The sequence below is a fragment of the Scyliorhinus torazame genome, chromosome 1 (genome assembly GCF_047496885.1).
Source record: "Scyliorhinus torazame isolate Kashiwa2021f chromosome 1, sScyTor2.1, whole genome shotgun sequence".
Classification (NCBI taxonomy): domain Eukaryota; kingdom Metazoa; phylum Chordata; class Chondrichthyes; order Carcharhiniformes; family Scyliorhinidae; genus Scyliorhinus; species Scyliorhinus torazame.
The window spans coordinates 145,376,922-145,448,797 of record NC_092707.1 but is presented as its reverse complement, the minus strand read 5'-3'; the positions used below and the strand labels follow the sequence as shown (position 1 = coordinate 145,448,797).

Genomic DNA, 71,876 nt, shown 5'->3' with positions numbered 1-71,876 from the left:
CTTCTCCACACTAACCCCCAGTACGCCTGGGGCATACCCCGATGGCCAACAAGATACGGTCTCCCTACGAGACCTAGCGCCCGCCGGATCCCCACGCACACCCCAGCCACCAGTCCCACCCTCCCTCCCACCGGTGCACCTTACAGCCGCCCCCTTCCCAGGAGGATCGGTTCTTCCGCCGACCCCGTCTAGGCTCCCCGCCCACCGACGCACCCCATTGACGCTCCCTTCCCAGGTCTATCAGTTTCCCCACCAGCGCCGTCTAGGGGTGTTGAAGCTGCCACAGAGATCGAGACCACGCTCCCGGAGTCACAGACGCCCGAACCTCCACCGGCGTCACCACCAAAGCTTTGACGATCACAAAGGACGACCAGGGCCCCCGAGTGACTGATTACTTCATTTTAAAGTGTATATAGTTAATTGTGAAATTGTAAATAGTTACGACAATAAGACAAAACGTTGTACGAAGGTATTACGGTACCTCCATAACTATAACTTCTACCACATTACCATGTTGTAATACCAAGCCACCACCCCCGCCGGACTCTTTTTTAACAGGGGGTGAATGTGGTAGTCTGTGTGGAGGTATTACGGTACCTAGTAATGCTGGAACACCATTGGTAGATAATGTATGTTTCCCATTGGTCAAGCTGTATGGTAGCTCCGCCCTGCAAGGTGGGGTATAAGAGCCCGTGCGCCCCAGCAGCTTTCTTTCTGTACCTGAGCTGCTGGGGGAAACATCTAGCTTATTAAAGCCTTCAGTTGGACTACAACCTCGCTTTAGTTGTCATTGATCGTGCATCACACCCATGCCACAAATCTCGGCCCAAACCCAAACTTTCCCAAAACTTTGAACAAGTACCGCCACTCTGCCCAATCAAATGCCTTCTCCGCGTCCATGGACACCACCAACTCTGGTACCAGAGTCCCCGACGGATTCATCACCACATTCAACAGCCGTCTTATATTACTCATGAGCTGCCTGCCCTTCACGAAGCCTGTCTGATCGTCTGCAACCACCCCTGGGACACAGTCCTCCATTCTCCCCACCAACAACTTAGCCAATACTTTCATATCCGTGTTCAATAGTGATATGGGGCGAGATTCAGCAACCCCCCGCCGGGTCGGAGAATCGCCGGGGGCTGGCGTGAATCCCGCCCCCGCCGGTTGCCGAATTCTCCGGCACCGGATATTCGGCAGGGGTGGGACTCGCACCACGCCGGTTGGCGGGCACCCCTCCCGCGATTCTCTGGCCCGGATGGGCCGAAGTCCCGCTGCTAGAATGCCTGTCCCGCCGGCGTAGATTAAACCACCTACCTTACCGGCGGGACAAGGCGGCGCGAGCGGGCTCCGGGGTCCTGGGGGGGGGCGCGGGGCGGTCTGGCCCCGGGGGGTGCCCCCACAGTGGCCTGGCCTGCGATCGGGGCCCACTGATCCGCAGGCGGGCCTGTGCCATGGGGGCACTCTTTTCCTTCCGCCTTCGCCACGGTCTCCACCATGGCGGAGGCGGAAGAGACTCCCTCCACTGCGCATGCGCGGGAATGCCGTGAGCGGCCGCTAACGCCCCCGCGCATGCGCCGCCCAAAGATGTCATTTCCGCGCCAGCTGGCGGGGCACCAAATGCCTTTTCCGCCAGCTGGCGGGGAGGAAATTAGTCCGGCGCGGGCCTAGCCCCTTAAGGTTGGGGCTCGGCCCCCCAAGATGCGGAGGACTCCGCACCTTTGGGGCGGCGCGATGCCCGACTGATTTGCGCCATTTTGGGCGCCGGTCGGCGGACATCGCGCCGATACCGGAGAATTTCCCCAATGGTCTATACGACCCACATTCCACCAGCTCCTTCCCTTTTGGGGGGATTAGTGTGATTACTGCCTGCGTCATCATCTCTGGCAACTCCCCCTTCTCCAGTGCTTCATTAAACGCCCCCAACAGATGTGGTGCCAGGTCCATCACAAATTCCTTATAAAACTCCGCCGGGTACCCATCCGGCCCAGGGGCCTTCCCCGACTTCATACCCCTGATACTATCCAGCACCTCCCTCAGCCCCAGGGACTCCTCCAACACCTGCCTCTTTGCTTCCTCCACCTGGGGAAATTCCAGCTCATCCAGAAACCGCCGCATGTTCCCCTCCTCTCCCCCCGAATCCGCCTTGTATAGTTCCTGGTAGTACTCCCTAAATGCCACATTTATTTTTCCCGGCTCCGACACCACATCCCCAGCCCCAGTCCGCATCTTCAATATTTCCCTGGACACTACCTGCTTCTGCAGCTGGTGCGCCAGCATGCGGCATGCCTTCTCCCCATACTCATGTTGCACTCCTCTTGCCCTATGCAGTTGCCCTACCACCCTCCCCATTGTCAGCCTGTCAAACTGCCCCTGCAACCTTTTCCTCCTCGCCAATCCCTCGAATATTCCCTGTCCACCTCCACTATCTCGCTCACTAGACGATCATGTTCCTCCCTCCTTTCCTTATCCGCACGAGCCATAAACAAAATAATTTCCCCCCGGACCACTGCCTTCAGTGCTTCCCAACAAATGTTCACCAACATCTCCCCATTCTGATTCAACTCCACATACTCCATAATCGTCGCCCGCACCTTATCACAAAAACCTCCATCCGCCAACAACCCCGAGTCAAACCTCCACACCGGCTTCTGCTCTCGTCCCGTTCTAAACCAAATCTCCAGTCAGTGGGGCGCATGGTCCGAGATAACTATCCATGCATACTCTGCCCCCTCCACCCCAACCAAAATCTCCCGACTCACTACAAAGTAGTCAATCCTCGAATACACCTAATGGACGTGTGAAAAGAAGGAATACTCCCTTCTCCCGGGTTCTGAAAGCACCATGAATCCACCATACCCATCCTCTCCATAACCCCCCCCAGCTCTCTTGCCATTCATACCCTACTCATCGACCTGGGGCTCGACCTATCCACCCTCAGCTCCAGGACACAGTTAGAATCTCCTCCCATGATCAACTGGTGCGTGGCCAAATCGGGGATTGCTGCCAGCAACCCCCTCATAAAACCCACATCATCACAATTTGGGGCATGCACATTTTCCAACACTACCGGTGCCCCTTCCAATATCCCACTCACAGTCACATATCTCCCACCCGGATCCCTCACCTCCTTCGCACTCACAAATCCCATTTGTTTGCTCATTAAAATCGCCACTCCCCTCGATTTCAAATCAAACCCCGAGTGAAAAACCTGCCAGACCCACCCCTTCCTTAACCTAACCTGGTCCTTCACACGGAGGTGCGTCTCCTGCAGAAAGACCACCCCCGCTTTCAGGCTCCTGAGGTGCACGAACACACGTGACCTTTTAACCGGCACATTCAGTCCCCGGATGTTCCATGTTACCAGCCTTACCGAAGGCTTACGCCTCCAATCCCCTCTACTGTCCGTCATCTTCCCTACTTAACTCCCGCCCCCTTAATTCCACCCTATACCTAGCCCATCCCAGATGGCCCCTTTCTTCGCCCCTGACCATGTCATCTCTCACCCCCTGCCACGTCGCAGCAACCTCCCCGACTTTCCCCTTTCCCCAACCCCCACTCCCTCCTCCCCCCGGCCACCCTTTCGGCCTTCTCCCCCACCACCTCACTTCCGTTCACCAGCATAACCTGCTAGCGCGGCCGCTCCTGCCCAAAGGCACCTCCCACTGATCTCCCCCTCCCTCTCTCTCTCTCCCCCCCCCCCCCCACCCCACTCCTCAGCTCAAGGAAAAAGGCTCCCTGCTGACCTTACCCTCCCCCGCCCAAACAAGGACTTCTCCTGAACTCCAGGCAGCCTTCTCCAAAAGCAAACAAACAAATGTTGAACACAAACAGTCCCACAAAACAGAGGGGGGATTGGAACATCCATCCCCACATGAAGTTTTCACCCCTACAATTCCTTAAAATCTCAACATTAAACTGCAACCCACCCCCCCCCAAAAAAACACAAAAATCCCCCTATCCCTACATCCACTTCAAACATACTCCCTACCATTATAAAGTGGCAGTACACCGGTTCCCCAGCATTGTCCACTCAGTTCTCTCCCAGTTTATGCTCCTTAATGAAGTCTTCAGCCGTTTCTGGGGTCTCAAAATAATATTCCCGGCCTCCAAACGTTCCATAATTTCACTGGGTAAAGCACCCCAAACCTGATCTGCCGCCGGTACAGCACCGCCTTGGCCTTGTTGAAACCTGCCTGCATCTTTGCCAACTCTGCTCCGACGTCCTGATAAATTCGGACGTTATTCCCCTCCCAGTCGCAGGTACGCTTCTCCCTGGACCATCGCAGAATCTTCTCTTTCTCCACAAATTTGTGGAGTCTCAGGATCACCGCCCGCGGTGGCTCCCCAGCTCTAGGCTTCTGCCTCAGGGGGCTATGCGCTTGGTCCACTTCAGGGGCCTTATCTAGCACCTCTTCCACCACCAGCCCACCAGCATCTTTGAGACATACCTCATGGCCCTCACACCTTCCACTCCTTCAGGCAGGCCCACTATTCACAGGTTCTGCCTTCTCGAGGTATTCTCCTGTTCCTCCACCTTTTCCCTCAACGTTTTACACAGGTCCCCCAAGGGCCCCACCTCCGCCTCCAGAGCCACCACACGATCGCTGTGGTCTGAGATCACTCTCTCCCGAATCTGTGACACCTGCACCTCCAAACACCTCGCCACCCATTTCAGAGAACTCTTCAGGGCTGTCACAGTTTCTTCGATGGCCTTTGTGCAATCCTCACGTATTTCTTTCTGCTATTGATGGAATTCCACCTTGATAAAAGCTATCATCCATCGTCCATCTGGGGCCTTCCCCCGCTTGCATGTTTACCGTGGCTGCTGCAGTACAAACTTGTTCCAACTTTTCAGCAAATCTCGCACTGTTTTCTGCTGAGTCTGGTAACCAGCAGACATACCACTCCCTGGTGAAATTACTCCTCCGACATTCACCGACGCCTTTTCATCAAGATTCCACCCAGTATTGGGTAAAAAGAATTATTTTCTGTGACTTTAAGCAGGAGCTGCCCTGTATGTGACCACTCACTCCATGGTCACACCCGGAAGTCCTTCTTATTTTTATTTCAATGCTGACCCCTCTTTTTGCCAAAATCATTTTTATGGGGATGGATAGGTTGGTTTCGCCTTTTGTGTGGGCAGGTACGGTGGCAAGGATTAGGGGGACGTTCAGGGGGCTTGGTCCTTCTGAACCTGTTACACTATTATTGGGTGACGAACATGGAGAAGGTGTGGGTTGGAGCAGGGAGATGGAGGCTTTGTGGTTGAGGATGGAGGCAGGTTCTTGTAAGGGGTCGAGGTTCCGGGCGCTGGCAACAGCGCCGCTCCCGTTTGCCCCAGCGAAGTCATCAGGAATCCTGTGGTGGTGGCCTCGCTGAAAATATGGGAGGCAATTTCAGCGGCACTTTAGGTTGGGCGCGGAGTCGAAGTTGATGCCAATCCGAGGGAGCCATGGGCTTGAGCCAGGGAAGATGGATGCCAGATTTCGGTTTCGGAGTCTTGAGGGGTAATGGAGTTTTTGCAAGTTTGGAGAAATTGGGAAGAAGTTTGGGGTCACGCAGTGGGAGAGTTCAGGTACATGCAGGTGTGAGATTTTGCAAAAAAGGTTTTCCCAGCGGTGGCACGGTGGTTAGCACTGCAGTCTCACGTCGCCGAGGACCCGGGTTTGAACCTGGTCCCGGTCACTATCTGTGTGGCACTGGCACATTCACCATGTCGCGTGGATCTCACCCCCACAACCCAAAGATGTAGTGTAGGTGGATTGGCCATGCTAAACTGCCCCTTAATAAGAAAAAGGTTTTCCAACCTTTCCAATGGCACCACCCTCCCCGTTGCTGGAGGGGGTGTTGTCGGTGATGGGGTGGGGGGAGGGGGGGGGTCATCTCAGCGATCTATGGGAGGATTATGGAGAAGGATGAGGCGTCTCTGGAAGGGGTGAGGGCTAAGTGGGAGGAGGAGCTGCGGATGGGGCTGGTGGAGGTGTTGTGGTGTGAGTTGCTGCAGAGAATGAATGCCTTAACCTCGTGTGAGAGGCTGAGGTTGATACAGCTAAAGGTCGTGCACAGAGCGTACTTGACGAATCTGAGGATGAGCCAGCCGTTTGAGGGGGTGGAGGATATTTGTGAATGGTGTGGGAGGGGACCAGCCAATCATGTACACATGTTTTGCTCCTGCCCAAAGTTGGAGATATTTTGGAGGTCGTTCTTCAGCACCATTCTACGTGTGGACTAAGAGCCCAGTTCCCTCGGGCCATATTCGGGATGTCAGACTGTCCGGAGCTGCAGACAGGAGCGGGGTCAAATGTTTTAGCCTTCACCTCATTGATCACCCGTAGGCGAGTTCTGTTGGGACGGAGGTCAGCTTCCTCACCCAGCGCCTCAGCGTGGCTGTGGGGTTTAATAGAGTTCTTGCACTTAGAAAAGGTGAAATTCACTTTAAGAGGGATGAGTGAGGGGTTCCATAAAAGATGGGGTTTGTTTACGCTACATTTCAGGGAGCTGGTTACCGTCAACTGCTAAGGGTGTAAGGGTGCGGGGAGGGTTGGTTCGGGTGTTGACGGGGGGTGGGTTCACGGGTTGGTGTAGGGTTTATTTTGTTTTGTAATGTCAGTGTTAAATGTGAAAATGTTAAAATTTGAATAAAATTACTTAAAAAAAATAACCTATCTAGCCCTGCCGTACAAATATTCAAAGATTTTGCTTTTGCTGCCTTTTGAGGAAAAGAGTTCCAGAGACCTTCTGAGAGAAACAATTTTTCCTACTTTCTGTCTTAAATTGGCGAGCCCTTATTTTTAAACAGTGATCCCTAATTCTAGATTCTCCGACAAGAGGAAACATCCTCTCCACATCCACCCTGTCAATACCCTTAAGGATTTTAAAAGGTTTTGATCAAGCTGCCTCTGACTCTTCCAAACTCACGGCGCCGAGGGCCAGGTTCGATCCGTGCGGAGCGTGGTGAATGTATTCATCATAATGCATGACACTGTAACCATTGTATCCACCTAATGTAACCTTTGACCTGGAAATGGTGATACGAGCTGCTTCCAGGTACTGTACTGTAACCCTGGTGGGCTCTGCCTCTGGCTCCGCCCTCACCGGGACCATATATAACCTGGCCACCTGCGGGTGGCACTCATCTGCACAACCGACTCTGGTTAGGCAAGTTCACGACTAATAAAGCCTTATGTTCACTCGCTCTCGGCCTCTTGGTGAATTGAAGGTATATCATAGAGTTTGTACATTCTCCCTGTGTCTGCATGGGGCTTTTCACAGTAACTTCATTGCAGTGTTACTGTATGCCTACTCATGACAATAAAGATTATTATTATAATGTAAGCCTACTTCTGACAATAATAAAGATTATTATCCACAGCCCATGTGACTCCTTCAAAGAACACCAATAAATTGGTTAAACATGATTTCCCTTTCACAAACCATGTTGATTCTGCCTGATTGTCTTGAATTTTTCCAAGTACCTGCTATAACATCTTTTTTATTACATGTATTAAGATTTTACATTTTAACAGACACTACAAAATCACAAGAATGATGTCGCAAGCAAGCAAAAAAAAAGGCTCAGCATGCATGGCCACAGAGGTGACATTGAACAGCAGTAGAACGAGCACGGTACAATCATTAGACTTGGCTTGATGCCTCTAAAGGCCCAACCAGAGAACAAAGGAGAAACAGGATAAGGCCATGAACACATGGTAAAATGGTGCACACCTTCCCACGCAGCAATTGCATGCATTGTTACGAGAGTTACGCATAATTTTTGTACCATGTTCGGATGCGTACCAACAGTCTTCTCTGCTCAAATACCAGACACTTTTCAAAAATAATAATCTTTATTAGTGTCACAAGTAGGCTTACATTAACACTGCAATGAAGTTACTGTGAAAAGCCTAATTTTCACCCATGCAGGATCCAAACCATGGATTATTTATACCCATCCTTAAAAAATAGGGAACATACAACAAAAAGGGCAGCACGGTAGCACAATGGTTAGCATAGTTGCTTCACAGCTCCAGGGTCCCAGGTTCGATTCCCGGCTTGGGTCACTGTCTGTGCGGAGTCTGCATGTTCTCCCCGTGTGTGCGTGGGTTTCCTCCGGGTGCTCCGGTTTCCTCCCACAGTCCAAAGATGTGCGGGTTAGGCGAATTGAACATTCTAAATTGCCCTTAGTGTCCAAAACGGTTCGGAGGGGTTACTGGGTTATGGGGATAAAGGGGATAGGGTGGAGGTGTGAGGCTTAAGTGGGGTGCTTTTTCCAAGGGCCGGTGCAGACTCGATGGGCCGAATGGCCTCCTTCTGCACTGTAAATTCTATGATTCTATGAAAAACACACAAGAGCCTCAGATCTAAAACACATATATCACACAACGCAACATAACCTCAGTCTCAGGCCCAGTACAGAACCAATATCATTCCGTACATTTATACAGAGAGTTCTCGCAGTTATATGTACGAATTATGATCAATGCCGTGGGAAAGCAAAAAAGGAGAACTGGATACCAGGGGTGGATCACAGGATAACAATGGATCAGGGCCTCACCACGTGCCCGTAATCTCCTGCACATGCCATTTACCCATTCATTTAGAAGAGAACAAGCTGCCCATTCAAACAAGAAAGTGTCCCGACCATTTGGGGGGGAGGGGGGGTTGCAGGGGACAGGATATCAACCAAAGTACAGGAGTTGGCTCAATCCCAGGCCCCAGAGCACAGAAAAGGCAAAGCTCAGCCTCTCAAGTAAGTGCCTTCAAGAAGGGACATCCCAAGCTCTGGGGGCAACAGGACGATAGCACCGGATTTGGCCTAGCCAAGCACATTCTAACACACAGGAATCAGTACCACCAGTACAATCCAAAACCTGCATCCGATCCTGCACCCCACCAACCACACCCAGGGCAGTGCACATCTCCCATTTGCTCGAAAGAAAATATTATACCAGCCAGGGAGACCCCATCATCAAAGAGAAGAGGAATCGTCGACATCTAACAATTGGGCACTCTGGGAGAGAGTGGGTGGCCAAATCCACCCCCTGTACAATGAGAGGAACTTCCTGTAGACCACTGGAGCAGACCAGGGTTTAAGACAGTACACTGCTCACCCAGGTGAAGAGAAAAAGAAAAAAAAAAACAAAGGGAAGAACGCCAAGCTGACCCAGCAATATTAGCCACTGCCCAGCATTGCATGCCACCACAAGAGGATAGGGAAATGAAAAATGAAATGCAATGAAAATCGCTTATTGTCACAAGTAGGCTTCAAATGAAGTTACTGTGAAAAGCCCCTTGTCGCCACATTCCGGCGTCTTTTCAGGGAGGCTGGAACGGGAATTGAACCGTGCTGCTGGCCTGCCTTCAAAAGCCAGCTATTTAGCCCTGTGCTAAACCACCAGGAAATGCCTCAAAAGAGACACAAAGACAGCCTCCATATGGCAAACCCAACTACAACAAGGAGGACACTCAGGAAACCACCATATAAGACTACTTGAGGGAGGATACCTAACTCCCCCGTCAAACCTACCCACTCACGAGGAAATGGCTCCAACAACATAGAGGCATGGCAAACAGTCTCTCTTCAACAAATCAATTAAGGATTGACCAAATCCACCTCAACCGCCATTCAATTCCTCATATTTCAGTAGCTCTAAAGAAAAAACCCACTCCAACTTTAAGGAAAAGTCAAAAGGAACCCAGTCCTCCCCAAGGTACATAATCTGCCTGGGCATCAAATGAGACAAGCACATATTCTTAAATTCAAAGTAACAAAAAACAAAAATAAAGACTCGGTATCTTTAGTCCTAACTGGGGGGCTATCCTCAATCTCAGTGAGGACTTGACTAACCCTACCACAGAACTCCGCACCAACCATCCATCACCCTGCCATGGCTTCACTCATCTTCGTTGTAAACGAGATAAGATGCCTCCAAAAAGCACTCCCTTCCCATAACCACAAGGATTATAGCACATAATAAAAGAAAGGAATGAAACTGTGCACAGACCACATTTCACACAATTGACTCAATAAGGCTTTTGCTAGAACAGGATAAAAGGTAACTCTCTCGTGCTCACACCTCGCAATCATATCATAGAATTTACAGTGCGGAAGGAGGCCATTTGGCCCATCAAGTCTGCACCAGCTCTTGGAAAAAGCACCCTACCCAAGGTCAACACCTCCACCCTATCCCCATAACCCAGTAACCCCACCCAACACTGAGGGCAATTTTGGACACTAAGGGCAATTTATCATGGCCAATCCACCTAACATGCACATCTTTGGACTGTGGGAGGAAACCGGAGCACCCAGAGGAAACCCACGCACACACGGGGAGGATGTGCAGACTCCGCACAGACAGTGACCCAAGCCGGAATTGAACCTGGGACCCTGGAGCTGTGAAGCAATTGTGCTATCCACAATGCTACCGTGCTGCCCCGTGCTGCTCGCATGCCTTTGCAGGTGAAAAGATGACAACAAATAATCGATATCTTGATTACAAGGGAATGAAGGTCCATGATTATTGAAGAATTGCAGGATAATAACACCATCTATGTTGCTTGAAAAGGTCAAAGCGAGGGAGCAGCACGGTGGCGCAGTGGGTTAGCACTGCTGTCTCACGGCGCCGAGGTCCCAGGTTCGATCCCGGCTCTGGGTCACTGTCCGTGTGGAGTTTGCACATTCTCCCCGTGTTTGCGTGGGTTTCGACCCCACAACCCAAAGATGTGCAGGTTAGGTGGATTGGCCACGCTAAATTGCCCCTTAATTGGAAAAAATTAATTGGGTACTCTAAATTTATTTAAAAAAAATAAAAGGTCAAACTGTGACAGGATCATCGAACACTCTTCAGAATCTCACGAGGATATCAACGAATGAAGCTTCACTTCCACCATGCCGCGACCACGGGTCCAAGTGATCCACAGCCTAGGCCTGGCTGAGGGGGGAAACGACTCAATCAGCGACCTCCAACCCCTCACAACGAGCACCGAGAACCGCATAATATAGGGCCAGTGGTCGGGGACCCAATCCGCCGCAGACCTTGAAGACCGGATACACTGTGCTCTGTCGAATCTGATACGTCCAACCTCCAGATCAAGATTATTAAAGCATGGGAAACAATTTTTAAACTCAATTGGGAACTCGCCTCCCACTTCTCGCCAGGGACCGGGCTCACGGACACTCCATGTCAAGTACCTACCTCCTGAACCGCTGAGGATAAAAGACACACCACGCAGCAGCTTCTCAACAAATCAAAGGTTGGCATTTACTAGTGAAAGTGCTCTATTGAATACAAGGATTCTCTCCTGTGCCTCCACCATTTTTCCAAGAATACTTCGCAATTCCTCAAAGTGAGCTCCAAAGACCAGCATCAGGGAGCCGAGATCCTCATCGAGGACTACATTCTCAATGGTGGCCATCATCCCGATGCACACTGCACCGCCACGGCAAAGGCCGGCACACCAGCAACAACGCCACTGCAAACTGGGCCCCACCCCAGTCCACTCTGACCGCCACGGTCAAACAAGAATTCTCTATGATCTAACTCATCTCCTTGTCAGGATCAACCAGGGACATAGTGCAAGACATATATCCCCCCAAAAAAGTGTGCACTAGGATAAAATAAAGGATTAAAAAACGAGGAGAGCCAGAGCTCAAGAAAACGCAGCCGCTCCCGCACTCAGATCACATGACCCCCGCTATAAAATCTCTAATAATGGCTCCAAACATTTTCTCTATGACAGATGTTAGGCTAATTGACCTGTATTCTCTGCTTTGTTTCCCTACCCTTTTTGAACAAAGGAGTTACATTTGCCATCTTCCAATGTAATGCAACCTTCCTTGATTCTAGGGAATTTTGGAAAATTAAAACCAATGCTTCAACTATTACATTCGACACTTTTTCAAGACCTTAGCATGAAATCCATCAGACAAGGGAATTTATCAGTCTGTCGACCCAACAATTTGCTCAATATCACTTCCCTGATGATAGTAATTTTCCTGAATTTCTCCCTCCCTTCCACTTCCAGATATGTAGCAATTTCTGGGATGTTACTGTTTTGTTGTGCTCTTGTCGTGGCATAAGCTGCTTCCTTGATGTGCTCTCTGACAAAGGAAGGTTCAGACTTGGAGATAGCTTTAACATGTTTATTGAACTATTAACAATTCTCCTACTTGGATTCGACGCTACTGTTTTTAAAAAAAAAAATTTTTATTAAGGTTTTCATAAAATATCAATAACAAAATTAAAAAGGAACCCAACAGGGTTAAATACAAAACACAGTCCAGAAAAGCAACCCTCTATACCCCCCTCCCCCTGTACTTAAATAATAAATTAACATTAACACCCCGACTTAACACAACAGGTGTATACACCCCCTCAGACCCTCCAGTGTAAATAACAAAAACAAAAAGTGAAGTAAGCCCCCCCCCCCGAGCTGCTGCTGCCATTGACCAATGTCTACCGTTCTGCCAGGAAGTCTAAGAACGGTTGCCACCGCCTAAAGAATCCATGTACTGACCCTCTCAAGGCGAATTTCACCCTCTCCAACTTAATAAACCCTGCCATATCGTTGATCCAGGATTCCACGCTTGGGGGCCTCGCATCCTTCCACTGAAGAAGAATCTTTCGCCAGGCTACCAGGGACGCAAAGGCCAGAATTCCGGCCTCTTTCGCCTCCTGCACTCCTGGCTCCTCTGCGACCCCAAATATTGCGAGCCCCCAGCCCGTTTGACCCTGGATCCTACCACCCTCGACATCGTCCTCGCTACACCCTTCCAAAATTCCTCCAGCACTGGGCACGCCCAGAACATATGGGTGTGATTTTCTGGGCTCCCTGAGCACCTAACACACCTGTCCTCACCCCCAAAAAACCAGCTCATCCTTGTCCCGGTCATGTGTGCCCTGTGCAGCACCTTAAACTGTATGAGGCTGAGCCTCGCGCATGATGAGGAAGAGTTCACCCTCCCTAGGGCATCTGCCCACGTCCCTTCCTCAATCTCCTCTCCCAACTCCTCCTCCCACTTACCTTTCATCTCCACCACCGAGGCCTCCTCCTCCTCCTGCATCACCTGGTAAGTTTCCGAGATCTTCCCCACTCCCACCCACCTCCCGGAGAGCACCCTGTCCTGTACTGTGTGTGGTAGCAGCCGCGGGAATTCCACCACCTGCCGTCTGGCAAACGCCCTTACCTGTAAGTACCTGAAGGTGTTGCCCGGGGGGGAGCCCGTACTTCTCCTCCAGCTCACCCAAGCTCGTGAACTTCCTGTCCACAAACAGGTTCCCCAACCTACGTATCCCTGCCCTGTGCCACCCCGAAAACCCTCCATCTGTTCTCCCTGGGACGAACCGGTGGTTCCCCGGTATTGGGGTCCACACCGAGGCCCCAACTTCCCCCCTGTGCCGCCTCCACTGCCCCCAGATTTTGAGGGCAGCAACAACACTGGTACCCACACAAGACGCCGTCTCCAGCCTCTTCCATGCAGCCCCCTCCCCCTCCATCGCCCACTTGCGCACCATCGTCGCATTGGCGGCCCAGTAGGACCCACAGAGGTTGGGCAGCGCCAGCCCCCCCCCCCCCCCCCCCTATCTCTACTCCGCTCCAGGAACACCTTTCTCACCCTCGGAGTCCCTCGCGCCCACACAAACCCCATTATACTCCTGTTGACCCGCCTAAAAAAGGCCTTCGGGATAAACACGGGGAGGCACTGGAACAGGAACAAAAACCTTGGGAGCACCGTCATTTTGACTGACTGCACCCTACCCACCAAGGACAGCGGCAATGCGTTCCACCTCTTAAACTCCTCCTCCATTTGCTCCACCAGCCTTGTGAAATTAAGCCTATGCAGGGCCCCCCAGCTCCTGTCCACCTGGGCCCCAAATACCTGAAGCTCCTCCCCACCCTTTTTAGTGGGAGCTCACCAATCCCCCTCTCCTGGTCCCCTGGGTGAACCACGAACAGCTCGCTCTTCCCCATGTTGAGCTTGTACCCCGAGAAATCGCCAAACTCCCTAATGATCCTGATTACCTCCGGCATTCCCCCCACCGGGTCCGCCACATATAGCAGCAAATCGTCCGCATAGAGCAACACCCTATGCTCCTCCCCACTCCGCACCAACCCTCTCCAGTTCCTCGACTCTCTCAGTGCCATAGCCAGGGGTTCAATCGCCAGTGCGAAGAGCGGGGGGACAGGGGACACCCCTGCCTCGTCCCTCGGTGCAGCCGAAAGTACTCTGACCTCCTCCTGTTTGTGGCCACACTTGCCATCGGGACCTCATACACCAGCCTAACCCACCTGACAAACCACTCCCCAAACCCGAACCTCTACAGCACCTCCCACAGGTACCCCACTCTACCCTATCGAAGGCTTTCTCAGCGTCCATCGCCACCACTATCTCCGCCTCCCCCTCCCTCGCCGGCATCATGATAACATTCAAAAGCCTCCGCACATTCGTGTTCAACTGCCTCCCCTTCACAAACCCCGTCTGGTCTTCATGGATGATCTGCGACACACAATCCTCAAACCTCGTGACTAAGACCTTCGCCAGCACCTTGGCATCTACATTTAGCAACAAAATCGGCCTGTAAGACCCACATTGCAGGAGATCCTTGTCCCGCTTCAGGATCAAGGATCAGTGCCTGGGACATCGTCGGGGGCAAAGCCCCCCCCTCCCTTGCCTCATTAAAGGTCCTAACTAGCAACCGGCCCAGCAGGTCCATATATTTTTTATAGAATTCGACCAGGAAACCATCCGGCCCCGGTGCCTTCCCCGTCTGCATGCTCCCTATCCCTTTGGTCAGCTCCTCCAGCCCAATCGGGGTCCCCAATCCCGCCACCAGTCCCTCCTCCACCTTCGGAAACCTCAATTGGTCCAGAAAGCGGCCCATCCCTCCCTCCTCCAGTGGAGGCTCGGACCGGTACAATTCCTCATAAAAGTCCCTGAAGACCCCATTGATGCCAACCCCACTCTGCACCACGCACCCTCCCCTGTCCTTAACTCCCCCAATCTCCCGAGCTGCGTCCCGCTTCCAAAGCTGATGCGCTAGCATCCGGCTTGCCTTTTCCCCATACTCGTAAATCGCCCCCTGGGCCTTCCTCCACTGCACCTCCAGCTTCCTGGTGGTCACCAGGTCGAACTCGGCCTGGAGGCTGCGCCTCTTCCTCAACAATCCTTCCTCGGGCACTTCCGCATACCTCCTGTCTACCCTCACCATCTCCCCCACCAGCCTCTCCCTCTCCCCCCGCTCCCTCCTCTCCTTGTGGGCCCTAATGGAAATCAGCTCTCCCCTAACCACCACCTTCAGTGCCTCCCATACCATCCCCACTCGGCCCTCCCCGTTATCGTTGGCCTCCAGGTACCTCTCTATACTTCCTCATCCCAATTCGGGGCATACATATTGACCAGTAGCCCCCTCTCTCCCTGCAACTTACCACTTACCATTACGTACCTACCGCCATTGTCTGCCACAATGCTCGATGCCTCGAATGACACCTTCTTTCCCACCAAGATCGCCACCCCTCGATTTTTGGCATCCAGCCCCGAGTGAAACACCTGACCTACCCACCCTTTCCTCAATCTTACCTGGTCTGCCACCTTCAGGTGTGTCTCCTGGAACATAACCACATCCGCCTTCAGCCCCTTCAGGTGCACGAACACGCGGGCCCGCTTGACCGGCCCGTTCAGTCCCCTTACATTCCAGGTTATCAGCCGGATCAGGGGGCTACCCGCCCCCCTCCCCCGCCGACTAGCCATAACCCCTCCTCGGCCAGCCACGCGCCCGCACCCCACACCCGGCCCGTTCCCCACAGCGGCATACCCCTGTCTCGACACCCCCCCCCCACTCGCTCCAGCTCCCCCTTGACCATAGCAGCAGCAACTCGATTCCCCCCCCCCCCCCCCCCCCCGGGGCTAGGGCCCATTCTAGCTGTTTTACTCCCCCCATTGCACTTCCGCAAGTCAGCTGACTCCTGCTGACCCCGGCCACTCCCACCTCTCCTTCGACTCCTCCCATTGTGTGACACACCCTCCTCTTCCGTTCCCCATTCGCAGGCTCTCCCCCTCCCCCTTCCATCCTAAGCGCGGGAAACAACCCTCGCTTCCCCGCCCCGACCGTCCCCTCCAGTCTTCAGCGCAGGAAAAAGCCTGCGCTTTCCACCTACCCGGCCCCGCCACCTCTGACGCAGCTCCTTTTACAGGCCCAGTCCCCTCACCCCCGACTCGGCCTCCCCCTCCCCCACGGGGCCCCATCTCACCGCCGGCCATCCACCCCTGTTCCATTTGCTTACCCCCCTCCAAGACCCCCCCCCCGACCAACCAAACCAAAACAGTGCCCAACCCGCCCTAACCACCCTCACCGGGCCAGAGAGAGAAAAGAAAAAAAAAAACAAGAGCAAAGGATCCCCCCCCCCCCCAAAAAGCAACATATCAACCGCAATCCCCAAACGCCCATCCCGACCCTCAATCTGTGTCCAACCTCTCGGCCTGAACAAAGGTCCACGCCTCCTCCGGAGACTCAAAATAATGGTGCTGGTCTTTGTAGGTGACCCACAGTCGCGCCGGCTGCAACATGCCAAATTTCACCCCCTTCCTGTGCAGCACCACCTTCGCTCGGTTGTACCCGGCCCTCCTCTTCGCCACCTCCGCACTCCAGTCCTGGTATATTTGAACCTCCGCGTTCTCCCACCTGCTGCTCCTCTCCTTCTTGGCCCACCTGAGCACACACTCCCGATCGACGAACCGATGAAACCACACCGCCCGTGGAGGCTCGTTACCCTTGGGCCTCCTCGCCAACACTCTATGGGCCCCTTCCAGCTCCAGGGGCCCCTGGAAGGATCCCGTTCCCATCAGCGAGTTCAACATGGTGATCACATAGGCCCCCACGTCCGGCCCCTCCAGCCCCTCCGGGAGGCCCAAAATCCATAGATTCTTCCGCCTCGACCGATTCTCCATCTCCTCGAACCGCTCCTGCCATTTCTTGTGGAGCGCCTTTACCGCCAGGCCTAGGATCTTGTCCTCGTTGTCGGACATCTTTTGTCGGGCCTCGCGGATCACCACCCTCTGGGCCGTCTGTGTCTCCAGCAGCTTATCAATAAAAGCCTTCATGTGCTCTAGCAGGTCCACTTTAATCTCTCTGAAGCAGCGCTGGATACCGTCCTGTTGCTCCTGCACCCACTACATCCACGCTGCCTGGTCTCCGCCCGCCACCATTTTGTTCTTCTTCCCTCGCACCTTCTTCGGGTCCACCGCCACCTTTTTAGTCGCCTTGCTCCTGGTAAAAGCCATATACTGTCGGGGAACTATTGTACTCTCCTTCCAACACCGGGAAACGTCGCAAAAGTGCCATTGGGGGCCCTGAAAAGAGCCCAAAAGTCAGTTTTTTGCGGGAGCTGCCGAATGTGCGACTTAGCTCCGCATAGCCGCAACCGGAAGTGGATTCGACGCCACTGTTAATCTTGCTATAGCTACTCAGACTGACTAACCAGTCTGCTACAATCCACGTGGTGGGTGTGATGTGTTTCAAATCAACCCTGTGTACACACTGAGTGTCTCCACTGGAAAGAGGAAGATCATGTGTGCAGTGTCCTTATATATGGGTTGGTGTAATGCTCCCCTGTGGTAGTGTCACCTCTGTGTGTATCGTGACTGCCCATTGGTCGTGTCTTATCTTACTGACCTATTGGTTGACTGTCTGTGTGTCATGTCTCTAGTGCTCCCTCTAGTGTCTAGCTAGTTGTAGTGTATGTACATTAACCCTTTGTGTACTTACAGTAATGTACATCACCACATCCCTCCTTTTCTCGTGTTACATATTTTCTGTACAGTGTTAAAGAAAATTGAACAAACTAGGTAGACGAGAGATACTCTGTACAAGTTATGATAACAGTGATCATTAAACAATAAGTCCAAATCAGATGCATGAGTCCAAAGTTCATTAATTATTATGGTCGAGTGGCTTTCTTGTTTGGTTGGTGAGTTGGCGATGGTGGCATTGCATTGTAAACACCATCAGTGTCCCTGTGCTGAAGGAACTAAGAAGTGGTCAAATCACTTTGTTGTCTGATGTGGACTCTTTTTTTCTTTCAATGCTTGTGGTGGTAATTCTTGATGGCATCTGTCCTGAAAGCCAGGTTGCCTGTTGGTAGTGTAGCAAACGTGAATTGGTAAGATGCATCATCCTGCCATGGCATGTCATTGTACTGAGCTGAGCAGTAACAGTGCCCCTCATTTGCAGAGTTGTACCATGTCGTAGTTCCAGTGGCGTTGTGTTTGTCGTGCTTGTTGTCGACGTTGTTGCCTTTGGTCGCTTCTTGTTATTGTCTTTGATGTTGTTGTTGTGGTGGTTGGTTTTGTTGTCGTGTTTGCTGCGTGCAAGGACCACACTCTGTGGATAACACGAGTCCTTCACACAGTTACTCGTGTTAGTGTGCTTTGTGGCATCTGCTGTCTCCTTGAGCGTGCCGTCACTGAGTTCGCGGCGCTCCCCGTCTGGAGTCATGTCCGGCTTACTTGAATCAGTTTTGGCTTGTGGATGCTCCCCGTCTGGAGTCTGGACTGTTTCACCTGAGTCAGTTTTGGTTTGTCGATGCTCCCCGTCTGGAGTGATTTCAGGTTCACTTGCATCTTCTGAGGTCTCTTGATGCTCCACGTCTGGAGTCATTTTAGGTTCATTTGAATCTTCTGAAGTTTCATGATGCTCCCCGTCTGGAGTCAAAACTGTCAGGAATGCATTTGCTTGTGGAGAGGCTCGAGCGAATGAGGTTTGAAGTAACGTGGTGTCACCGGAGTCACTAGTAGTCTCACTGTGATCGTCGAGTGCCTCTGTACATTCTAGCTGAGGTCTGTCACGTTGCACATCTGGTATGGGAAGTGGGATGCAGTCGTCACTTGCCGCACATACAGTGGGTAGAACCTCAGTGTCTTCTTATAGTTCACTTGAACTGGGTAGACCGTCAGAGTCTTCTTCTGGTGGCTCAAATAATCTGGGTGGACTGTCATAGTCTGTTTGCTGTACACTTGAGCGTGGCAGACTGTCATAGTCTTTCTGTTGTTCACTTGAGCGTGGCAGACTTGCATCGTCTGCCGCTGGTTGCTCAGAGGAGGTTGCTAGACCCTCATGGTCTTGTTCATGCAAGGACTGCGCTTTGGAGTCTTGCGTTCCTTCCATCGTGGAGTCCGTCCACGAGATTGCTGTGGAGGCTTGTGTCACTCCCTCTGTGGAGTCTTCCAGCGTTCCTTGTGTGGAATCGTGCATTGGTCTCTCTGTGGAAACTGTCATCACTTCTTGTTCATGTAAGGACTGTGCTCTGGAGTCTTGCATTGCTTCTATCATGGAGACTGTCCACGAGCTCGCTGTGGAGGCTTGTGTCACTGGAGTCACTTCTTGTGTGGAGACGTGCAGTTGCCTCGCTATGGAGTCTTTCATCGCTTTCTGTGTAGAGGCTGGGACCCTTTGTGGTGCGTTGACCACGCTCTGTTTGGAGTCGGGGACCCTTTGCGGTATGTGGACCACTCTGTGTGGCAGCAGGCCGCTCTCTGTGGGCTTGTACCGCTCTCTGTCTCTTGGTGTCAGGCCGCAGCATAATCCTGCACTCACGAGTTGGTATGTCATATCTGCTGGGCTGAAGATCCTCAAATCCGAAGAACTCGTCGTCGGGGTCATCAATGTGCAATACGTCTAGTTGCGGTTCGGATTTGGTACTGGGGTAGCCTCACAAGGTGAAAGCTTTGTCTGAGTCATCACGTTTTGTGTCGGAGCTGGCATTGGGCTCGCGATGTCCAAAGAAGAATTCAAGGTCTGAGGTATAGTCTTCAAGGACTGTATCATCTCTTTGGGCGGTGCTAACTGCTTGTTGCAGGGTTCTGCGGAGGTTACTTTCAGCTACTGGTCGAATTTCAGGCATTGTGCTGTCATTCCAGGTGAAAGAATCTGGTTTTGAAGCTTTAAATTTTTTCCCCGTGTTTTAGGACATTTCCCCTTTAAGTGGGCATGGCCCGGAGCCTCTGGCCTCATGAAGCGTGTGACGTAGTGCGTAGGAAGTGATTGCACATGCGCAAATGGACCTTCCTGTTCTGTGCGTTCTTCGCGGCAACTGCGCATGTGCACCACCTTTTCCAAGATGGCTGCAATTCAAAACTGCCGTTCGTTGCTGCAAGCCTACCTCGCGGTGAGTTTTGGCACCTCTTTTACCTTTTCTTCTTGTATGTTCCTCGCAGAATTCTTGGAATTTATCCAGGACTGCCTGGAAATCGCTCTTGTTTTGCCCCTTTGAATATTTGAAGGTCTGGAAGATTTCAGCTGCTTCTGGACCCGCAAAAATAAGTAGCTTTATTTTCTCTGCATCCGCCACGCCATCTAGGTCGCACGTTACCAGGTAGATCTCGAATCGCTGCCGGAACCAACGCCAGTTTTCATTGAGATTGCCTTGGTACTAGAGCTGCTGTGGAATCGGAATCCCGAACATCATCTTGCCTGGCTTTTGTTGCTGGTTGTCACTGTTCGCTGAGTTGAAACTATATGGATTTAACAGTCCACTCCCGGAATCATGTTTTGTTATGCTCTTGTCGTAGCATAAGCTGCTTCCTTGATGTGCTCTCTGACAAAGGAAGGTTCAGACTTGGAGATAGCTTCAACACATTTATTGAACTATTAACAGTTACTTTTCTATAGGATCAATGCTCTTTAACTCTTTTATTATTTAAATATCTATAGAAACTCTGACTGTCATCTTTATATTACTGGCTACTTTTCTCTCATACTCTAGTTTTATCCTCATTAATCTTTTTGTCATTCTTTGATGTTCTTTATATTGTTTTCAACCTTTTGTCCTGCCACTCATCTTTGCACAATAAATGCTTTTCTTTCAGTTTAATACTGTCTAACCAAAGATGATGGGCCCTCTACTTTGATTTTTTTCTTTCTCATTGGAATGTGTCTATTCTGTATATTTTGAAATATCTTGTTCTTATCTCGATTTCCTTATCTCTATTTGTCGCAAACTCTCTTTCTGTATCTCCGTCTATCTGTATTGTGTGTGTCTCTCTCTCCCTATCTGCTTCTATCTCCTTATCTCTATCTCTATGTCTATCTCTCTCCATTCTGTCTCTATCCCACTCTATCCATATCTGTCATTCCCACTCTGTGTATCATTCTCTCTTCCTCTATATATCTGTCTCAATCTCTCCATTCTGTCAGCCTCTTCCTCTATCTATATCTGTCTCTCCCACTCTGTTCATCTCTCTCCTATCTGTCTCTTATCTCTCCACTCTGCCTCTCCATCCATTTCTCTCCTATCTGCTTCTATTTCTCCATTCTGCCTCTCTATATCTGTCCCTCCCACTCTGTCCATCCCTCTCCTATCTGTCTCTTTTCTCTCCACTGCCTCTCCATCCATTCCTCTATCTGTTTCTATTTCTCCATTCTGCCTCTCTCTCCCACTCTGTTCATCCCTCTCCTATCTGTCTCTTATCTCTCCACTCTGCCTCTCCATCCATCTCTCTCCCATCTGTTTCTGCCTCTCTCCATATCTGTCTCTTTCTCTCTCTCTCTCCTGCACTGCTTCGCTCTGCAAACGGTGGTGCTGCTGCTGACACGTGTCCGTCTCCGGATTGGTCAGATCTGTAGACGCCGAATTGAGGTCATAATGGGGCAACAGCCAATGAGCGGTGGCCACGGCAGGAGCGAGACGGAGAGCGCCAGACCCCAGCCTGCCCGCTCGCCCGAGCTCCGGACCCGAGCCTGACTGACCGTCAGCGAGTGAGTGACCAGTGGACTGACCGTCAGCGCTTGGCTATTAAACCGGAACCCGAGCGCCTGAGCGGTTAGTATGAAGCCCAGGAGCGGGGAGATGGAGCTGCTTCGTCTGCTCGGTGAGTGTCTCCCACTCTCTGCCGCCTGAACCGCCACAGACAGCGGCCCTTTACACTCAAGCATCACATTTTATATATCAGGAAGGGCCACACTGATTCCTCTCTGCCCTACGAGTTTGGATCCACATTGCTTCTCCATCAATATTTAATCATGGGGAGGCAGCCTTGCCTGATTCTGCTGCTCTGAGTTACCCACTAAAGTCTGATCTTTGACAAGTCATCACAATATGTCTCGTGAGATCGTTTACCAAGCTGAATACAGCATATGTTAAATGTTGATGTATGAAGGATATATACTGCATTAAAACTTCCCTGAAATGTTACTGTGGTTACTCTTCCAGCACTAGTGTCTCTGCTTCCATATTGGCGCGGTTTATAAAATATGGGTACTTGAACGAGATGAAAATCTGCAACAAACTGCTCAGTGGGCACTCTTTGTGTTCTTTGCTTGTGATTTATTGTCGCTTCCAACTTGGGGTTAGTCGGCACAATGTGACTGGGAATACAAATTGCACTGAAGAGAGTGCTCTGAGGTAAGTCATCAACACGTACAGCGATCTGCCCCAGAATGGTAGTTTAAAATATATTCCGATACACCCACCCGGCAGGGGAGAAACAATGGTCAGGAAGTAAGATCAAGCCCGAGATCCGATGTAATGCCTGTTCTTGTCAGCTTGGATCTTGTAAGTCTCTTGTGGGGACCGTGAATTGGATTCAATTTGAAATTGAATTGTTTTTGGAGCAAGCAAGGAGATGGATTAAGGGATTTGTAACTAAGAAAGAAATACAATTTTTTAAATCAGATTGCGGCTTCTGCAACCATTTAAATAAATTGCCTTTAAATAAAATACTTTGCATTCAAGGAGAACAGTCTTGGGATGTTCTCTATGATATGAAACCCAAATGGTGTAAGATGGCCTTTCTTGAATTCATCCCTCTTGTACTCTGATCTTATCAGCATAAAGTCATGGTTTTGTTACTGCAAATTGATATCACTACAAAGCAGTTTCTTAACATTAGGAAGACTACATTTTGTGAATCTTTCAAAACAAATTGAAAATGTTACAGGCATATGGGTACCTCTAAAAGAAAGCAGAGATTGTGCTAACTTTTTATGTGACGCAGTCACACTTTTGGGGATGTTTGCAAGATTTTGATATTGTTCGCTAATATCACCAGCAATACTTTAACGTCCTGATAAAACAAGTAATCAAAATATATTTATGGCATGTTGCTTATTTAATCTGGGTTACCTTCCATGGGGAAATCATTCTTTAATCACAATTGTGATCAAAGTTTTGCGGTTTGCTCAGAATGGGTCCAGCATTCTAAAAATAGTCGCTTTTGCATATCCCCTTATGAATTGAGGCCTAACTGAACTGACAATGTTATTGAAATGGGGATGTTTTGCTGTTCTGGAAGGCAAAATGGTCACTGCAGACTGATGGCATATGGGGTTAGTTAAACTATTTGTATGATATTGTCATGCGCTTATAATGCCCAATCAATTTAAGTGTTAAATAATTGTGTATCAGTTTATGCTGTAACAGCAACATCCTCACTGAAACAACTTGATTGCAGAGTTTTGTTTAAGATATGTATGTTTCATGGGAATTAGTTGAACTGAATTATGCAAGGATGAGCCTTTGTACATAAATTGTTTTAGAAGAGCTCGGTGTACCTATTCTTTTAAAGTTTTGTATGTGTGATTTTGGTCCACTTATATTTGCAGTATCGCCGTTCAGAATCTAATACTGAAGCCTTGTTATCCTTTGCAGGTATATTTGGGTCTTTGCTGGTCACTGTCAATGCTTTCTATTCAGCAAGTGATGTTGTGGAACTGACCCAAAATAACTTCAACACAGAAGTTATTCAAAGTGATGAACTGTGGTTGGTGGAGTTCTATGCACCATGGTAAGTCAGGAGTACATTAGTGTAACAATTGGAGTATGCTGCAGATTGTTTATTATAGACATGACATGAAAATTAATGTGCTAGGTCATGGTGAGGTGTACATAATACGACCGAGGCCTATCACTTTACAGTTAGACAATATTCCACCTGCATGTTTAGATTTTAATTTGATCTATAATCTATTCAACATTGTCAAACGTTTGTGAAAAACATGTATATAAGTGCATCTTGGCTTCAGTGCAGTTTTCATCATAGATTATCATAGAATTTACAGTGCAGAAGGAGGCCATTCGGCCCATCGAGTCTGCACCGGCTCTTGGAAAGAGCACCCTACCCAAGGTCAACACCTCCACCCTATCCCCATAACCCAGTAACCCCACCCAACACTAAGGGCAATTTGGACACTATGGGCAATTTAGAATGGCCAATCCACCTAACCTGCACATCTTTGGACTGTGGGAGGAAACCGGAGCACCCGGAGGAAACCCACGCACACACGGGGAGGACGTGCAGACTCCGCACAGACAGTGACCCAAGCCAGAATCGAACCTGGGACCCTGGAGCTGTGAAGCAATTGTGCTATCCACAATACTACCGTGCTGCCCTACAATACTACCGTGCTGCCCTGTAGTGTACAGCATTTTCTGTTTCACTAAACATGGAAGTGACCCAAAGCAACCAGCACAGAATCCACAATATACATGTTGGCTTTAAAAATGGTCGCAAGTTTTCAGCAGGAATTTTATGAATGCATCATGGCCAAGAGTTCAAAACTACTGATGGTCATGGTAGATTAGCCCGTATGTAAAGCTATAATCATAAGTTATGTTTAGCTGTGCATTAAAATATGGGCAGGTCTTGGATTCAGCAGTGTTTTTTTAAGCCTGTAATTGAATTAAACTTGTTACATGCTGGGTATATCACACCCAAAAAATTATTTTGGTGTTTCACGTGTGGGCTTTGTCAGATTGGCCCCTGAATGAAAGAAAATTGCTTTTATTAAAATATGACTATTGCCAACCATTTTAAGTGAGCCATTCAAATGGCACTCTAAATGTTTTTTAAATGATTATACACGTGGGGTGCTGCAAATTGTTTTATACAGACGAAAGCAGGAAGCTTTTAATTATCGGGTCCAATGTAATCCCCAAAATAATTTGCATCAAATGCTAAACAGCCATTATATTTAAATTTTTGATTAAGAAATATATATAAGAATGTGGAGGAAACCCACGTCATGTAAAAGCTGTTTCTGAAGGTTTCAGTAAGTGCGATCTAGAAGTCAATTTCTCTGGAACCCAACCAAGTGTGTCAACCAGTTCAGTTTTTTAAAATTTAGTTCTTCTCAACAAGGTACAGATTTCTTTATTTCTTCTCTCCCATCTTGCAGTCAGTAGCTCACTGGTTAAATGCAAGAATGAGTCTTGCAGGACAAGAAAGGAGCTGTGGTGGATTCAAGATTGAGTCTGCAGGCCTTGCAGGTTCAACCAAAGCATAGAACTTTATTTAGATGTTACCATACAAAATAGGAGTAGGTCAATTGGCCCTTCAAGCCTACTCCACCATTCATTATGATCATGGCTGATCACCAAACTCAATGGTCTGTTGTCGTCGTCCCCACCCCATATCCTTTGATCCCTTCCGCCCCAAGAGCTATATCTAACTCCTTTAACACATATATAATATTTTGTGGTAGCAAATTCCACAGGCTCACCACTCTATGGTGAAGAAATTCTCTTCATGGCTTCCGGTTGCGGCGATGCGGAGCTAAGCCGCACATTTCGGCAGCTCCCGATAGAACGGACTTTTGGGATCTCCAGAGGAGCCCCAACGGAAATTTTTTGACCGATTCACATGTGGGAAGGTGAGTGCAAGGTCCCCCTTCCGTCGTGTATGGAGGGGACTAGAAGTGGAGCGGTGGAAAAGAGGCTTTGGAGCAGCGGCAGAAAGGAGGGGGAAAAAACAGGAGGGCGGAGATCGAGCAGCATGGGGGCCGGACCAGCAGGAGTTTCTCAGGTGCTGCGTGGAGGAGCTTAAGAAGGGGGTGCTGGCGCCAATGCTGATGGCGATCGAGGGGCTGAAGGAAACCCAGAAGGCCCAGGAGGTAGAGCTCCGAGAGGTGAGGGACAAAACTAACGAGGACGAGATCTTGGGCCTGGCGGTGAAGATGGAGGCGCACGAGGCGCTGCACAAGAGGTGGGCCGAGAGATTCGAGGTCCTGGAGAACAGGTCCTGGAGAACAGGTCGAGGAGGAAGAATCTCCGGATTCTGGGTCTCCCTGAAGGAGTGGAGGGGGACGATGCCGGGGCGTATGTGAGCACGATGCTCCATTCGCTGATGGGTGCGGAGGCCTCTCCGAGCCCCCTGGAGCTAGAAGGGGCTCACCGGGTCCTGGCGAGGCGACCCAAGGCTGGCGAGCCGCCAAGGGCGATAGTGGCGAGGTTCCATCGTTTCGCGGACAGAGAGAGTGTCCTGAGATGGGCTAAGAAGGAGCGGAGCAGTAGATGGGAGAATGCGGTGATCCGAGTCTACGAGGATTGGAGCGCGGAGGTGGCAAAGAGGAGAGCTGGCTTCACCCGGGCCATGGCGGTGCTGCATAAAAAAAGGGTGAGATTCGTAATGCTGCAGCCAGCGCGATTGTGGGTCACGTATCAGGATCGACACCACTATTTTGAAACGCCAGAAGAGGCTTGGACCTTTATCCAAATGGAAAAATTGGACTCAAACTGGGGGTCTGTGGTTGTGGGGGAGATGTTGACTGCATACAGGGTTGTAAATATGGGTAAAGAATGTTTCACGGGTGGGACGATGGATGGGGATGGGGGAAGAGTTTTGATGGGGAGACCGTGAGGAATGTGGGCGTCGGTGCTGGAGGGAGGTGAGACCCGGGGATGGGGGAATTGGTTTAAGGCCGCAACAGGAGCTGCGCCACGGGGCGGGGTTGGCTCAGGAAAGCGCGGGCTTTTTCCCGCGTGAGGTAGGTAGGTAGCCCCCCAATCCGGCTGATCACGTGGAATGTGAGAGGCCTAAATAGGCCGGTTAAGAGGGCCCGAGTGTTTGCGCACTTAAAGGGACTGAAGGCAGACGTGGTCATGCTTCAGGAGACACATCTGAAGGTGGCAGATCAGGTCAGGTTACGGAAGGGATGGGTAGGACAGGTATTCCATTCGGGGCTGGATGCGAAGAATAGAGGGGTGGCAATACTGGTGGGGAAGCGGGTGTCGTTTGAGGCCAAGAACATAGTAGCAGACAATGGAGGTCGGTACGTGATGGTGAGCGGTAGGTTGCAGGGGATGTGGGTGGTATTGGTAAATGTATACGCCCCGAATTGGGACGATGCTGGATTCATGAAATGTATGTTGGGGCGTATTCCGGACATGGAGGTAGGAAGCTTGAGAATGGGTGGGGATTTCAACACTGTGTTGGACCCAGCACTGGATCGCTCCAGATCTAGGACCGGAAAGAGGCCGGCTGTGGCCAAGGTGCTTAGGGGGTTTATGGACCAGATGGGGGGAATTGATCCGTGGAGATTTGCCAGGCTTTTGGCCAGAGAATTTTCTTTTTTCTCCCATGTACACAAGGCTTACTCCCGGATAGATTTTTTTGTTCTGGGCAGGGCATTGATCTCGAAAGTGGAGGGAACGGAGTATTCGGCCATAGCCATTTCAGACCACGCCCCGCACTGGGTGGAACTAGAGCTGGGGGAGGAGAGGGACCAATGCCCGCTGTGGCGGTTGGATGTGGGACTGCTGGCAGACGAGGAAGTGTGCGGGAGGGTGTGGGGGTGCATTGATAGGTATCTGGAGGCCAACGACAACGGGGAGGTGCAGGTGGGAGTAGTATGGGAGGCGCTGAAGGCGGTGGTCAGGGGAAAGTTAATCTCCATCAGGGCTCCGGGAGAAGAGAGAGGGCAGGGAGAGGTTAGTGGGGGAGATTTTAAGAGTGGACAGGAGATATGCAGAGGTCCCTGATGAGGGACTACTCAGGGAGAGGCGAAGTCTCTAGACGGAGTTCGAACTGTTGACCACAGGGAAGGCAGAGACACAGTGGAGGAAGGCACAGGGGGCGATTGTATGAGTATGGGGAGAAGGCGAGCCGGATGCTGGCACATCAGCTCCGTAAGAGGATGGCAGCGAGGGAGATAGGTGGAGTCCAGGATGGAAGGGAAACTACGGTGCGGAGTGCGGTGAAAGTAAATGAGGCCTTCTCTGAGGAGCCCCCAGTGGGGAAAGAGGGGATGCGACGATTCTTGGACCAACTGAGGTTCCCGAGGGTGGAGGAGCAGGAGGTGGCTGGTTTGGGGGCGCCAATTGGGTTGGAGGAGCTGATTAGAGGACTGGGGAGCATGCAGGCAGGGAAGGCCCTGGGACCGGATGGGTTCCCGGTGGAGTTCTATAGGAAGTATGTAGACCTGTTGGCCCCGTTGCTGGTGAGGACTTTCAATGAGGCAAGGGAGGGGGGGACCCTGCCCCCGACAATGTCGGATGCGACGATCTCTTTGATCCTGAAGCGGGATAAGGATGCAATGTGGGTCGTACAGGCCGATCTCACTCCTCAACGTAGATGCTAAGTTGCTGGCAAAAGTGTTGGCTAAGAGGATTGAGGACTGTGTCCCGGGGGTGATTCACGAGGACCAGACGGGATTTGTAAAGGGCAGGCAGTTAAACACCAATGTGGGGAGGCTCCTAAGTTGTGATTATGATGCCCTCGGTGGAGGGAGAGGCGGAGATAGTGACAGCTATGGACGCGGAGAAGGCCTTTGACCGAGTAGAGTGGGAGTATCTCTGGGAAGTGTTGCGGAGGTTTGGGTTCGGGGGAGGGTTTATTAGCTGGGTTAAGCTCCTATATAGAGCCCCGGTGGCGAGTGTGGTTATGAATCGGCGGAGGTCGGAGTACTTCCGGCTGTATCGCGGGACGAGGCCCCCTGTCCCCCCTGTTGTTTGCATTAGCAATTGAACCTTTGGCCATGGCATTAAGGGAGTCCAGGAAATGGAGGGGGGTGGTCCGAAGGGGAGAGGAGCATCAAGTGTCGCTATATGCAGACGACCTGTTGCTGAATGTGGCGGATCCAGTGGAGGGGATGGTGGAGGACATGCAGATCCTAAGGGAGTTTTGGAACTTCTCGGGCTACAAGCTCAATGTAGGGAAGAGTGAGCTCTTTGTGGTGCACCCGGGGGGGATCAGGGAAGAGAGATAGACGACCTACCGTTGAGGAGGGCGGAAAGGAGCTTTCGATACTTGGGGATCCAGGTAGCTAGGAGTTGGGGGGCCCTGCACAAACTTAATTTGGCGCGGCTGGTGGAGCAGGACTTCAAACGATGGGACATGTTGCCGCTCTCGCTAGCGGGCAGAGTAGAGTCAATTAAAATGGTGATCCTCCCGAGGTTTCTTTTTGTATTCCAGTGCCTTCCAATTGTGATCACCAAGGCCTTTTTTAAGAGGGTAGGCAGGAGCATTATGTGTTTTGTGTGGGCGAGCAAGACCCCAAGGGTAAGGAGGGGGTTCCTGGAGCGTAGTAGAGATAGAGGAGGGCTGGCGTTGACTAATCTGGGTGGCTACTACTGGGCAGCCATAGTGGCGATGATCCGTAAGTGGGTGATGGAGCGAGAGGGGGCAGCATGGAAGAGGTTGGAGATGGCGTCCTGCAAAGGAACGTGCCTGGGGGCGCTGGTGACGGCACTGCTGCCGCTCTTGCCGACAAGGTACACCACGAGTCCGGTGGTGGCGGCAACGCTGAAGATCTGGGGGTAGTGGAGACGACACAAGGGTGCGATGGGAGCCTCGGTGTGGTCCGCGATCAGAGATAACCATTGGTTTGTCCCAGGAAGGATGGACAGGGGTTTCAGAGCTGGCATCAGGCAGGGATTAGAAGAATGGGAGACCTGTTCATTGATGGGACGTTTGCGGGCCTAGGAGCGCTGGAGGAGACGTTTGGGCTACCCCTGGGAAATGCGTTCAGGTACATGCAAGTGAGGGCGTTTGTGAGGCGGCAGGTGAGGGAATTTCCGCTGCTACCGGCACAGGGGATTCAAGACAGGGTGATTTTGGGCGTATGGGTCGGAGAGGGCAAGGTGTCGGCAATATACCAGGAGATGAAAGAAGAGGGGGAGGCTTTGGTAGAGGAGCTGAAGTGTAAATGTGAGGAGGAGCTGGGGGAGGAGATTGAAGAGGGTCTGTGGGCTGATGCCCTAAGTAGGGTTAATTCCTCTTCCTCATGTGCCAGGCTTCGCCTGATACAATTTAAGGTTATTCACAGAGCGCATATGACGGGGGCGAGGCTGAGTAGGTTCTTTGGGGTGGAGGACAATGTGGGAGGTACTCAGGAAGCCCGGCGAATCACGCCCATGTGTTCTGGTCGTGCCCGGCACTGGATGGGTTCTGGAGGGGAGTTGCGAGAACTATATCTAAGGTGGTGAAAGTCCAGGTCAAGCCAAGTTGGGGGCTAGCACTATTTGGAGTGGAGGACGAGCCGGGAGTGCAGGAGGTGAAAGAGGCCGGCATTCTGGCCTTTGCCTCCCTGGTAGCCTGGTGGAGGATCTTGCTATTGTGGAAAGACGCGAAGCCCCCCAGTGTGGAAGCCTGGATAAATGACATGACAGGGTTTATCAAGTTGGAGAGGATAAAGTTTGCCAATAGAGGGTCTGTGCAGGGGTTCTCCAGGCGGTGGCAACCATTCCTAGACTATCTCGCGGAGCGTTAGATGAAGTTCGGTCGACAGCAGCAACCCGGGGGGGGGGGGGGGGGGGGGGGAGGTTTTTTTTTCAAGGGGGCACTTGAGCAAGAAAATACATAAATGATCCGGAAAGTTGATATGTTCGGGAGGAATCCTATGTACAAAGTTCTGTATTATATTGATTTGCCATGTTTATGTCTTGCTATGCGAGTTTTCTTTCCTTTTTGTTACGGCGGGGGGGTGTTTGTATGGTTGAAAATTTTGTTGAAAGATTCTTAATAAAAAATTTTAAAACATAATTTTCTAGGTTTCTATGTTTCTATGTGACCCCCCCCCCCCGCCAATTCTCCTGAACTCCGGCGAATATAATCCCAACTGACTCTTATCTCTCCTTGTATGTCACAATTCCACCATCTCAGGAATCAGTGTGATTCCAGGTGTGATCTCACCAAGGCCCTGTATAATTGCATCAAGACATCTCTGCTCCTGTACTCAAAACCTCTTGCTCTAAAGGCCAACACACCATAATAATAATCATTATTAGTGTCACAAGTAGGCTTACATTAACACTGTAATGAAGTTACTGTGAAGATCCCCTAGTCGCCACACTACAGCACTTGATCGGGTACACAGAGGGAGAATTCAGAATGTCCAATTCCCCTAACAAGCACGTCTTTCGGAACTTGTGGGAGGAAACTGGAACACCTGAAGGAAACCCACACAAACACTAGGACAATGTGCAGACTCCGCACATGGTGCAGACTCCGCACAGACAATGACCCAAGCTGGGAATTGGACCAAGGTCCCTGGCGCTGTGAAGCAACAGTGCTAACCACTATGCTACCGTGCTGCCCTACTATTTGCCTTCTTTACCACATGCATGCTTACCATTAGCGATTGATCTACAAGGACACCCAGGTCTCGTTACACATTTTCCCCTCTTAATTTACAGCCATTCTGATAATTTGCTTTCCTGTTTTGGTTTCAATGTGGATAACCTTACATTATACTGCATTTATCCACATTATACTGCATTTGTCCAGGGGCAGGGGCACAGTGGTTAGCACTGCTTCTTTACGGCACCAAGGACCCAGGTTCAATCCCGGACCCGGGTCACTGCTCATGTGGAGTTTGCACATTCTCCTGGTGTCTGCCTTGGCCTCCCCCCACAACCCAAAGATGTGCAGGGTAGATGGATTGGCCACGCTAAATTGCCCTTAAGTGGGGGGAAAAAAAGAATTGGGCACTTTAGATTTTAAAAAATACTGCATTTGCCCACTCAACTTGTCCAAATCACACTTCAGCATCTCTGCATCCTCCTCATAGTTCAGCCTCCCACCCAGCTTTGTATCATCTTCAAATTTGGAGATATTGCATTTAGTTCCCTCATCTAAAACATTAACATATATTGTGAATAGCTGGGGTTCCAGCACTGAGCCCTGCGGTGCCTGCCATTCTGAAAAAGATGTGGTTATTTCTGCTCTTTGTGGCTTCCGGTGGCGGCTATGAGGGAGTAGGTCGCACATTTGGTGGCTCCTGTTTCGGTCGGACTTTTGGACCTTTTCCCCTGACTTTTTTGCGCTTTTGAGCGCGGAACTGGAAAGCAATAGTACTCAGGCACAGGACCCATACAGAATTGTATGGTCCTAAGAAGCCGGAGGGACTGTAAACAGCAGAAGAAGTGGTCCACTATGGGCACAGTGGAGGCTGTAAGAGAGACCAGCATGGCTGGTGTTCAGAGCAAGGCGCCGACAGCCCAGCCCTCAATGGTGCAGCTGCTGCAGACTATGCAGGAGGGCTTTTTGGCTCTGAAGCGTGACAACTTGCAGCCGCTACAAAAGTCGATTGACTGAATGGGATAAAGGCTGGATGATCAGGCTGAGAAGCTCCAGCAGTTGGAGAAGTCAGTAGAGGAGCAAGCTGACTTTCAAACGGTGGCGGATGTGGAGATTCGGAGGCTGAGGGACCAGCAAAAAGTGCTTCTGGAAAGGCTGGAGGACCTGGACAACAGATCTCGCTGGCAGAACGTGAGAATCGTGGGCCTCCCGGAGGGGGCAGAGGGGCTGGACGTTACCGCATATTTGGAGGGTGTGTTTCAGCAGTTGCTGGGGAACAAGGTGTTCCCGCGCCCGCCGGTGATGGACAGGGCACACAGGTACCTGGACAAGGAACTGGTGCTGCAATGGGCAAAGAGCACACAAAGCTGTACTTGGGACAATACCACCCTGCGTGTTTACCAAGATATGAGTGCTGAGGTGGCCAGGAGGAGGGGAGGCTACACGCAGGTGAAGGAGATACTGTATAAAAACAAGGTGAAATTCAGGCTGCTTTTTCCGGCGCGACAGTGGGTTACGCATGAGGGTCAGCACCACTATTTCGAGGAACCCGAAGAGGCGATGGACTTCGTTAAGAAGCAAGGGTGGGCCCTGAGCTGAGGATGTTTGGACTCATTTAGAAATTTTAAGTACATGTGGTGTCTCTCCCGTTTTGAAAAGTGCCTGAATGTTTGGGTCCATTTTTGTCGTTTCTTTTTTCGACCTTTTTAGGGGGTTGGAAGGTGGTAGGGATGTGTGGGTTTTTTTGCGTGGTTTACCTGAATGTTTCCTGTTTGGGCTCTTTGATTAGTTGGAGTTTGGCTGGGGGGGAAAATAATAAAGAAAACAGTTAAAAGGGTTGGGTTAAGATGGATGCTTCAGGGGAACTTTGTGCAATCTTTTTCTGTGTCTGTATGGGAAGGACTGAGAGTGCCTGTTATTTCTTATCTCTTTTTTTTCTTGTTTAATTTGAATTGTGCTATTGTGGGGGTTGTTTATAACTTGTATAGAGTATTTGCTTAAGTAGGGCTGATCTGGGAAGGTGGTATGGATGGGTCGGGGGAGGGGTGACTGGGAACAATGGGTGGGAGACGCGCTGGCGCCGAGGCTGGGAGACCCAGGCTAGCTGAGTGCAGCTAGTCAACGGTAGCCGAGGTGGGGGGTGTGCATATAGTTCGATTAGAGCAGGGGTTAGGTGATAGGATGGTGTTGCTAGGGGTGGGCGGGGGCGGGGAGTGATGGGTGGGGGGGGGGGGGGAGTGATGGGTGGGGGGGTGGGTCGTTCTGCTGACAGGGATGGAAACTGGGCATGGCAACAGTGAGGAGGTCATGGGTGGAGCTGGTCAGGAGGCAGGCAGATGAAGTGCGACACATGGCTGGGGGGCTGGCCAAGGAAAGAGGATGGCTGATCGGCAAAGGGTGGGGCGAAGTGCCCCCCAACCAGGCTGATCACCTGGACTGTTAGAGGGTTAAACGGGCCAGTGAAGAGGGCGCGTGTGTATGCGCATCTGCGGGTTCTGAAGGCAGACATAGTCTTGCTGCAGGAGACACACCTGAAAGTGGCAGACCAGGGTAGGTTAAGGAAGGGGTGGGTCAGTCAGGTCTTTCATTCGGGGCTTGATTCTAAGACGAGGGGGGTTGCGATCCTGCTCCATAAAAGGGTACAATTTGAGGCGGAGGGCACAGTCGTGGATGGGGGTGGCAGGTTTGTTATGGTGAGGGGTAAGCTCGAAGGGGTGAGAGTAGTCCTGTTCAGTGTGTATGCCCCTAATTGGGATGATGTAGATTTTATTAGGAGGATGCTAAGGAAGATCCCCGACTTGGACTCGCGAAAACTGATCATGGGCGGGGACTTTAATACAGTCCTGGACCCAAGCCTGGACCAGTCATGTTCAAGAACGGGCAGGTTGCCAGCGATGGCACAGGAACTGCGAGGATTCATGGAGCAAACGGGTGGAGCAGATCCGTGGAGATTTAGCCGGCCGACGGCGAGGGAGTTCTCGTACCACTCCCATGTCCACAAGGTATATTCACAAATTGACTACTTTGTTGTGAGTAGGGACCTGCTGGCCGGAATGGTGGGGGCAGAATATTCGGCAATTGCCATATCGGACCATGCTTCGCACAGGGTAGACCTGCAGTTTTGTAAGGACTGCTTTCAGCGCCCACCATGGAGGCTGGAAGTTGGATTACTCGCGGACGAGGTGGTGTGTGAGAGGCTGAGGAATTACCTGCAGGTGAGCGATACTGGAGAGGTCTCTGCAGCGGTGCTCTGGGAGGCACTGAAGGCAGTGGTGAGAGGGGAGCTGATTTCAATCCGGGCGTACAGGGACAGGACAGATAGGGCAGAGACAGACCGACTGATTAAGGAAATTCTACGGACAGACAGGAGTTACGTGGAATCCCCGAGGCCAGAGTTACTCAGGAAACGACAGAGACTGCAGGCCGAATTTGGGGTGCTGACTCCAGGCAAGGCTGTAGAGCAACTTAGAAAGGTAAAAGGTGCGATTTATGAGCATGGGGAGAAGGCCAGTTGAATGCTTGCGCAACAACTAAGGAAGAGGGAAGCGGCTAGGGAAATAGGGAGGGTAGTGGATGGGGAAGGTAATTACTGGGTGACCTGGCAGGCTGAACAAGGTCTTTAGGGACTTTTATAGGACCCGGGGGACCGGGGGGGATGAAGTGATTCCAGGACGGACTGACCTTCCCAAGAGTGGGGAGGGGGCTGGTGGACGGACTGGAGGCCCTGGTCAGGATCGAAGAGGTATTGGGAGGTCTGAAGGTCATGCAGTCGGGTAAAGTCCCAGGGCCGGAAGGGTATCCGGTGGAGTTTTACAAAAAATTTGCCGGGATAGTGGTGCCGCTGCTGGTCAGGGTCTTTAATGAGGCAAGAGACAGAGGGAGTTTGCCCCCGACGATGTCGCAGGCCACCATCTCGCTTATTCTGAAACGGGATAAGGACCCGGAGGCTTGTGGGTCATAACAGGCCGATCTCTTTGATCAACGTAGACGCCAAGTTACTGGTCAAGATTTTGGCGACTAGAATTGGGGACTGTACCGGATGTAATTGCGGAGGACCAAACTGGGTTTGTAAAGGGGAGGCAACTGGTGGCCAACCCAAGAAGGCTACTCAACGTGATTATGATGCCCCCAGAGAGTAGGGGGGTAGAGATAGTGGTAGCCATGGACGCTGAAAAGGCTTTTGAACGGGTCGAGTAGGATTATCTGTGGGAGATAATAGGACGGTTCGGGTTCGGGGCGGGGTTCATCGAATGGGTTAGGCTATTGTATCGGGCCCCGGAGGTGAGTGTAAGGACGAACCGGATGACATCGGACTACTTTAGACTGCACCATGGGACAAGATAGGGCTGCCCTCTCTCCCCACTGCTGTTTGTGCTGGCCATAGAGCCGCTAGCAATTGCACTGAGAGCTTCTAGTGGCTGGAAAGAGCTGGTCCGGGGGGGGGGGGGGGGGGGGGGGGGGTTGGGAGAAGAGAGAAAGAGTGCAACATAGAGTCTCGTTATACGCAGACAATCTGCTGTTATATGTGTCGGACCCAATGGTGGGGATGGACGATATTATGGCAACCCTGAGGGAATTTGGCCGGTTCTCCGGATACAAACTGAACATGGCTAAGAGCGAGTTGTTTGTAATTCAGGCGAGGGGGCAGGAGAGTAGGCTGAAGGGGTTGCTGTTCAGGCTAGTGGGGGAAAAGTTTCTGATATTTGGGTTTTCGGGTGGCACGGGACTGGGGCAAGTTGCAAAAGCTCAACCTGTCCCGACTGGTGGAACGAGTGAGGGAGGAGGTCCGGAGGTGGGATGCGCTCCCGCTGTCATTGGCGGGGAGGGTGCAGACTGTTAAGATGACGATTCTCCCGCGGATCTTGTTTGTTTTTTAGTGTCTCCACATCTTTATCCTGCGGTCCTTCTTTAAGAGGCTGAATAAAATTATTCTGGGATTTGTATGGGCAGAGAAGTTCCCGCGGGTGAAGAGGGCGATGCTTGAAAGGAACAGAGGAGAAGGGGGGGCTGGCATTGCCAAACTTCAGCAACTATTACTGGGCGGCCAACATAGCGATGATAAGGAAATGTATGGTGGGTGCGGGGTCGGTTTGGGAGCGGATGGAGGCTGCTTCGTGCAGTGGCACTAGCTTAGCAGCCCTGGTCACGGGGCCTCTGCCGCTTCCGCCGGCACAGTACTCCACCAGCCCGATAGTGGTGGCGGCTCTTCGGATCTGGGGCCAGTGGAGGAGGCATGTAGGGGAGGTAAGAGCATCAGTGTGGACCCCAATCTGCGGCAACCACCGATTTGCCCCGGGGAACATAGATGGGGGGTATGGAGTGTGGAGGAGGGCGGGGATTGTGAGGATGGGGGATCTGTTCCTGAAAGGTAGCTCTCCGAGCATGAGGGCGCTAAAGGAGAAGTTTGGGCTGGCGAGAGGGAACCGGTGCGGGATTTTGTACGCAGACTGGTGCCGTCCTTCCCACGTCTCCCGCCGAAGGGGAGGCAGGACAGGGTAGTTTCTAGGGGAGAGGTGGGAGAGTGTAGAGTCTCAGACATCTACAAGGAACTAATGGGAGCTGAGGATACGCAGACCAAGGACCTGAAGCTTAAGTGAGAAGAGGAGCTCGGGGTGGGGGAGGATGGAGGACGGTGTCTGAGCAGAAGCCCTGAGCAGAGTGAACACGACCGCAACATGCGCTAGGCTCAGCCTGATCCAGTTTAAGGTCGTGCACCGGGCCCACATGGCAGTGGCCCGGATGAGCAAATTTTGGGGACTGGAGGACAAGTGTGCTCAAGTGTGCTAGGTGCGCCGGAGGGCCGGCTAACCATGTACACATGTTCTGGTTGTGCCCTAAACCTGGGGGGTATTGGCAGGGATTCGCAGAGGTCATGTCCTGGGTATTGAAAACTGGGGTGGTAATGAGCCCTGAGGTGGCAATCTTTGGGGTTTCGGAGGACCCGGGAGTCCAGGAAGAGAGAGAGGCCGACGTTCTGGCCTTTGCTTCCCTGATAGCCCGGCGACGAATACTGTTAGCATGGAGGGACTCAAAGCCCCCGAAGGCTGAGGTATGGCTATCGGACATGGCAAGATTTCTTGGCCTAGAGAAAGTCAAGTTCGCCTTGAGAGGTTCGCTACTCGGGTTCGCCCTAAGGTGGCAGCCATTTATTGACTTCTTCACAGAGGAGTAAGCGGCAGGAGGGGGGGGGGGGGAGCTAGGGTAGAGTAGGGGGATATTGAGGCAGGTCCTTGCGTGAACAGAGCCATGGTTTGCACTGTTTAATTTGTGTCTTGACTTTTTTTTGTACTGTACAATGTCACCTTTTCTATATGCCTAAAATACCTCAATAAAATTGTATGTTTAAAAAAAAATGTTTTAAATTTCTGCTCTATGTTTCCTGTCTGCCAACCAGTTTTCTGTCTATTTCAGAACATGACCCCCATATCCCATGTGCTTTAATTTGGTGCACTACAGGCTGTGATTTTAGACTATTTGCCCATGCAAACACCCAACGATGCCACACAATCATTCTCTTAAAGAGCCCCCCATTCTCTTAAAGAGCTCTGTAAAGAGCTACAAGGCTGCATAGGAGGAAACATTAAAAACACCATGAATTTACAACATTTTCTCCCCCTTTAAATCATAGGACCCTGACACGATAAACAGTATAACCCTAACAATAAATTGGCAAAATGAACGATCAACAAAGGGGTGGTTAGCACTGCAGCCTCACAGCACTTGTGTCCCAGGTTCAATCCTGGCTGTGGGTCACTGTCCGTGTGGAGTTTGCACATTCTCTGTGTTTGCGTGGGTCTCACCCCCACAACCCAAAGATGAGCCGGGTAGGCGGATTGGCCACGCTAAATTGGCCCTTAATTGGAAAAAAAATTAATTGGGTACTCTAAATTTATATTTTTAAAAAAATTAACAATCAACAACACAGTCAATACATCAGACGTTCCGGAGGTCCTCATTCTCTGGTGGTTGTCGGCGAACCTTGTGTGTTTGCTTTTGAGTACTTGCTGCAACCTCTGGTGTCTTTGGCATAGAACATACAGTGCAGAAGGAGGTTATTCGGCCCATCGAGTCTGCACCGACCCACTTAAGCCCTCACTTCCAACCTATCCCCGTAACCCAATAACCCCTCCTAACCTTTTTTGGACACTATGAGCAATTTAGCATGGCCCTTAATCCACCTAACCTCCTGCCAAAGCGACCTGTGGATGCAGTCTACCTCCCGGGGCTTGGCAAAGCCCTCCTTGTCGACCAGCTTCCCAAGCATCGCAGTGGGGTTTCCCCTCTGTTCTCTTCGGCAGCCCCACAATTCTCAGGTTTTGCTGATGCGATCGGTTCTCCTGTGTTTTTTTTAACTTATTCGTTCGTGCGATGTGGATATCGCTGGCTGGGCCAGCATTTCTTACACATCCCTAATTGCCCTTGAACTGAGTGGCTTGCTAAGCCATTTCAGAGGAAGCAATCTGGGTCTCATCGCTGTCTGGGTCTGGAATCACATGTAGGTTGGACTGGGTAAGGATGGCAGATTTCCTTCCCTAAAGGACACTTGTGAGCCAGGAGGTTTTTTTAATGACAATTGGCAATGGTTTCATGGTCATGGTTTCATGTTCATCATTATACTTTTAATTCCAGATTTTAGATTAACCAATTTTATTTTATTTTTTTCCAACTAAGGGGCAATTTATCATGGCCAATCCATCTAACCTGCACATCTTTGGGGTGTGGGGGTGAAACCCACGCAGACACGGGGAGAATGTGCAAACTCCACATGGACAGCGACCCAGAGCTGGGATTAGAACCCGGGTCCTTAGTGCCGTAGTCCCAGTGCTAACCACTGCGCCACGTGCCAGCCTTTTAATTCCAGATTTGTATTGAATTCAAATGTTACCATCTGTCATAGTGGGATTTGAACCCAGGACTCCAGAGCATTACCATGGGTCTCTGGGTTACTAGTCTAATACCACTATGCCACCACCTCCCCTGTCAACCTTATCCTTCAAACCTTTCTGGGTCTTGACCAGGCTCACTACTTTGGCCTCAAGTCCCACGATCCAGTCCCCTTGGTCCGTGGCTGCCTTTTTGAGGTCCCATGTCGTCTTTACCTGGGCCTCAAGCCTCCCTCGTAGGAGCAGTCGAGGCTTCCACTGCCACCTCGACGATTGCCAGGAGATCTTTTCTCATCTCTTCCCTATATGTCTTTGGAGCTCAGAGGTGATGAAACATGTCAATTTGTCCATCAGTGCCTGGGCCTGTACTGGGAGCTCTGCAGGGTCAACCCTCACCGGTTTTGTGCCTCTACATCCGGTTCACCACTCCAAGGCTGAGGTATTCCTCCCCTCCCCTTTACTGGGCGGTTGATTCTTTCCCATCCTGCATGGCAGTGCGGTCGATGTGGTGGGGGGGGGGGGGTTTAGTCTGGGGGATTATGAGTACTTTTGGTGCTCATTTGTTGGGGTTTAAAAGGCCATAGTCTAAGTTCTTGGAAGAGAGCCACCTTTCATGCGACTGCTCAGCTCATGGCCGCCACCAGAAGTCTACTTTTATCACGATACTAGTATTTGCAGGGTGATGAGTGAAGACAGAACAAATTAAGGGTATTACACAATAATTAGACATCTTGGCTGAAGTGCAATTTTCCTGTAGCTTATACCTGTTCAGTGAAACAGAAAGTGAAATAAAGCACCTTGTATAAATGGTTACAAGTTTTTGACAATATATATGGATGTATCATTGCCAAGTGTACTCAAAAATTGACATGGGTCAGCCGTATGTATAACTATAATCACTGGTTATCTTTAATCATGCATTATAAAACAATGAGATCTTGAATCCAGTAGTCCGTTTATGAACCTATTCTTGAATTAAGGACTTTCTACATGTTGAGTAACATTTTTAAAATGAAAAAAAAAAAAATCCTGTTTCAGGTGTGGACATTGTCAGAATTTGGCCCCAGAGTGGAAGAAAGCTGCATTCGCCTTGAAGGTTGTATTTTTAATTAAATGTGATGAACTAACTTTTCGGTTAAAGTACAAACAAAGTGTTTCAGCTATCCTGTTTAAAGACTTCATTTTTTTGGAGTTAGTAACCAGCTTGGTTTTATTTGAATACCGCTTGATATGCACATTTTTTGCAGGTACATTTATTGACCATTTGGCTAACTTTCGGTAACATTATAAAAGGGCTTGACTATTTTTAAACATTTTCAAAACTTAATTGCCAGTCCCTGCTATTACCTTGTAGCATCATGCACCATGCTTCAGCTAAAGGCAGGCAAGTGTATGCTGCAATAAATACTGATTAGGATGTGTATAAATACTCTGCAATTTATTTTCCTCTATTCTGCTTTCTTCAATCCCGCTGATCAGTGGGCCAACACATGAACTCTGTTCTGAGAGCTGTGTTGTTTTATGCCATTCTGTAATAGCCAGTGAATTTTGTCTTTTGTTGATATTGATTACACTTTTTAATTCATGGTTTAAAGTTACTTGATTGTGTTTGTTGCTGATTAACTAACTTTGTTGTGCTAAAGATGTATTTATCAGTGCTTTCTCTGCTATCATTTGGGTCTTCATCAAATTTGGATGGGGCAAGGATGAAATTAGGATTCTGCTTTATAACTCTGTTGTAATATTGCAGGGAATAGTAAAGGTTGGGGCAGTGGATGCAGACAAACATCAGTCTCTTGGTGGACAGTATGGCGTTCAGGGATTCCCAACTATCAAGCTATTTGGAATAAATAAGAACAAACCGGATGATTATAATGGTAAGAAATGGCACAGAGCTACTTGGATTCCAGGGTTAAATTACACGGAGACATTGCCGATGACTTGCTGCTGTATGTGTCGGAGCCGAGTGCGTCGATAGGAGGAATATTGGAGCTACTGCGGGTATTTGGGTCTTTCTCGGGGTACAAGTTGAACCTGGACAAGAGTGAGTACTTTGTGTTGTCTCGGCCGGGGGTGGGGGCAGGGGTGGGGGGGCTGCCATTCCGGACAGCAGGGACTCATTTTGGGTATCTGGGGGTGCAGGTTGCCCGGGAGTAGGGGAGGCTTCGCAGGTACAACATCACTAGTTTGGTGGGGAGAGTGAAAGCCAATCTGGCAAGGTGGGACGGCCTTCCTCTGTCACTGGCGGGTCGGGTACTGGCGGTTAAAATGAATGTGTTGCCGCGATTCCTGTTTATTTTTCAATGCCTACCGATTTTCCTGCCAAAGTCTTTTTTCAGGGAGCTTGAGGGAAGGATTACCTCATTCATATGGGGAGGGAAGGTGGCCAGAGTGAGAAAGGTGCTGCTACAGAGGGGAAGGCAGGCAGGGGGTTTGGGTCTCCCAAACTTGTACTACTACTGGGCGGCGAATGTGGAGAAAGTGCGGAGCTGGGTCAGAGGGGTGGAGTCTCAGTGGGTCAGAATGGAGGAGAGTTTGTGCAGGGGGTCGGGGCTGAAGGCACTTGCAACAGCGCCGCTCCCGATAGCTCTGGGGAAATATTCAGGGAGTCCGGTAATAATAGCTTCATTGAAAATCTGGAGGCAGTTTCACCAACACTTCGGGTTGGGTTTAGGGTCAAGGGAAATGCCGATTCGGAGGAACCACAGATTTGAGCCAGGGAGGTGGGATGGAAGTTTTCGGAAATGGGAAGAGAAGGGGATTAAGACGCTAAAAGATTTGTTTCTTCGGGGTCGGTTTGCAGGATTGAGGGAGCTGGAAGCGAAGTATGGGCTGGAGCAGGGAGAAGGGTTTAGGTACATGCAGGTTCGGGATTTTGCCAGGAAGGAGATACAGAGCTTCCCAGAGGAACCGGCCTCCACATTGCTGGAGGAGATGTTGACGACAAGGAGACTGGAGAAGGGGGCAGTGTCAGCGGTGTACGGAGCTATTCTGGAAGAGGATAAGGCACCACTGGAAGGGATCAAAGCAAAATGGGAGGAAGAGTTGGGAGAGGTTATAGAGGAGGGGGTCTGGTGTGAGGTGCTCCGGAGAGTGAATGCCTCTATCTCGTGTGCGAGGTTGGGGCTGATACAGCTGAAGGTGGTATATAGAGCGCACCTCGCGAGGATGAGCCGAATTTTTGAAGGAGTAGAGGATGTGTGTGAGCGTTGCGGGGGGTGGGGGGGCCCGCGAATCACGTTCATATGTTTTGGTCCTGTCCAAAGCTAGGGTAATTTCCAAGGTGGTGCGTGTGAAACTGGACCCGAGTCCCCAGGAGGCCATATTCGGGGTGTCGGACCAGCCAGGGTTGGAAACGGGAGCGGAGGCATATATCATAGCCTTCGCCTCGTTGATCGCCCGAAGGCGGATCCTGCTGGGATGGAGAGCAGCCTCTCCACCCAGTGCCCTGGCGTGGCGGGGGGGACCTGTTGGAATACTTGACCCTTGAGACGGTTAAGTTCGAACTGAGGGGAAGCTCTGAGGGGTTCTACAAGTCATGGGCACTATTTATTATGCACGTTCAAGAACTGTATAACATCGAACATTAGTTGGGGGGGAGGGGGTCTGTGTAGATTAAGGGTGACTATAGGTAATCCCTGATTCCTTTTTGTCATTTGTTTATGTAAACATGTGGGCTGGGGGTTGGTGGGCGGATGAGATCGTTGTTATTATGGGGATTGACATATCTTGCTGACTATTGTTTATTGTTGATGGGTGTAAATGTGGGAGAAAATGTGAAAAAGGAGGAGAATTAAAAAAAAAAAAAATTTTAATAAAAAATTACAAGGAGACATTATGTTTATTCCCTGCAATTTAAAGGTTATGGAGATATTTGATCAAAGTATTGAAGATGTTAAGGAGAACAAGGAGGCTGGATAGAGAGAAATTATTTCTGCTGGTTGGGATTCTAAGGCTATATGGGGCATGGTCTAAAAATTAGAGTCCGATCTTTTTTAGGAGTGGAATGAGGAAACTGGAAAAGGCAGGTATATTGAGTTAATTCACAGATCTGTCATAATTTCACTGAACAGTTCACGGGTCTAAATGAAGAACTTCGACTATGCTCAGTCAAATGATTGATTAAGAAACTCATTTTTTATGTTAAGATATTTTTATCTCCGTTGTACATTCAGAAGTAATCAATGGTACTGACCCAGGTAAAAAGTTTACTGCTGCTGATAACATTCCACAAATATTAGGAAAGCTAAATGTATGTTCTATTGAACAACCAATTTCATAGCTGTAACTGCATGACTAAATTGAAGGGGGAAAAAAATCAAGGGCTCAATTTTTGATGAGGAACATTATATTATAGAATCACAGAATCTCTACAATGCAGAAGGAGGCCATTTAGCCCATCGAATCTGCACCGACTCTGAAATGCACCCTCCATAGGCCCATGCTCCGAGCCTGTCCCCATAACCCCATCTATCCTTTTGGACACTAAGAGGCAATTTAGAGTGGCCAATCTACCTAACCTACACCTCTTTGGACTGAGAGAAAATCGGAGCACCCGAAGGAAACCCTGACAGACACCGTGAGAACATACAAACGCCCCACACACACAGCCACCCAAGGCCAGAGTTGAACCCAGATTCCTTGCGCTGTGAGGCAGCAGTGTTAACTTGTGTGCCAGCGTACCACCATCTGCTTATGTTTATGCACTATTATTAATTTAATGAGCCAAAGTGAGATCTATGAAATTTTCTGTAGGAATTTTGATTGGGGAAGATTGGCTACTAATAATTTTGTGCTATTGCAAACTGAAATTTTAAATCCAAGAGAAACATTTTCAGGGATGCTGATTGTCATTATATGCAGGTGCCAGATCAGCCCAGGGAATCACAGATGCGGCCCTTAACTCTTTAAGGTCAATTGTCCAGGATAGACTTGGTGGCAAGGGCGGCTCAAGTTCTTCTGGCAAAAAGGTAAAGTCTTTTGATGGATACTTGATGATATTAAAGAAAGCAGTTTAAACCTGCTAGGCATCTAATGCCATGATTGCAATCTATTTTTATACTTCTAGATTACTCTCATTTTGGTATGTGGAATACTAAAATTTTGCAACTTTGCTTGTTAATATCAGCTGCTCAGAAGTAAACCTAAAACTACAGAAAATTGGTCAGTAGTTGCTGGCTGAAAATGCTGTGTTGCTCTTTTTTGTTTCTTGTATTGGTGAAATTAGGAAGTTGTCTATTTGGGTTGCTGCTTTTACACAGTTAAATAACTCAAACTCTTGCCTTGTTACAAATACATTCACTTTAGGTTGGTGGGTGAAGAAAAGAGAAAGGCTTTATTGTCAAGTTCTTGCATACTTTAGATTTAACTGTTGTCCCTCCGATTACAGAGCAGTGGCAGTGGATCGGGTCAAAAAGATGTGATTGAATTGACAGATGATACCTTTGACGAAAACGTGATTGGCAGCAGTGATATTTGGATGGTGGAGTTCTATGCACCATGGTGTGGGCACTGTAAAAGGTACCTAATTGTTTTTACAAACTATATTGGGTGAAATGTGCTATTGATATACTGACGAGTGTGAATATTGATGTATTCTTCAGAATACAGAATGGGAATTGCTACAAGATCTGAAGGAGTTTGCATTCATGAAGTAAACATTTTTGTCTTATTCGGATCATTTCAAGGTGTGAAGATGTGTTCTAGCATATTTAAATGGCAAATTATACATTTTTGAATCTGATCATTTAGGTTATTGGAGGCCTTCTCCCAGTAATGAGCATCTGTTTTATTTCAAAATGGGAGTAGTTCCATTTGTGCTTTGACATATTGACTGGATCTTTGGTGTCTTTTTTTTTTTATTGCCTCCATTCACTGTTACTTCACAGCGCCACAGACCCAGGTTTGATTCCCGGCTTGGGTCACTGTCTGTGCGGAGTCTGCACATTCTCCTCGTGCCTGCGTGGGTTTCCTCCGGGTGCTCCAGTTTCCTCCCACAGTCCAAATATGTGCAGGTTAGGTGGATTGGCCATGCTAAATTGCCCTTAGTGTCTAAAGAGGTTCAGTGGGGTTACTGGGTTACGGGGATAGGGTGGAGGCATAGACTTAGGTAGGGTGCTCTTTCCAAGGGCCGGTGCAGACTGGATGGGCCGAATGGCCTCCTTCTGTACTGTAAATTCTATGATTCAATGAACCCAAAGATGTGCAGAGTAGATGGATTGGCCACGTTAAATTGCCCCTTAATTGGAACTAAAAAGAATTGGGTACTATTAAAAATAAAATAAGTGTGTGACATGGGTGAAATTGTTGAATAAGGATCCGATAGTGTGTGTTAGCACAAATTAGATGAATTCAGGGTATATCCGTTGCAAAGGGGAATGAGATAGGGGTGCCCTATGTCCCCCCTAGTTTGTGCTGGCTCTAGAGCCCTTGGCCATAGCGCTGAGGTGCTCGGATTACTCCCACAAGTCCTGAAAGACTGCTTGTTAGGTGAATTGGACATTCTGAATTCTCCCTCAGTGTTTACCCGAACAGGCACCAGAGTGTGGCGACTAGGGGATTTTCACAGTAACTTCATTGCAGTGTTAATGTAAGCCTACTTGTGACACTATTATTAGATGATAATAGGCCTCAGGTTTGATTACCAGTCTGAACCAGATTAGTTGCTGTTGGTAGGGGTGTTACAAAGGGGCGTCATGGTGGCACTGCGCCAGGGACCCGGGTTCAATTCTAACCTTGGGTAACTGTCTGTGTATAGTTTGCATATTCTCACATGTCTGCGTGGATTTCCTCCAGGTGCCCCGGTTTCCTCCCGCAGTCCAAAGATGTGCAGGTTAGGTGGATTGGCCATGCTAAATTTGCCATTGGTGTCCAAAGATGCAACGGTTAGGTTGCGAGGGGGGGGGGGGGGGGTCTAGGTAGAGTGCTCTTTTGGAGGGTTGGTGCAGACTCGATGGGCCGAATGGTGTCCTTCTGCACTGTAGGGATTCTATGATTCCATTTGGTAGTATAGTGGTTATATTACTGGACCAGTAATGCAGAGGCTTGCATTAATAACCCATAGATGTGAATTAAAATCCCACTGTAATAGCTGGGAAATTTAAATTCCATTAAATAAAACCTGGAGAACAACCGGGGCAGCACGGTAGCATAGTGGTCAGCACAGTTTCTTCACAGCTCCAGGATCCCAGGCTCGATTCCTGGCTTGGGTCACTGTCTCTGCGGAGTCTACATGTTCTCCCCGTGTCTGCTGGGGTTTCCTCCCACAGTCCAAAGATGTGCGGGTTAGGTGGATTGGTCATGCTAAATTGCCCTTGGTGTCCAAAAAGGTTAAGTGGGGGTTACTGGGTTACGGGGATAGGGTAGATACGTGGGCTTGAGTAGGGTGGTCTTTGTAAGGGCCGGTGCAGACTCGATGGACCGAATGGCCTCCTTCTGCACTGTAAATTCTATGATAATAACCTCTGCCAATGAAACTGGTCTTAGAACATAAGAACTAGGAGCAGGAGTAGGCCATCTGGCCCCTCGAACCTGCTCCGCCATTCAATGAGATCATGGCTGATCTTTTGTGGACTCAGCTCCACTTTCCGGCCCGAACACCATAACCCTTAATCCCTTTATTCTTCAAAAAACTATCTATCTTTAACTTAAAAACACTTAATGAAGGAGCCTCTACTGCTTCACTGGGCAAGGAATTCCATAGATTCACAACCCTTTGGGTGAAGAAGTTCCTCCTAAACTCAGTCCTAAATTCCCCTTATTTTACTATGCCCCCTAGTTCTGCTTTCACCCGTCAGTGGAAACAACCTGCCCGCATCTATCCTATCTATTTCCTTCATAATTTCATATGTTTCTAAATAGATCCCCCCTCATCCTTCTAAATTCCAACGAGTACAGTCCCAGTCTACTCAACCTCTCCTCGTAATCCAACCCCTTCAGCTCTGGGATTAGCCAAGTGAATCTCCTCTGCACACCCTCCAGTGCCAGTACGTCCTTTCTCAAGTAAGGAGACCAAAACTGAACACAATACTCCAGGTGTGGCCTCACTAACACCTTATACAATTGCAGCATAACCTCCCTAGTCTTAAACTCCATCCCTCCAGCAATGAAGGACAAAATTCCATTTGCCTTCTTAATCACCGGTTGCACCTGTAAACCAACTTTTTGCGACTCATGCACTAGCACACCCAGGTCTCTCTGCACAGCAGCATGTTTTAATATTTTATCATTTAAATAATCCCTTTTGCTGTTATTCCTACCAAAATGGATAACCTCACATTTGTCAACATTGTATTCCATCTGCCAGACCCTAGCCCATTCACGTAGCCTATCCAAATCCCTCTGCAGACTTCCGGTATCCTCTGCACTTTTTGCTTTCCCACTCATCTTAGTGTCATCTGCAAACTTGTACACATTGCCCTTGGTCCCCAACTCCAAATCATCTATGTAAATTGTGAACAATTGTGGGCCCAACACTGATCCCAGAGCTGAAGGGGCTGGATTACGAGGAGAGGTTGAGTAACTGGGACTGTACTCGTTGGAATTTAGAAGGATGAGGGGGGATCTTATAGAAACATAAAACATTATGAAGGGAACAGATAGGATAGATGCGGGCAGGTTGTTTCCACTGGCAGGTGAAAGCAGAACTAGGGGGCATAGCCTCAAAATAAGGGGAAGTAGATTTAGGACTGAGTTTAGGAGGAACTTCTTCACCCAAAGGGTTGTGAATCTATGGAATTCCTTGCCCAGTGAAGCAGTAGAGGCTCCTTCATTAAATGTTTTAAAGATAAAGATAGATAGTTTTTTGAAGAATAAAGGGATTAAGGGTTATGGTGTTCGGGCCGGAAAGTGGAGCTGAGTCCACAAAAGATCAGCCATGATCTCATTGAATGGTGGAGCAGGCTCAAGGGGCCAGATGGCCTAGTCCTGCTTCTAGTTCTTATGTTCTTATGATCCCTGAGGGACACCACTAGCTACAGATTGCCAACCAGAGAAACACCCATTAATCCCCACTCTTTGCTTTCTATTAATTAACCAATCCTCTATCCATGCTACTACTTTCCCCTTAATGCCATGCATCTTTATCTTATGCAGCAACCTTTTGTGTGGCACCTTGTCAAAGGCTTTCTGGAAATCCAGATATACCACATCCATTGGCTCCCCGTTATCTACTGCACTGGTAATGTCCTCAAAAAATTGCACTAAATTAGTTAGGCACGACCTGCCCTTTATGAACCCATGCTGCATCTGCCCAATGGGACAATTTCCATCCAGATGCCTCACTATTTCTTCCTTGATGATAGATTCCAGCATCTTCCCTACTACCGAAGTTAAGCTCACTGGCCTATAATTACCCACTTTCTGTGTACCTCCTTTTTTAAACAGTGGTGTCACGTTTGCTAATTTCCAATCCGCCGGGACCACCCCAGAGTCTAATGAATTTTGGCAAATTATCACTAGTGCATTTGCAATTTCCCTAGCCATCTCTTTTAGCACTCTGGGAGGCATTCCATCAGGGCCAGGAGATTTGTCTACCTTTAGCCCCATTAGCTTGTCCATCACTACCTCCTTGGTGATAACAATCCTCTCAAGGGGACTTCCGGGTGCGGCGATGACCAGCTGAGTCGCACGTTTCGGCAGCTCCCTGTGAAACGGACTTTTGGGCTCTTGATAGGAGCCCCAACGGCAATTTTAACGGCTGAAAACACCGTGCGGTAAACCAGAAGGGTGTTCCCCCTGGACACGGATGGAAAAAGGAGAGGAAAGTGGCCGGATTGCAGCGGATCCTTTGGAACAACGGCAAGGAAGGCAAGCAGAAACCAAGATGGCGTCGGAAGGTGGCAGTTTAACATGGGGCCCTGAACAACAAGAGTTTTTGAAACGCTGCGTGGAGGAGATAAAAAAGGAAATGAAGAAAGAGTTGTTGGCCCCGATATTACAGGCGATTGAAGGGCTGAAAGAGGAACAAAAGACCCAGGAGCAGGAGCTTCGGGTCGTGAAGGCGAAAGCAGCAGAGAATGAAAACGACATACAGGGCCTGGTGGTGAAGTCGGAGATACAGGAGGCACACCAGAAACGATCTGTGGAGAGGTTGGAGGCACTGGAAAATAACGCAAGGAGGAACAACTTGAGGATTCTTGGCCTTCCTGAAGGTGTGGAGGGGGCGGACGTCGGGGCATATGTGAGCACGATGCTGCACTCGTTAATGGGAGTGGAGGCCCCGACGGGTCCGTTGGAGGTGGAGGGAGCATACCGAGTTATGGTGCGAGGACCGAGAGCAGGAGAAGCTCCCAGAGCCATAGTGGTGAGATTTCTCCGTTTTAGGAGGGCGAGCTTTAATCGGGCCAAAGCGGTACTTCACAAAAAAAAGATAAAGTTTGGAATGCTGCAACCGGCAAGACTGTGGGTCACATATCAAGGGAGGCACCACTACTTTGAGACGGCGGATGAAGCGTGGACTTTTATTGTAGAAGAAAAATTGGAATGATTGGACTACGAAAATGAACGTTTGGACAAAGTGGTGGGATGAGTGGGGGGGGGGGCGAAGAGGGATTGTATGATTAATCCTGCGGTATGGTAACTTTTCTTTCTCCCACAGGTGGTGATGGGGGGAGGTGGGGAGGGAGAGGAGATGGGGCGTTGGCCATGGGAGGCGGGGCCGAGGGAGAGGCGCGGGCTTGGTTCCCGCGCTATGATAATTATGGCGGGAATAGAGAAGCAGGAAGGAGGGGGCGCCGCACGGGGCGAGCCGTGATCACGGGGGGAAGCCGAGGTCAGCCAGAGTTTGCTGACTTCTGGGAGCAACATGGGGGGAGTAATTACGCTAGCGGGGGGTCTAGCGGGGGGGGGGAGGGGGGAATTACTGGGTTGCTGCTGCTGGGGAAAGGGGGGAGTGGGTGCGGGAAAGGATGGGCGGGGGGGGCACCGTCTGGGAGAAATACAGCCGCGTGGGAACTGGGCGAGAAGCTGGAAAAAGATGATGGCTAACCGGCAAGGGGGGGGGGGTGGGAAGCCCCCCAACTCGGCTGATCACGTGGAACGTGAGGGGGCTTAACGGGCCGATAAAGAGGGCACGAGTCCTCGCACACCTTAAGAAACTTAAAGCAGATGTGGTCATGTTACAGGAAACGCACCTGAAACTGATAGATCAGGTTAGGTTGCGCAAAGGATGGGTAGGGCAGGTGTTCCATTCGGGGCTGGATGTGAAAAACAGGGGGGTGGCTATATTAGTGGGGAAGCGGGTAATGTTCGAGGCAAAGACTATAGTGGCAGATAACGGGGGCAGATACGTGATGGTGAGTGGCAAATTACAGGGAGAGATGGTGGTGTTGGTAAATGTGTATGCCCCGAATTGGGACGATGCCAATTTTATGAGGCGAATGCTAGGACGCATCCCAGACCTAGAGACCGGAAAGCTGATAATGGGGGGAGACTTTAACACGGTGTTGGAACCAAGGCTGGATAGGTCGAAGTCCAGGACTGGTAGGAGGCCGGCAGCAGCCAAGGTGCTTAAGGATTTTATGGAGCAGATGGGAGGGGTGGACCCGTGGAGATTCAGTAGACCTAGGAGTAAGGAGTTCTCGTTTTTCTCCTATGTCCATAAAGTCTATTCACGCATAGACTTTTTTGTGTTGGGTAGGGCATTGATCCCGAGGGTGAGGGGAACGGAATATACGGCTATAGCCATTTCGGATCATGCCCCACACTGGGTAGACTTGGAGATAGGGGAGGAAACAAGAGGGCGTCCACCCTGGAGAATGGATATGGGACTAATGGCGGATGAGGGGGTGTGCTTAAGGGTGAGGGGATGCATTGAAAAGTACTTGGAACTCAATGACAATGGGGAGGTTCAGGTGGGAGTGGTCTGGGAGGCGTTGAAGGCGGTGGTTAGGGGGGAGCTGATATCAATAAGGACACATAAAGGGAAGCAGGAGAGTAAGGAACGGGAGCGGTTGTTGCAAGAACTTTTGAGGGTGGACAGACAGTATGCGGAAGCACCGGAGGAGGGACTGTATAGGGAAAGGCAAAGGCTGCATGTGGAATTTGACTTGCTGACCACAGGCACTGCAGAGGCACAATGGAGGAAGGCGCAGGGTGTACAATATGAATATGGAGAGAAGGCGAGCAGATTGCTGGCACACCAATTAAGGAAAAGGGGAGCAGCGAGGGAAATAGGGGGGGTGAGAGACGAAGACGGAGAGACGGAGCGGGGAGCGGAGAGAGTGAATGAAGTGTTTAAGACATTTTATAAAAAATTGTATGAAGCTCAACCCCCGGATGGGAGGGAGAGAATGATGGAGTTTTTGGATCGGCTGGAAATTCCCAAGGTGGAAGAGCAGGAAAGGATGGGATTGGGAGCACAGATCACGGTAGAAGAAGTGGTGAAAGGAATTAGGAACATGCAGACGGGAAAGGCCCCGGGACCGGACGGATTCCCAGTTGAATTTTACAGAAAATATTTGGACTTGCTCGCCCCGCTACTGACGAGGACCTTCAACGAGGCAAAGGAAAGGGGACAACTGCCCCCGACTATGTCAGAAGCAACGATATCGCTTCTTTTAAAGAAGGAAAAGGATCCGCTACAATGCGGGTCCTACAGACCAATCTCCCTCCTCAATGTAGATGCCAAGGTCTTGGCCAAGGTAATGGCAATGAGAATAGAGGAATGTGTCCCGGGGGTGGTTCATGAGGACCAAACTGGGTTTGTGAAGGGGAGACAGCTGAACACGAACATACGGAGGTTGTTAGGGGTAATGATGATGGCCCCACCAGAGGGTGAAACGGAGATAGTAGTGGCGATGGATGCCGAGAAAGCATTTGATAGAGTGGAGTGGGATTATCTGTGGGAGGTGTTGAGGAGATTTGGGTTCGGAGAGGGGTATGTTAGATGGGTGCAGCTGTTGTATAGGGCCCCAGTGGCGAGTGTGGTCACGAATGGACGGGGATCGGCATATTTTCGGCTCCATAGAGGGACAAGGCAGGGATGTCCTCTGTCCCCATTACTGTTTGCACTGGCGATTGAGCCCCTGGCGATAGCGCTGAGAGGTTCCAAGGGATGGAGGGGAATACTTAGGGGAGGAGAAGAACACCGGGTATCTTTATATGCGGATGATCTGCTACTATATGTGGCGGATCCAGCGGAGGGGATGCCAGAAATAATGCGGATACTTGGGGAGTTTGGGGATTTTTCAGGGTATAAATTGAACATGGGAAAGAGTGAGCTGTTTGTGGTGCATCCAGGGGAGCAGAGTAGAGAAATAGAAGACCTACCGTTGAGGAAGGTAACAAGAGACTTTCGTTACCTGGGGATCCAGATAGCTAAGAATTGGGGCACATTGCACAGGCTAAATTTGACGCGGTTGGTGGAACAGATGGAGGAAGATTTCAAGAGATGGGACATGGTAGCATTGTCAATGGCAGGGAGGGTGCAGGCAGTTAAGATGGTGGTCCTCCCGAGATTCCTTTTTGTGTTTCAGTGTCTCCCGGTGGTGATCACGAAGGCTTTTTTCAAAAGGATAGAAAAGAGTATTATGGGTTTTGTTTGGGCCGGGAAGACTCCGAGAGTGAGGAAGGGATTCTTACAGCGTAGTAGGGATAGGGGGGGGCTGGCACTACCGAGCCTAAGTGAGTATTATTGGGCCGCTAATATTTCAATGGTGAGTAAGTGGATGGGAGAGGAGGAAGGAGCGGCGTGGAAGAGATTAGAGAGGGCGTCCTGTAGGGGGACCAGCCTGCAGGCTATGGTGACAGCCCCATTGCCGTTCTCACCAAGGAACTATACCACGAGTCCGGTGGTGGTAGCTACACTGAAGATTTGGGGACAGTGGAGACGACATAGGGGAAAGACCGGAGCACTGGGGGGGTCCCCGATAAGAAACAACCATAGGTTTGCCCCGGGGGGAATGGATGGGGGATATGGAATGTGGCAAAGAGCAGGTATAACGCAATTGAAAGATCTATTTGTGGATGGGAAGTTTGCGAGTCTGGGAGCGCTGACCGAGAAATATGGGTTGCCCCAAGGGAATGCATTCAGGTACATGCAATTGAGGGCTTTTGCGAGGCAGCAGGTGAGGGAATTCCCGCAGCTCCCGACACAAGAGGTGCAGGACAGAGTCATCTCAAAGAAATGGGCGGGGGACGGTAAGGTGTCAGATATATATAGGGAAATGAGAGACGAAGGGGAGACTATGATGGACGAACTAAAAGGGAAATGGGAAGAAGAGCTAGGGGAGGAGATTGAGGAGGGAATGTGGGCAGATGCCCTAAACAGGGTAAACTCGTCGTCCTCGTGCGCCAGGCTAAGCCTGATTCAGTTTAAGGTATTACACAGGGCACATATGACTGGAACACGGCTCAGTAAATTTTTTGGGGTGGAGGATAGGTGTGCGAGGTGCTCGAGAAGCCCAGCGAATCATACCCATATGTTTTGGTCATGCCCGGCACTACAGGGGTTTTGGATGGGGGTGACAAAGGTGCTTTCGAAAGTAGTAGGAGTCCGGGTCGAACCAAGCTGGGGGTTGGCTATATTTGGGGTTGCACAAGAGCCGGGAGTGCAGGAGGCGAAAGAGGCCGATGTTTTGGCCTTTGCGTCCCTAGTAGCCCGGCGCAGAATATTGCTAATGTGGAAAGAAGCCAAGCCCCCGGGGGTGGAGACCTGGATAAATGATATGGCGGGGTTCATAAAGTTAGAGCGGATTAAGTTCGTCCTAAGGGGGTCGGCTCAAGGGTTTACTAGGCGGTGGCAACCGTTCGTCGAATATCTTGCGGAAAGATAGATAGGGGAGAACAAAGAAGGCAGCAGCAGCAGCCCAGGACTTGGGGTGTGGGGGGTGGGGGGGGGGGGGTGGCCTGAGACAAGGCAGTTGCCAATTAGGGCTAGTTTTTATTTTTTGTTATTTAATATTTATTTATTTGTTGTTGTTTTCTTTTGTTCTTGTTTAAATAAAAAAGGTCATTATTATCTGTATTGTTATAATGTTGTGTAAAGGATGCACAATGTACTGTGTTGGTTGACCAAAAATTTTCAATAAAATATCATTTAAAAAAAAAACAATCCTCTCAAGGTCCTCACCTGTCATAGCCTCATTTCTATCAGTCACTGGCATGTTATTTGTGCCCGGAGATGGGTAATGCATTTTGGAAGGTCTAATAGAGGTAGGGAATATACAGTGAATGGTAGAACCCTCAAGAGTATTGACAGTCAGAGAGATCTAGGTGTACAGGTCCACAAAGGGGCAACACAGGTGGCGAAGGTAGTCAAGAAGGCATACGGCATGTTTGCCTTTATTGGCTGGGGCATTGAGTACATAAATTGGCAAGTCATGTTGCAGCTGTATAGAACCTTAATTAGGCCACACTACCAGAGTATAGTGTTCAATTCTGGTCGCCACACTACCAGAAGGATGTGGAGGCTTTAGAGAGGGTGCAGGAGAGAATTACCAGGATGTTGCCTGGTATGGAGGGCATTAGCTATGAGGAGCGATTGAATAAACTCGGTTTGTTCTCACTGGAACGACGGAGGTTGAGGGGCGACCTGATAGAGGTCTACAAAATTATGAGGTGCATAGACCGGGTGGATAGTCAGAGACCTTTTCCCTGGGTAGAGGGGTCAATTACTAGAGGGCATAGGTTTAAGGTGCGAGGGGCAAGGTTTAGAGGAGATGTACGAGGCAAGGTTTTCACACCGAGGGTAGTGGGTGCCTGGAACTCGCTGCCAGAGGAGGTGGTGGAAGCAGGGACGATAGTGACGTTTAAGGGGCATCTTGACAAATACATGAATAGGATGGGAATAGAGGGATACGGACCCCGGAAGTGTAGAAGATTTTAGTTTAGACGGCAGCATGGTCGGCGCAGGCTTGGAGGGCCGAAGGGCCTGTTCCTGTACTGTACTTTTCTTTGTTCTTGTTCTTTGTTCTTTGGAGATGGATATTGTTAGCGTGCAGGGACTCGAAGCTTCCGAAATCGGAGACCTGGGTTAGCGACATGGCTGGGTTTATCAGTCTTGAGAAAATTAAGTTTGCCCTAAGAGGGTCAACGCTGGGGTTCGTTTATCGACTTTCTCGGGGGAAATTAACTGCCAGCAGAGGCAATAATCTAAAGAGAGGTGGGGTGAGGGGGTAGTTAGGCTATTTTCTGTTACGGGTAGAGGGACTTGTTAGGAATGGAAATGATGTATGTACTACGTTTATATTTGGATTTGCTTTCTTTCTGTTATTATAAAATTAAAAATACTTTAATAAAATATTTTTTAAACAAAAAAGTAACGGCAATGTATCTAATGTTCCGTGCTGTCTGTTTGAATGACTACCTTGGACATGAGTTCTGAGTACATGGAATGTGTAACTTAATTTTTTTAAAAACTTGATTGTGTTGTGAAGGTTGGAACCTGAGTGGGCAGAGGCAGCCTCTGAGGTCAAAGGTCAGACTGGCGGAAGAGTGAAATTGGCAGCAGTGGATGCCACAACTAATCAACTGTTAGCTGGCCGGTATGGGGTAAGTGAACATAAGGGTTGACTTTGTGGTAGTAAGTATAACTCGGGCTGTAATTAGTTTTAATGTTTGGAACAAATTTTTTAAAAAAAAATTTTTTTTAAGTGCTTCAGTTCTTCAGATTTCAGTATTAGTGTGCAACATTGCTGCATGATTGAGTTTTACTTGTGTAAGTGATGGCAAATTCTTCCGTCAAATAAAAATGGTGCTGAAAATAGGATCCTGTTTAGCTGTTGCATATATATTTTTTAATTGTTACGTTTGATAGTTGCACATATTGTAAAATGCTTGATTTTTGTTATGCTCTTTGAGATTTTTTGTTTCATCTCTTACATGCATGGACCATAAGTCAAAATGAATTTCTGGAAGAATATTCTAAATTAGACGTGCCCCGTGTGGAGTTTTCACATTCTCCCCGTGTCTGTGTGCGTTTCACCCGCACAACCCAAAGATGTGCAGGTTGGGTGGATTGGCCACGCTAAATTGTCCCTTAATTGGAAAAAAATAATTGGTTACTCTAACTTTATTTTTTTCTTATTAGATGGGCCATCCAACAGTTTTTTTTCAAGTTCTCAAAAAAAAAATGTTTCTAGTAATCTAATTTATACCGCACCTTTTTGATTTTCAACTAATGTGTTTTACTGTTGTCATGTAAAAGTTGCAATGATTCTGCCCCCCAGATCCGTGGATATCCCACCATTAAGATATTCCACAAAGATGAAGATACCCCATTTGACTATGAAGGTGCAAGATCAAAAGGCGATATTGTTGCTCGTGCTCTTGAGTTGTTTGCTGAAAATGCGCCATCTCCAGAATTGCATGAGGTGAGGAGTAGACTGCAAAGTCGATGCAGCTGTTTCTAGAATCATACTCTTGTTTCACACCATCCGGGCCTGGGGCCTTCCCCACCTGCATTGCTCCCATACCCTCCATCACCTCCCACCAATCCAATGGGCACTCCCAGCCCGTCTACCAGGTCCTCCTCCACCTTTGGGAACTCCAGACTATCTAAAAAAACCACCTCATTCTCTCCACCTCGGCTGGGTGGTCCGAATCATATAGCCTCTTGTAAAAGTCCTCAAATACGCCATTCACCCCCACCGGGTCTCAGACCATGTTCGCCCTCCTACCCTTCACCTTTCCGATGTTCCTCGCCTCCTCCTACTCCCTGAATTGGTGTGCCAACATCCTACTCGCCTTTTCCCATCCCCCCCCCCCCATCAGCCAATACGAGTCCAGGTCCAGGATCTTCCCCGGCCTGCGTCACGCAACCCTCCAGGCCTGCCCTCGGATGGCCACCATCATCGAAACCCCTCATCTCATATCATACATCCAACAGCCCTACCCATGTCAGCAGTGTTTCCCCCCCCAAAAAAAAACACACTAATCACCTGCTCATCCCCCACTGCTCTCATGGACTAGCAGGCCCAGCTAGCCTGGCAGCCCTTAATCACTTGCTCACCCCCCACTGTTCTCTCATGAACTAGCCTGGCAGCCCTTGCCAATGACACCAAACATCCTACCTCCCGATGATTCTCCCCCCCCCCCCCCCGCTCACACTCTCCCATGGTGCAAACACCAATAACAGTAAGAAGGAAGGAGAAAAAGGAAAATAACAGGCCCCCATCCCCCCGCTCTCACACTCCCATGGTGCAAACACCAATAATAGTAAGAAAGAAGGAGAAAAAGGAAAATAACAGGTTAGGTGGGTTGGCCATGATAAATTGCCCTTAGTGTCCAAAATTGCCCTTAGTGTTGGGTTATGGGGATAGGGTGGAGGTGTGCGGTTGGGTAGGGTGCTCTTTCAGAGAGCCGGTGCTGACTCGATGGGCCGAATGGCCTCCTTCTGCACTGTAAATTCTATGATAGACATACAGAAAACAAAGGGTGCATTCACCCAGCACGACCCTCCAGCATCTCACCAGAGAACCCTGCAAAAATTAAAACCCCCGCGACCATTGAGGCAGGCGGAGTACAACATCCCGAACTTCACCCCCTTCTTAAAGAGGACCTACTTAACTGTTGGCTCTCTTCTTGGCCAGTTCTGCACCCAGGTCCTGATATACTGGAGCTCATTACATCTGCTCGTCTGCCTGGTCCACCTCCAGATCGGTTCCTTATCAAGGAATCGGTGTAACCTCACCACCATCGCCTTCGGCAGCTCATTTGCCTGCGGCTTCCTCATCAGCACCTATGCGCCATATCAACCTCCAGTTGCCGGTTGAAGCCCACATCTCCACCAGCTTCTCCAGCATTTTGGCTACATAAGAGCCAACATCTGCTCCCTCCATGCCCTCTGGCATCCCCACAACTCTCAATATTCTGACTCCAGGAGCGGTTCTCCAGAGTCTCCACTTTCTCCTTGAGCTGCTTCTGGGTATCCCTGAACATCCCAACTTCGGCCGCCAATGAAGTAAGCTGCTCCTCGTGCTCCCCCATCGTCTCCTCTGGATCGCTCGACTCTGGGTCTCCAACGTCGGCTCTACCCGGTCAATCCCTGCTTTCAGCGGTCTACCATCTTCGCCGGTCCTCCAGAGCTTCCCTCCTCTGCTGGCTGAACTTTTGATTCAAAAAGTCCACCAGATGCTCCATCGACCACTGAGTTGTTAGGGCCGACCCCTTGCTGTCGGCATCTTTCCCTGTATCGCAGGAAGAGTTTTTTGCTCTAGCAGCTCCTTTCTTCTAAAACCACATCTGGTCCACAAATCCATTCACCGGTAAAGTATAGTCTTCCTCCACCACTCCTGCACCTTTTTCCTTCAAATCATTTGCACGTTAATCGGGGAAAAGGACCAACAAAACCACTTTGAGCACCTGTGATGTTGTACAAATTAAGTAATGGCATGATGGGAAAACTGGTCAACTATTTGGTACAATGTAAGAAAAGCTGACCTAGCCATTTCAATGTAACAGACCCCTTTGTAAGACCAATAAGGCTGCCTCCGCATAACCTAAAGCATGAATAAGATCAGAGAATGTCAAGCTATTCCAAAATGCCTGACCTCTGTAATTTCCGATAAGGCTAACTCATCATAACCCAGGGCGGTACGAATAAGACAAGATAAGGAATGGATGAGTCTCCTCCGACCTTTTAATGTTCTATCAAAGGACAAGATAATGGTATGAGGGATGAGACAAAAAGTCTGAGAAAATCAACAGATCAGCAGGTTTATGACATTGCTTCCGTTTCTACTTCCGATCGAATTCCTGCCTAAGCTGTAGTCACGCAATCTTGATAATGATAATGTATAAATACTGAACTGATTTTCTGTAAAAGCACAGACGTGAGTAGGAATCAGCAGTGGTAGTAACTGCTCTCCGACCTCAAGTTTCAGCCAAAACTGCATGCGGTCGTTACGTAAATAAAGCCTTGTTATTTTACCATAACAATCTATTGTTGAATTTTTACCACAGTCAAAGAAGCAGGAAAATATTGACTTCTACACACCAGCTTCCAAATGTGAGACCAGTCACACCATGGCCGTCTCCGGAAGTCAGGATATTTTATATTCATTAGTAACCACCCTGGACCCTTGCAAAATGAGCAGTCAAATATGCTTAGATTTTCAAATGGATTCTGAGCTTGTAAATTGAGTAAGGACCAATAAATTCATACCCAATAATGTGGTTTATTTTTCTTCCTAAAAATAGATTACTGATGAAGGGATCCTGAAGAAGACATGTGATGACCATCAACTATGTATTGTTTCTGTACTGCCACATATCCTGGATACAGGTGAGCTTTAAAGGATAGGAAGAGATTAGTTGGTCAATGAAGCCTGCCATACTGTGGTATTGCAACTTGGCCACATGATGACTCCTTTCTGTCCAAATCAACCAATCTTACGGAACAAACACAAACTGTACCCTCTATGCATCTCTGGTTACATCAACCCTTTGCTGTAAATCTATGCCCATTTGTAAAAAAGAAGGGCTTTAATGTATAAAACTATATTGACCTCCAAAAATATTCAACTTGACCATTGAGACGGTGGAATGTGGCGCAGTGGATAGCACTGGGACTGCGGCGCTGAGGACCTGGATTCAAATCCCAGCCCTGGGTCACTGTGGAGTTTGCACATTCTCCCCATGTCTGCGTGGGTTTCACCCCCACAACCCAAAGATGTGAAGGTTAGGTGGATTGGCCATGCTAAATTGCCCCTTAATTGGAAATAAATAAATAATTGGGTACTCTTTTTTTTTTTAAATTAAAAATTTTTAATTGTAAAACTTGACCATTTAGCTAACTTGGCTACATTTGTTTACAGGGGCTTCTGGACGAAATGAGTATTTGGCAGTATTGACGACTATGGCAAACAAGTACAAAAAGAAGTTCTGGGGGTAAGTAAATTTATTCAAATATTTGTCCAGTATGAAACATCCGGCAGATGTAACCTGTCCACCATCTACAAAGCACAAGTCAGGAGTGTGATGGAATACTCTCAACTTGCCTGGATGAGTGCAGATCCAACAGTGCTCAGGAAACCCGCCATCATCCAGGACAAAGCCCCACTTGATAGGTACCCCATCCACCATTTTAAACATTCACTCCCTCCACCACTGCACCATGGCAGCAGTGTGTACCATCTACAAGATGCACTGCAGGAACTTTTTAAAATTAATTTTCCGGAATGTGGGCATTGCTGGCTAGGCCAGCATTTATTACCCATTCCTAGTTGCCCATGAGAAGGTGGTGGTGAGCTGCCTTCTTGAACTACTCAGACCCCGACAACACCTTCCAAATTTGTGACTCCTACCAGCAGGAAGGGCAAGGGTAGCAGATGCTAGGGAACCCCATCACCTGCAAGTTCCCCTCCCCACACAATCCTGACTTGGAACTACATTGCTGTCCCTTCACTGTCACTGGGTCAAAACTCTGGAATTTCTGAACAGCACTTTGGGTTTGTCTGCACCACATGGACTGTAGCAGTTCAAGAAGATGGCTCCCCTATCTTCACAAGGGCAATTGGAGATGGGCAATAAATGCTGGCCTAGCCAGTGTTACATCAATGATATAAAAAATGTTTTAGATTCAAATATATGTGAACAGTTGAGCTGAATACTGGTGGATGCCTGTCATACTAAGTATGGTGTATATTTGCTAATATGTATTCGTATTTAAATGCCTTGAGTAAAATTGTTTTTTGTATTTATTTTTAGTTGGCTGTGGACTGAGGCAGGTGCTCAAGCAGGACTTGAAGATTCTTTGGGCATTGGTGGCTTTGGTTACCCAGCTATGGTTACAATTAACGCCAGGAAGATGAAATATGCTCTGCTGAAAGGCTCATTTAGTGAACAGGGCATCAACGAGTTTCTTAGGTAATTGTGTGTGACATCAAATCAAATTGTACGTCAGGATGTGCCTTTCTATGTGCTTTACACAATCACATTGCAATTTGTCAGGCAGGCTTCAGTAAGGGTGAGGCGACTGCCACCCACATGCCAAATTGCAGTCAATATTTTACACTGCATGCTCCCTACTGCAAACATTTTCAGAACTCCTGTAAATGGTTTGGAATGAAGCCTATAGGATTAACAAATTTTAGGGGCAGTACGGCGGCACAGTGGTTAGAGCACTGAGGCCTTACGCCACCGAGGTTGCAGGTTCGATCCCGGCTCTGGGTCACTGTTCGTGTGGAGTTTGCACATTCTCCCTGTGTTTGCGTGGGTTTCACCCCCACAACCCAAAGATGTGCAGGATGGGTGGATTGGCCACGCTAAATTGCCCCTTAAATGGAAAAAAAATGAATTGTGTATTCTGAATTTATTTTTTAAAATTAACAAATTTGAGGGCTGTTTCCTGTGGGTTGAACCTCTATGGGGAAATCTGGAAGTAAAGAAAATCCGATCATGGCCGGGGGGGGGGAGGAAAGAGAGAGAGAGAAGGAGAAGGATAGTGTCTCCATCAGAAGCTCCCTACTGTCTGGTATGCTTCCCCTCAAGACCTGGTGAGTACCTCCGGGTATCCCAATACCTCTCTCCCCCTCCCCATCTTCCCTGCCCTCCTCATCCTGGGGCCCCTTGTACTTCCCTGAGTTTCTGGTTCTTGGGACTTGGTCTCTGTGCAGTTCCTCTTCTAGTCACTGTTGCTAAAGAGACTGGAGAGCTGCCAGCCAATCGGATTGGCTGGCCTCTCCCCAAGGCAGGACTACCTTTAAGAGAGGGGTGGAAGTCTTGTCTGATGCTCATTGAGGCACAAAATGGCAGCGATCAGTGGAGATGTTTTTCCCCCTTGGCCCCGCCATCCTACAAATTCAGACAAAGATCTGTATTGCAATTCTGGTACTTGGATTTTTTTTTTCCTGAAATCCTCTTATTTTTACAATATTTTAATTTAAATATAAACTGAGCTGCATAAACTTCCAATTTTATTGCAGGGAGCTATCGGTTGGAAGAGGCTCAACATCTCCTGTCAAAGGAGCGGCATTCCCCAAAATTAACGTGGTAGCTCCATGGGATGGCAAGGATGGTCAGGTGAGTTGTTAACTGAGCAAATTGTTTCAGGTGTGTGTTCTTTTAATTTTAGGTAAATCTGCAGTACTAGCTCTGCACAAGCTCCTTCGATTTGTTTTCACTGGTTGGTCTAAAACCGAGCATAAAGTCTCGGGTTAAGGGGCCAATCATTTTGGACTGAGATGAGGAAAAATTACATCACTGGGGATTAAGAATCTTTGGAATTTACTACCCCAGTGGGTTGTGGATGCTCCATCATTTAATGCATTTAAGGCTGGGATAGACAAAATTCCTTTGTGTCACAGAGAATTGAAAGTGAGTCGGTAATAATCGTCTTGAAGCACAAGATTAGCCAACTGGCCATATGGTCTATTCTTCCTATTTTTTGTGTTTGAACTGTATGTAGTAAAAGTACATTGCCGTAGTGGGTGGAACTAAATGCCACTTTTCTGTCTACGAACTAAAAAAACAGTAAAGTATGATGCTGATCATATGAAGTAAAAATCATTCCGAAGTTCAGTTGTGTATGATTAAATCTGAACTTCAAATAAAAATGTCAAGATAATACAGTGCGAGGGTGGCACAGTGGTTAGCACTGCAGCCTATGGCGCTGAGGATCCGGGTTCGAATCCCGGCCCTGGGATTCCACACTGTCCGTGTGGAGTTTGTACATTCTCCCCGTGTCTGCATGGGTTTCACGCCCACAACCCAAAGGTGTGCAGGCTAGGTGGATTGGCCAACTAAATTGCCCCTTAATTGGAAAAAAAAATTGGGTGCTCTCTTATTATCTTTTTTTTTTAAAAAAATAATACAGTACAACTTTCATTAAGTGGATACAAATATGCATTTGGCGAACTAGCAAGGCTCCTTCAGAGAGTCTTTATTTCTTCCAACTCCATTACTCCCTCCCTAAACAAAAAGTATTGATTTTTTTTCCCCTGTGGGCTAGTGATATGACTTCTCAAAGCTGAGGGAGTCATTAGATTCTTTGTGAGAACACAGGATTTTTAAAAAAAAATTATTGTTCTGCATAAATCGTAAGTCCTAACAAATCCTTTTTAATATTCCTCAGTTGCCAGTAGAAGATGACATTGATCTAAGTGATGTGGATCTTGAGGATTATGACAAAGATGAGCTTTGAGCTGATCGTCTTCCCATGTTTTGGCAGACAGTAACCTTAAGTATTGAACTGATCATCTGTCTGCATTGAGGCCTTGTGTCATTGTTCTAGCTCACTGTATTTCTACTGTGACCTGTAAATATGTTTCCCTGGGTTTTTTTCTATTTAAAGAAAAACAAAATTGAATGTTGCAGTTATGTTTGAAAATTGCCAGCTATTTTAAGTAAACTGATTTACCAGACAGGCAGCCATTTGTCATGCCTGTTCTGCTGAAATGATTATTTGAATGGATTCTTACATTTCTTTTGAGGGGGTGGGATGCAAACCTGCTTAATGCATTTCAAAATATCTCTACATGTATTTGAGCAATCCTTATTCCAAAGAATGTAACCTGTTCTGTATAGAACAAGTAAAATCATGATGATTACACTATTAAATGGGATTGATCATTTAGAACTTTAGATAGTTGACAAACTTTTTTTTCTTGGGAAGGTCGATTTAATGAAATAAATCTGGAGGTTCAAAAAGCTAAAATGAGTTTTCTTGGGAGCAGCAAGAGAGAGATTGGTGATGTGGCTTCCACCCAAAACTATCCCAGAGGCTCCTCTTGACTTTTAAACACACAGCACAATGTCACATGATTGATTCGTTGTTTGACAAAAGTACTCAATACAGTTTTGCTAAAATGCAAATAATGGTAAACATGTATAATGATGGGTATATGCCACAGAATCTGCTTTGTGATAGGCAGCCTTGCAATTAATGACTGAGTACCATCATTATCTAGTACCGTGAAATGTTTACAGCTCTGAAATTTTTTAAAAATATGTTTAGACTTCTGATTTTGTTGAGGATGAAGATTTCATGAATAATCCATTGTGTCTTTCTTTGTATTTGTGTGTATCGGAGAGGTGTGAACTCACTTCATCTATATAAAGTTCTGAGGTTGTTTCCTTTTGCAAGGGATAGTATTAAAGGAAATGTTTAGCATGCATCAACTGTTGTCTTCTACAACCTCCATCAATAGCCATTATTACTTCTGAGAATTGTGTAGGGTAAGCTTATACTTGAAACTACCATTAGACTTCACCATTCTCTCAAAATGCAGAGTAAGTGAAATGTGGAGAAACCATTTTTATCTCTAATCTACACTACCCTCCAAATCAGAATTGCATTTTAATTTGTTTACTGTTGTCTATTTTTTGAATCCTATGGCTGTCAGAAGCCCTAATTTTCAGGAAAATTAGGGGAAAATTTCGAGTTTGAATCTGACACCTGCAGATTTGAGTTGACGTGAACCAAGCATGGCCTTCTGTTTAGTATATCAAACTCTTCTCCTATATGTATGTACACAGAAAAGGAACATAATTCCTAACTTATTCCCCAATCTAAAATTTGAATTCTGAATCGAGCAAAGAAGAGTAACAATGATGGGAAGACAATAGTGCCCAACAGTATGCGCTCAAGGGTGAGGGAGGTGGCTTTGGCGAGGAAAGAAGCTTCCTGCAAGAAGAACATGATCCTTTAGCTCCTGACACTTCATTTAAATATAAAAATGTCTGAACTCTTCCTATTTGGCAACTAACTCATTGTTGATTTTGAAAATTAGTTTTCTAAAACATTGAATGTTACTGGATTAAATAATTATGTTATCTCTGATATGACTAGTGTTTACCTGTGAAAAGAGTGCAGGGTTTGAACCATTCCTTTTCCCGATACAATGGTTTATTTTCTTGAGGCAGGATTTAAAAAAAATAAAATGGCTTTTTGTTCTATAAAACAACGAGTTGGTCTGTTTTTCTCCAAATACATTTCATGCGACCGTTGCTCAAAGTAACTTGAATGATATGTCACTATTATGAGTATATTGTGTAATGTATTATTAATAAGTAGGCTATTTCTTGACAGAAAAGATAGGTGCTCAACCTCTAGAATTAATAGTTGAAGTTGTATGAAGTTTTAATGTGGGTAAGAATTTAAGTTATGCCTCGGGTGTATACCAAAATGAGTTTTGAGGCATTATTTACTAATCTAAGACACAAAACCAAGCCATTAACTTTGATTCTTAATCGTCTATACAGTTATGTAAATATTTATTTCTAAGAGTTTATTCTTCTTGTCGTGCTTAAGATTTGTAACAAAGGAAATTGAACTGCTCCCTTTTCAGATATCCAGTGCTAGCATAAAGCACTTTCAGGAATAGCACAGAACCTTTCATTCTGCTTCAAAATGAGTGCAGTAGTTTTACCCATTTGTGCAGTCTTTGAAAAAGATAAACATTCCGATCTGGGTGATCTGCCTGGGCATTGATCCACTTTTTTATTATGCTAAGTAATTAGGAACTTTGAATTGCTATTTATCCATTTTTGCTCAACTCTATGATCTGCCATATTGCTCTCGTGTGTTTGCATTTTGTTTTTTGCCTTTTTGCCAGTTTATCCTTTTTGCTTGTTTGCATTTTGTTTTGCAAGCATCAATGGATTTTCATGATACGGCACACTTGGTTCACCACTTACTGACTACACACACTGCCTTCACCTTCAACAGGTACAAACTAAGTCTAGCAAGAAACTTTCTGAACTTAATACTGGTGCCTTTTAATCATTTCCCTCCAGTTGCAAGTTGTTTTCTCTACAGTTTAATTATTATGTTAAAGAAATTGGCATGTGGGGCAGCACAGTGGTTAGCACTGCGCCTCACAGTGCCAGGGACCCGTGTTTGATTCCGGCCTTGGGTGACCGTATGTTCTCTCTGCGCCTGCGTTGGTTTCTTCCGGGTGCTCCGGTTTCCTCCCACAATCCAAAATGTTGGCCATGCTAAATTGCCCTTCGTGTCCAAGGATTGCAGGTTAGGTGAGGTTATGGGGTGGCAGGGATAGGACGGGGGAGTGGGCCGAGGTAGGATGCTCTTTCAGAGAGTTGTGCAGATCCAGTGGCCTCCTTCTGCACTGTAGGGATTCTATGACTCCTTCAAATTGTGGGACTCTAAATAAAAGCAAAACTGAACATTCAACTGCAGCTTATAGCCATTTCTTTGTAATCATCGAACTAGAGCTGCTGCTTATTTTATGGCCATAGGACTCTACCTAAATTCATCTCTGAGGAATCTATTATCAGTGCATAGCTTCTCATCTGACATGATAGGGTTAAATACGTGGCTGTTCTTAAGAGCATTAATTAAGTATATAGCTGGTAGTTTTCTAAAACAGGATTTTCTCACTTGATCAGGCTTATATATTCAATGAGCTAGGGCAGCACGGTGGCGTAGTGGTTAGCATTGCTGCCTCGCGGCTCCAAGGCCTCGGGTTCGATCCCGGCCCCGGATCACTGTCCCTGTGGAGTTTACACATTCCCCCTGCTAAATTGCCCCTCAATAGGGAAAAAAATTGGGTATTCTAACTTCATGAGCTGTCTCAGGATTGTCTATGGCTCAGGAGAACTGACTGAAGTTAGATAACTAAATTGACTGTTTAACATGATAAACAGCATGGTTGCACAGTGGGTAGCACTGTTGTTCACAGCTGCAGGGTCACAGGTTCGATTCCCGGCTTGGGTCACTGTGGAGTCTGCACGTTCTCCCCGGGTGTGCATGGATTTCCTCCCACAAGTCCCGAAAGACGTGCTGTTTGGTAATTTGGACATTCTGAATTCTCCCTCTGTGTACCCGAACAGGCGCCGGAATGTGGTGACTAGGGGCTTTCACAATAACCTCATTGCAGTGTTATTGTAAGCCTACTTGTGACAATAAAGATTATTATTATACATGACTTCTTGTTTTGGGATCGATTATTGCAATTTTATCAATTTGAAATGAGTAACTGTGATATAGATGTTCTCCTGCCTCTAGCTCCAACTAGTGACCATTCCTTTGCAGGAAACGTAGACATGAAGAATGGGCCTCCAGTAAAATGGTGATTTTCTCTTGTTTCTGATGAGCATTGAGGAGTGTGGCTCCAACTGGGCAGAAGGTATCATGCAGAGTTTGCTCCAGCTCCCCCTCATGTTACTGACCTAGAAATGCTGCAATTGCAGCTCCCATACTGTTGCAGGCTGTGTGCATCAGATCACCCAATCCTTCCTGGCAAATCCAGGAACTCGCCCAACCTTGCAAAGGTGAGAAAAATATCACCTCCAGAAACACTCCACAGTACCACCCACAATGGAGATTTAAAGGATATCCGGTGACAAAATGAAGGGGGAAAAGGTGCCTCCTGCTGGAGAACTGAAATTTTTCTCGTCTCCTCGGGTTTATGCCTTGGAAATTTGCGTTAATTATTGGGGTGCAATTCACTCTCTTCTGAAATGCCCCAAAAGAACAAGGATAAAAAAGCTTTGAGTAGAAACTTGTCGACTGAGTCCGATGCTTCTCAGCTCAACGACAATTAAGATGGCGGAGTCGGACACGGTTGGTGGACCAGATGGAGGAAGACTTTAGGAGATAGGATGTGTTGCCACTTTCCCTGGCGGGTAGGGTGCAGTCGGTTAAGATGACGGTCCTCCCGAGGTTCTTGTTCATGTTCCAGTGCCTGCCCATCCTAATCCCCAAGGCTTTTTTCAAGCGGGTAAGCAAGAGTATTATGGGGTTTGTATGGGCAAGCAAGACCCCGAGGGTGAAGTGTGTTTCTGGAGTGCAGTCGGGACAGGGACGGGCTGGCGCTGCCGAATCTGTGTGGTTATTAATGGGAGCTAATGTGGCGATGATCCGTAAATGGGTAATGGAGGGAGAGGGGGCGGTGTGGAAGAGGCTAGAGGCAGCGTCTTGTGTGGGTACTAGCTTGGGGGTGCTGGTGACGGCACCGCTACCACATACGCGGTACACCACGAGCCCGGTGGTGGCGGCGACATTGAAGATCTGGGGGCAGTGGAGGCGACATAGGGGTGCGGTGGTCTCAATTTGGTCCCCGATACGGGATAATCATAGGTTTGTGCCGGGTAGGATGGATGGGGGGGTTCCTAAGTTGGCATCGGGCAGGAATTAAAAGGATGGGGGATCTGTTTATAGATGGGACCTTTGCTAGCCTGGAGGTGCTGGAGGAGAAATTTGGGTTGCCTCCCGGAAACACTTAGATATATGCAAGTGAGGGCGTTTGTGAGACGGCAGGTGAGGGAATTTCCGCTACTTCCAGCACGAAGGATTCAGGACAGGGTGATTTCGGGTGTATGGGTTGGAGAAGGCAAGGTCTCGGCAATTTATCAGGATTTGCAGGAAGCGGAGGTGGCCTCGGTGGAGGAGTTGAAGGGCAAGTGGGAGGAGGTGCTGGATGAGGGTCTGTGGGCTGATGCCCTGGGCAGGGTCAATTCCTCCTCCTCATGCGCCAGGCTCAGTCTAATACAGTTCAAAGTAGTACATATGGCACATATGACAGGGGCAAGGATGAGTAGATTTTTTGGGGTGGAGGACAGATGTGCGGGGAGCCCAGCGAATCACACCCATATGTTCTGGACGTGTCCGGCCCTGGAGGGGCTTTGTGAGGGCTATGTCCAAAGTTGTGAACACCCGGGTCAAGCCGAGCTGACGGATAGCACTGTTTGGGGTATCGGACGAGCCGGGAGTGTAGGAGCTGAAAGAGGCTGGAGTTCTGGCCATTGCGTCCCTGGTAACCCGGCGGAGGATCCTACTAATGTGGAGAGATGCAAAGCCCCTGAGCGTGGAAGCTTGGATCAATGACATGGCAGGGTTCATGAAGTTGCAGAGGATAAAGTTTGCCTTGCGAGGGTCTGTGCAGGGGTTCTCCAGGCGGTGGCAACCGTTCCTAGACTTTCTCGCGGAACGCTAGGTGGAGGTCGAAACAGCAGCAACCCGGGGGGGGGGGGGGTAGATTTTTAATTCTGGGTTTGATGGCAGGGCCAGGGGTACAGCGATTTTAATTAACAAAAGAGTTCTGTATTCCTCTTCTTAGATTATAGCCAACCCAATGGTCGACACGTTATTGTTTGTCGTTCCCTGTTGAGCACCCCATTTGTTATGGTCAACATTTCTCCCCCCAACTGGGATAATATGAATTTTATTAACTCCCTGCTGATCTCCCTTCCAAATCTCGACTTGCATCAACTCATTTTAGATCAGAACCTGAATTGTGTTTTGGACCCTAGATTGGATCGTTCCAAATCTAAATCCTTGGTTCCAACGGGGATGGCCAGGATCTTTTATGATCCAGATTGGGGGAGTGGATACTTGGTGCATTCTGTACCCGCACGATAAGGACTTCTCGTTTTTTTTCACATGTCCACCAAGTATATTCCCGGATTGATTTTTTTGTTTTGGATAGGGTTCTCCTCCCTTCGTCGATGGCAGTTGAGTACTCAGCAATTGTTATTTTGGACCATGTCCCACACTTTATTGATTTGTTGGTGGAGCCTGACCCCATCCAGTGTCCACCTGGAGGTTATATGCTACACTCTTAGCTGAATGTTGTAAACGTATGTTCACGGTCATAGACGATTATATAATTTTTTTTTTTTAAATTCCAATTAAGAGGCAATTTAGCGTGGCCAATCCACCTACCCTGTACATCTTTGGGTTGTGGGGGTGAAACTCACGCTGACATAGAGAGAATGTGTATCCCGAGAACCCTCCAAACCTCCCACAGCAGGCCCATAATACTCTCCAATGGATCCGAAACATACAGCAAGAGGTCATCAGCATAGAGCGACACCTGATGTTCCTTCTGTTCCCTCGTTTTTTTAATTTTTATTTTAGAGTAGCCAATTCATTTTTTCCAATTAAGGGGCAATTTTAGCGTGGCCAATCCACCTCGCTTGCACATTTTGGGTTGTGGGGGCGAAACCCACGCAGACACGGGGAGAATGTGCAAACTCCACACGGACAGTGACCTGGGCTGGGATCAAGCCCTGGTCCTCGGTGCTGTGAGGCAGCAGTGCTAACCACTGTGCCGCCTAATTATATAACGTCTAATAGGTCAGATTCAATTTCACCTTCCACGTTCTGGAAGACTCTTAAAGCGGTCCTCAGGCGAGAAGTTACCTCTTAAAGGGCAAGGCGGATGTGTTGAAGACCGCTAGATTGGTGCAGCAGTGGCTGCTGGACTCATTCTAGAGTAGGTCATCAGTACTCGCTTGTTCCTGCACTGGAGTGATTAGCAAATAGGAAAGGAAATTACAGACCCAGTTCAAGCTATTGTCTACTGGCAGGGTGGTACATCAGTCACAATGCTCTGGGGCACTTGATATGAGTTATGGGGGGGAAGACAAGTCTGGCTCACCAGCTCAAATGGCATGCAGCCTCCCAGGAGATTACTCAGATACTTAATTCAGGCAGCAAACTCATTTCCACCCCTCCCCAGATCAATTAAGTTTTTAAATCCTTTCACTGCAATTTTTATAGATCAAGTCCCCTGAAGATAAATTGGTCATGTCTGGCTTTCTGGACAGTGTACACATCCCAATGGTTGAGGTGGATCTGAGCAATGAGTTGGACTCCCCGCTATTCCCAGAAGAGATTTTAAAAATGTATCGGCTGATGCAATCTGGCAAAGCCCCTGGTCCAGATGGCTTTCCAATTGAATTTTACAAGACGTTCTTGGAACAGCTTTTGCCATTGTTGTTGGACGTATTTAATGAGTCCCTATCCCGGGGTCCGCTGCCTCCGACCCTCACTCAAGCTTCCATTTCCCTGCTTCTTAAGAAAGACCCAACAGAGTGTGGTTCGACAATTGTCGGCCAATATATGTTATCCTTTTCCCCCCTCCCCAGTATCCTAGCCAGAGATGATAGTTTCTCTGGATGCTGAAAGGGCATTCGACAGAGCGTTGGGGGTATTTATTCAAGATTGTTAGAAGGTTTAGATTTAGTCATAAATTTGCACCCTGGATTGACCTACTATATAATAACCCTTCTGCCAGTGTTCATACAAATGCTCTGAACTCTAGTTTCCCTTGAATAGGGGCACTAGGCAGGGCTTCCCATCTTTTCCACTCCCTTTTTACTCTGGCAATAGAGCAGCGCTCTATGGTGCTGAGGTATTCGTGTCAGTGGAAGAGTATTTGTCAGGATGGAGTGGAACATCGTGTGTCTCTCTATGCGGATGACCGTCTTTATATTACAGACCTAGCCACCTCCATAGACGGCATAATGAAGTTGCTTAACACCTTCAGCTCCTTTTCTGGGTATTAATTGAACTTAGACAAGAGTGAATGTTTCCCAGTTAACCCTCCTGGGAGGCAAGCTCAACTAGGGGCATTACCTTTTCGCCTTTCCTAGACGAGCTTTCATTATCTGGGGCTCACTCATAACGGGGCATCACTTCATAAGTTGAACAACATGAGTCTGATTAATAGCATCAAAACGAACTTGTGGAGATGGAATAACCTTCCTCTGTCCTTAACGGGTAGGTGGGTAGGATTCAGACTATTAAAATGAACGTGCTTCCAAGGTTTAAATTTTTTTTTTCCAGTGTCTTGCCATTTTTCTCCTCAGGTCCTCTTTTATCAATATCAATAAATTGATAGGGCAGCACGGTAGCACAAGTGGATAGCACTGTGGCTTCACAGCGCCAGGGTCCCAGGTTCGATTCCCCGCTGGGTCACTGTGCGGCGTCTGCACTTTCTCCCCGTGTCTGCATGGGTTTCCTCCGGATGCTCCGGGTTCCTCCCACAGTCCAAAGACGTGCAGGTTAGGTGGATTAG

At 48.7% G+C, this 71,876-nt stretch overlaps 1 protein-coding gene across 1 annotated transcript; it reads left to right on the top strand.

Moving 5' to 3' along the window:
- The first annotated feature begins 21,659 nt into the window (after positions 1-21,659).
- On the top strand, positions 21,660-65,015 carry pdia6 (protein disulfide isomerase family A, member 6). Its single transcript, XM_072500959.1, has 13 exons — positions 21,660-21,865; positions 23,644-23,779; positions 40,210-40,267; positions 40,922-41,048; positions 44,035-44,141; positions 44,561-44,691; positions 55,548-55,662; positions 56,340-56,483; positions 59,311-59,395; positions 59,928-60,000; positions 60,820-60,978; positions 62,037-62,133; positions 63,185-65,015. The coding sequence occupies exons 1-13, from the start codon at positions 21,823-21,825 to the stop codon at positions 63,251-63,253; spliced, it is 1,344 nt and encodes a 447-aa protein (XP_072357060.1). The 5' UTR covers positions 21,660-21,822; the 3' UTR covers positions 63,254-65,015.
- The last annotated feature ends 6,861 nt before the right edge of the window (positions 65,016-71,876 follow it).

Coding starts and splice junctions, on each gene's coding strand:
- pdia6 (XM_072500959.1), top strand. CDS start 21,823: ATGAAGCCCAGGAGCGGGGAGATGGAGCTGCTTCGTCTGCTCG. Junction 21,866..23,643: donor GGAGCTGCTTCGTCTGCTCG/GTGAGTGTCTCC, acceptor TATCCTTTGCAG/GTATATTTGGGTCTTTGCTG. Junction 55,663..56,339: donor TGTTAGCTGGCCGGTATGGG/GTAAGTGAACAT, acceptor TCTGCCCCCCAG/ATCCGTGGATATCCCACCAT.